Source organism: Tamandua tetradactyla, chromosome 23, assembly GCF_023851605.1.
Source record: "Tamandua tetradactyla isolate mTamTet1 chromosome 23, mTamTet1.pri, whole genome shotgun sequence".
NCBI lineage: Eukaryota > Metazoa > Chordata > Mammalia > Pilosa > Myrmecophagidae > Tamandua > Tamandua tetradactyla.
Genome location: NC_135349.1, coordinates 46,593,398 through 46,647,713, shown reverse-complemented (window position 1 = coordinate 46,647,713; position 54,316 = coordinate 46,593,398). Strand labels below are relative to the sequence as shown.

General features: G+C 47.2%; 2 protein-coding genes and 1 pseudogene across 3 annotated transcripts; 1 reads left to right on the top strand and 2 right to left on the bottom strand.

Annotated features, from left to right (window-relative positions):
• The first annotated feature begins 640 nt into the window (after window positions 1-640).
• On the top strand, window positions 641-26,553 carry NUBP1 (NUBP iron-sulfur cluster assembly factor 1, cytosolic). 2 transcript variants are annotated; one of them, XM_077141825.1, is made up of 11 exons: window positions 641-734; window positions 813-917; window positions 2,482-2,615; window positions 9,064-9,132; window positions 11,370-11,402; window positions 13,474-13,564; window positions 14,373-14,527; window positions 20,416-20,526; window positions 20,818-20,920; window positions 24,796-24,879; window positions 26,234-26,553. In XM_077141825.1, exons 1-11 carry the CDS (start codon window positions 716-718, stop codon window positions 26,290-26,292), a joined length of 963 nt encoding a protein of 320 aa, XP_076997940.1. In that variant the 5' UTR covers window positions 641-715; the 3' UTR covers window positions 26,293-26,553. The 2 variants fall into 2 exon arrangements, with proteins under 2 accessions (XP_076997940.1, XP_076997941.1); XM_077141826.1 differs by lacking the exons at window positions 641-734; window positions 813-917 and adding an exon at window positions 1,074-1,402.
• Window positions 18,676-20,171, bottom strand: LOC143667518 (unconventional prefoldin RPB5 interactor pseudogene; annotated as a pseudogene).
• On the bottom strand, window positions 25,732-51,188 carry TVP23A (trans-golgi network vesicle protein 23 homolog A). Its single transcript, XM_077141827.1, has 8 exons — window positions 51,073-51,188; window positions 50,664-50,743; window positions 29,991-30,135; window positions 29,281-29,370; window positions 28,910-29,038; window positions 27,807-27,935; window positions 27,366-27,448; window positions 25,732-26,673 (listed from the first exon to the last, which is right to left on the bottom strand). The coding sequence occupies exons 1-7, from the start codon at window positions 51,079-51,081 to the stop codon at window positions 27,389-27,391; spliced, it is 642 nt and encodes a 213-aa protein (XP_076997942.1). The 5' UTR covers window positions 51,082-51,188; the 3' UTR covers window positions 25,732-26,673; window positions 27,366-27,388.
• Between the last annotated feature and the right edge of the window lie 3,128 nt (window positions 51,189-54,316).

Sequence of the window (54,316 nt, the reverse complement as noted above, 5' to 3'; positions counted from 1 at the left end):
TCATTGGAGAACGCTGGCAGACACTATCTTAACCAAGTGCTCAAGCTCCACATTACCAAAAATGGAATTGACTTGATGTGCTCCTGATATGATACAATGGTAAGCACACATCACCCAAGTATCACGCCAAAAATAAAAAGCAACTTAACTGCAATCTGGTCATGATGCGAGGAAATCAAAACAAATGAACATTAATGGGCTTTCTACAAGACAACTGGCCCGGACTCTAAGAAATTATCAGTCATGAAAGACCAATTAAGAGAAAAAAACAAAACAAAACAGGAGAGTTTTTCTATTCTTAAATGAGGCAAAAAAGACACAAGAACAAAAGGCACTGTACGATCCCTGATTGGCACCAGAATCAAAGAGCGTCTCTCACAGTAATTGGGAAAAATTGAAATATGAACCGTGGATCAGCAAAAAGAATTGTATCAACGTTAAATTTCTTGGGTATTAAGATGGTACTGAGGTTATGAAGGACAACGCTTTTAATCCTAGAGAACACCTGTTAAAGCACTTATGCTAGACATCTGCCGATGCGGTTTAAAGGGAATAGGAACGAAAGTACCGTCCTCCTGGCAGGCGGTTCGCGCATGTGCATAGCCGTCTATTTTCAAGCCTTACCGCGCAAGGCTTCAGGGTCACATTGGGCGCCGCGAGGCGGAAATGCGCAGTAGCGAGTTCCGGCGTCCGCGTATGCGCCAAAGGCGGCGGAATGGAGGAGGTGCCTCAGGGTGAGCGTGCAGAAGGGCCATGGGTGGCGGAGCTGAAGGGACAAGAACTACTGTAACTGTTATCTCGTCTCCACGCAGACTGTCCCGGGACTGGCAGTGCCCAGGCAGGCCGAGGGGCCTCATGTCAGGGGTGCCCCAACCAGCGGCTCTGCGCTTCTGGAGCCGGCGCCGCGCCGGACCCGGGTGAGGAAGGGGCGAGGCCTGCACAGGAAGTGGAAGTCTCGGACCCGGAAGAGGCGGGGGTTAGGGAAAGTGGGCCGTTGATGGGGCGGGACTTGAAGGATGAATGACAGGCAAGATGCAGAAGGCCTATTAAGAGGGGCGGGGCTCAGAGGAGGCGGGGCATGGAACTAGTCGTTGGCGCAAGGGCGATTCCTGAGGGATGAATGACCGGGAGGGCCCAGAGGGGACCAGGAGGGAGGTGGGGAAGAAAGTGTCGCCAGTGGAAGGGCGGTCCTCAAGGTTCATTGACCGCCTTGGAGTCGCAAGGGGTATTAAGAGCGGAGGGTCCAACTGGAGGCGGAGAGGCTTGGAAAAAAGTCGGCAATGAGGGGGTGGGGCCACGGGTTTGAGTGACAGGAAAAGGGGGCGGGGCTCGGATATTGTCCCGAGCAAAACCGGACGGAGGAGGAAACCCGGTGTTCGCTTGGAAGTTAGGGAGCCCTCAGGTATAAATCCGGCCCCTCCAGCTGCTTTCTAGCTTGTGTGACCTTTAAAACAAAATTCCCTTGCTTTTGGGAAGGGATTGTCCCTTTCAGGCCGCAGAAATAGTTTAACCACCTAACGAGGCACGGTGCTCTGTGCTGGGGATAGGGCTGGGAATGGCAGCTGTGGTCACTGCCCTGGTGGAGCTTAGTTTAACAGGGGAGAGCGACTGCAAGCAAGGTAAACACGCGTGTAAATCATTACAGTGAGAAATGCTGTGAGGTAAATTCGAGTCTGGGGCGCTCTCAAGAAACCTATTTAGAGAAATCTTAAAAAGCAGAAGGAGGCTGGAGAAGAATTTGGAAGGAGTTGAAAGAGAGCCTTGGGTTTGACTCTTGGCTCTCCTGCAGGCAGTGTGGCTGTGAGCAAGAAACTTCACCTGTCTGAACCTGTTTCCTCTTCTAAAATGGGGTGAAAAATTGTTAACTCCCAGTGTTGTTTTCAGGGTTTGGAAAGAAATGGGATATTTAAAGCACAGTAAATATATAAGAAATGATGGTTACTAGTGCTCGGTACTTATTAAATGCTTACTATTTGTCAGGGTTTCTCCACCTCAGCATTATTGATATTTTGGGGGAAGGGGTAGGAATGTCCTGTGCATCGTAGGATGTTTAGCAGCATCCCTGGCCTCTGTCCAACAGATATCAGTAGTATCTCTATGTGCTTGTGACAACCAAAAATGTCTCCAGACATTGCCAAATGTCCCCTGAGGGATTTTGCCCCAGGTTGAGAACCATTACTGTATGCACAGCTTTGTTCTGAAGCAGAGGCTACTGAGGCGAACATATCAGAGTTTCCACCTTTATGAATCCCATATTCTGTCTAATAGAGGGAGGCAAAATGAACACAAACAAAAAGGACTTTTCAGGCAGTCAGAATAGCCTTATTTTCTTCTTAACTCTTAGTATTACCATTAACTAAGCAATATTTCATACATAACCCCTTAAAAATGCCCCAAGGCCTTAGCTCCTTCTAGCCTGCTGAAAGAGGGGCATTTGAGTTTTCATCAGGGACATTATCACCTGAACTGCTTTCTTTGCAGCCATAGAGGAAATCAAAGAGAAAATGAAAACCGTGAAACACAAAATCTTGGTGTTGTCTGGGAAAGGCGGCGTTGGGAAGAGCACGTTCAGTGCCCACCTTGCCCACGGTCTGGCAGAGGATGAGAACACACAGGTGGGACCTGGGAAACTGGGGAATGCTCTTACTGTCTGAGAGTTCACGGTAGCTTCTGATAACCGATTGCTTAGATAAAGTTGAATTGACCTCTTTGGCTTAGCATACCTACAGAGAGAGCAGGGACTTGGCCAGCAGTAGAGGAAGTCTTTCATTGGGATCTCTAGTCATGGAAACAAATGGCAGTGAACATTTCCCTTTGCACGCGGATGATTTAGTATGTCACATTCAGATTTCTTTCTCTTTATTAACCTCTTTCTGCATTTCTCTACGTCAGGAGTCTGCAAATTATAGCGCATCTCCTATCTTTATGGCTTGTGAGATAAGAATGTATTTTACATTTTTAAATGGCTACTTTTAAAGTGGGGTGTAAGTACCTACATATTATCTTGATTTTGTCTCTTGGCCCACAAAGCATATACTTTCTGTATGGCCTTCGAAGAAAAAGTTTGCCAACCCCTACATTAGACTATTTGCTTCTATAGAGATGAGCATAAAAACTTAAACAATCTGATGCTGTTTTGTGGATTTCTGCTTTAATATAAGGTATGTGAGGATGAGGAAAAAAATTATTTTTACCAGAATGATGAAATGGAATTTGTGATACCTTTGTTTTTTCTTAATTTATTTATTAATTAAAAAAATTAACAACACACGAACATAAACATTAACTTATGATCATTCCGTTCTACATATATAATCAGTAATTCACAATATCATCACATAGTTGCATATTCATCATTTCTTAGAACATTTGCATCAATTCAGAAAAAGAAATAAAAAGACAACAGAAAAAGAAATAAAACGAAAACAGAAAAAAAAAAGATTATACATACCATACCCCTTATCCCTCACTTTCATTGATCACTAGCATTTCAAACTATATTTTAACATTTGTTCCGCCTATTATTTATTTTTATTCCATATGTTCTACTCGTCTGTTGACAAGGTAGATAAAAGGAGCAACAGACACAGGGTTTTCAGAGTCACACAGTCACATTGTGAAAGCTATGTCATTATTCAATCATCATCAAGAAACATGGCTACTGGAACTACAGCTCTACATTTTCAGGCAGTTCCCTCCAGCCTCTCCATTACATCTTGAATAACGAGGTGATATCTGCTTAATGCATAAGAATAGCCTCCAGGATAACCTCTTGACTCTATTTGGAATCTCTCAGCCATTGACACTTGTCTCATTTCACTCTTCCCCCTTTTGGTGGAGAAGGTTTTCTCAATCCCTTGATGCTGAGTCTCAGCTCATTTTAGGGTTTTTCTCAATCCCTTGAAGCTGAGTCGCAGCTCATTCTAGGATTTCTGTCCCACGTTTCCAGGAAGGTCCACACCCCTGGGAGTCATCTCCCATGCAGACAAGGGGAGGGTGATACCTTTGATTTTAAAGACCCACGTTGTCATTTAGGACTTACAATTTTGCACTGAGTATAGAAAATGATCTAAAGGTTCACTTTGAGTATGATTTTATACCTAATTTCTGTGGTTTTCAAATACTGTTTTTTAACAAACATAGTACCTTTTTTTTTTCAAAATGAAATTTTGCTCAAATCCCTAATTAAAAAAAAAAAATCAAAACACTTTGGGGCAGTGGGGACAAACCCACTCTGACATGCCTTCAATATATACGTGCACAGATAGACCCTCAGTGGTCCCTGAGACACCTCACCAGCATCCAAGGTCCAAGAAAGCATTTTTTAAATCATAGCATTAAGAAATTAGAATTTGCTTCAGGAGTCAGCAAGCTTTTTATGTAGAGAGCCAGGTGGTAAATATTTAAGCTTTGCAGGCTATACCATTCTGTATCAACAATTCAGCTCAGACGTTGCAAGGTGAAAGGGGCATGTGAAAGCAGCCACAGACAATGTTTAAATGACTGAGTGTGGCTGTGTTCTAATAAAACTTTTTTTTTATTCTATTCATTTATTCTGAACACACTACCTTTTACAGGTGACTCTTTTTTATTAATTAAAAAAATTAACAAACAAAACATTTAGAAATCATTCCATTCTACATATATAATCAGTAATTCTTAATATCATCACATAGTTGCATATTCATCATTTCTTAGTACATTTGCATCGATTTCTAATAAAACTTTTTTATCACTGATACTTGAATTTCATATTATTTTCATGTCATGAAATGAAATTATTCTATTTTATTTTTCTTCCAACCATTTAAAATGTAAAAAACATTCTTAGTTTTTGGGCCATTCAAAAACAGGTATCCTGCTGATTTAGACCATAGGTCGTGGTTTGGCAGCCTCTGGTTTGGCTCAAAGTGGCAGAAGCAGTAGTGCTGAGAAGAGCATTTTGGAGGAGAATTGAGGTCTTGGTCAGGCTACTGGCCGTTGTGGGGTAATGAAGAGGCTGGGCCAGGTCAGGTGATCTGTAAAGCTTTGTGATTGTCCCACTCACTGGGGCTCTGAATTCCACCCTGATAGTTCATTTCTCTTCAGATCATTTTATTAGAACCTTGAGCTGCTGTCTCTGTCCTACCGGGGATGGAGGAGGGCCTCTCTGTGGAATGTGGCATATGCCATCCAAGATGTCCTCTAGGAATTTGGAGAAGGAAAGAAGACTGACGGCGGACACCTGGACAGGGTCCTTGGCGAAGGTGGCTTCTGAAATATGATGGAGGCTGATGCAGTGTGGGGAGAATGAGAGTGGAAGCAACAGCACAGAGGGTAGGACTCGGAGGAAAAGGCTATCTGCTGTGGCTGAGTAGCTAGGAGAACTGAGGATGAGGCCATATCATAGCATGGAGGCTTTGAATTTCCTGGTCAGGCATGTGGATGGGGAAGAGGTGTGATTTGAGCATTGCTTTAAGTGTGTGGCCATGAGAGGCAAGTGTATGATTGAGTAGTGAAGGGTGGTGGCACACAGTCCAAAGCGGGTCATTCTTACCTTGGGCCACGAGAAGGGGCCACGAGGGTCTGAGCCAGGGCAGCAGGTAGAACAAAGGAGGGCAAAGTCCTGACAGTAGAAGAAACAGTGGTTCGTAGCATTGGTGGGCAGGAGGAGGAGTCACAATTCTGATTTAGCATGTGGGGCCAGGGCGTGGTGGCTAAGAACACAGGTTCAGGGGGGCTGCCCATGTTCACATCCCAGCTCCAGTAAAGCTGTCATCTTGAACAGCTCACCTGGCTCTCACTGTCTCAATTTTCACATCTGGAAATGGGATCAGAGGACTGAGATAATACATGTAAAGCTCTTAGCACAATGCCTAGCACAGAACAGGTGCTCAGTAAACATCCACAACAACAATAATTATTAATACTTTCTTCCATCAACTGGAATATGAAGGGGTGCTGATTATTTCCGTGTTAGAGATAATCAGTTTTGTAGCCTGCTCAAAAAAACAGGGCTGAGCAGGTTAAAAAAAGACTTGGCAGCATTGTTCTGTTATTCACCAGTCTTGCCGTCTGAGGCTCAAATTTGTATCATCTAGTTGGCTGGCAAAGAAATCTGTTTTCCCAGATGATCCATACTAGCCAGAATCATTTTTGCTTTTAGAAGCTGTTGGGAATATTTTTAAAAGCTCTCCAGAGACAGGCTTTAACTGGGCCAGTTGCAAATAACTGCTTATGAATAGACAGCTGTTTACATCACTTACTTTATATAATTATGTTTTGAAGTCCTTGCTGCATACATGTCTGGACTTTGCAGTAGACTGAAGGAAAGGCCCCCATCCAGTGTGGAAATAGAGCTAGATATGCTGTATTCCCTTTTACAGTAGTGGTTTGAAAAAAAAAAACTTTCCATTTAGGAGAGTGGATTTTCCCCGAGCAGACCCACTCAATGTCAGTAAAAACATCACCATCTTCAAAGAGTGCTCATTGTCAGCACATAATAAGCACCGAATGTTTCTTGTTTGTTAAAGGCAAGTAGCACGTATTTCTTACTGCCCTAAGTTTAGCAGGGCACTGGGGAAACACACTCTCCATTTTCTGCCTATCCTCTGGTAGTGCTCAGCACTAATTCTGAGCAAGTCCTGCCCTGTCAGTGCTTAAGGCAGACAGGAATCTGAACTCTCATTTGGAAAGGACCTAGAATCAAGAGAGCAGAATTGGAAAACCCTCCTGACTAGTCACAGGCAGGCTATGGAATGTATAACTTTGGTGAAGGTCAGAGGAGGAGCCTTTATTGTATAAGCCTGAGCCAGGGAACGTAAAAGGATCACATGGTATCTTTCCACTACAAAAGTCACCGACACCTATAAATGACAAATTTATGATCTTGCTTTGTGATCAGTTACGTATTAAGCTGTGTCCCCCCAAAAAGACATATTCAGTTCTCAACCCTTGGTGCCATGAATATGACTTTATTTGGAATAGGGTCTCTGAAGATGTGATTAGTAAAGATGCGGCCAATGATCCAGCATGACTGGTGGCCTTATAAGAAGGAAAGAATTAGATACAGACATAGGGAGAAGACCATGTGAATACAGAGTCAGGCGCATCTGTAAGCTAAGGAACAGCAAGGATTGCTGGCAAACACCAGAAGCTATAAGAGGCAAGGAAGAATTCTCCCCTACAGATTTCAGATTTCTGGCCTCCAGAACTGTGAGATAATAAATTTCTATTGTTTTAAGCAATCTACTTAGTGGTACTGTTATGGTAGCCCTAGCAAACTAAAACAAGATCTGAAAGGTCAGCTATATCATTAAAAGGTCCAAGTTGGTTGTTTGGAGACTATAGTGTTTGAGTCCCTTTTCTGGGACTCATACACTCTAGAGCTGGAAGGGGCCCTTACAGATGCCCAAAACATCATTTCACAGATCAGAAGCTTGGCCAGACAAGTCCTGGAGAGGGAGGGCAACTGTACAAGGTGGCACAGCCTCAGAGTACCAGAGTTAGGGCTAGAACCCACATCTCCTGACCTGTTATGCAGAGCAGCTTGGGTAATAGAGAAAGAAGAGTGCTGGATCCAGACAGTCTTGCAGCATCCCAACCCCTCCATGTACTGGCCAGGAGAGCTCCAGAGAGGGCCTCCTCTCGCACCGGGTTCCTAATACCCCCCACCTCAGGGGTCCTGATAAGGATCAGTGCATCAGGGAGGAAGAAAGGGAATTAACTGGGCAGGTATCAGGGCAGTCAGAGGGAAGCCTAAGGAACCAGGCTCAGAAAGGGACAGGACACAGGCTGCTCCCCCGATCTGGAGAGTAGGAATTTTCTGGGTATCGCCATGGGACTGTGGACACTGCATCTCTTCCTTGACTCTGCGTATCGTATCACTCAAGATTCACTCCTTCGGTCATGAGGAGTGTAATTCTCCAATAGGAAACTGATTAAACTGTTCCCTTAAGGAGGGTGTGGAGATGGAGCAGCTAGAAACCCAAGAGTTTTGATGACATTCTCCATTCGGGGTGTGGTAATGGGTAGAATTTCCCAAATAGTGAGGCTCTGTTATGAAACGCTGGTGGACTGTTGACACACGCTAATCAAGAAGGCAAAGGACCGGGCCTAGCTGTTGGATTGTATGGTTCAGTTTAGCTCTTGGCTTCCCCAGCAGAGGGTGCATGAGGCAGATGTCCCATCCTTCTCACCACAGGTCCCAGATGGCGCCCAGGGTTGAAGAGGGAAACAAGAAGTGAATTTGGGGCAAGTTAAAAAGTTACCCAGAGGTGCTGTACTTTGGATTCGAGAAACTACAGGTTTCAAGATGACTATTAGCTGTGTTCTTCCAAGGGTTCCTGAAGGCTGTCTGGGGCCTCTCAGTTATCAGTCAGATGGAGAAAGAATGGTATTTAGGTGAAAGGAGGCACGTGGAACTATGTTTAAATTACTAGCAAGGATCTTTGGTAGGAGATTTCCTTTGCATTTGAAGTTTATTTTCTGAAAGTTTGGCCTGAGTTATTAGCCTTCAAGGTGATAGGAAAACAGGGCTTAGTCAGAGCTTCGCTAGTGGTTCCGTGAGGCAGTAGAAAGCCCTGGCTTTGGAGTCTGGAGCGCTCAGCTTATATCCCGTCTCTGCTTCTTGCCAGTTGAATAAGTCACTGATCTCTCTAAACCTCAGTTTCTTCGTTAAAGCTGAGGTAATAGTACCCATACCCCACACAGCAGTTGAGAGCAAATGTGAAAGGCCCGACTGTGCCCTGGCAAAGGGTACATGGACAGTGGCTGCACCTGAGTCTTGAAGGGCCTAATGCCCAGGTCCAGGAGGTCACACTCAACCTGGACTGGACTCTGTGGGATCAGCGTTGATGAATTTTGTGGAGTTCTCTTTAGGACTGCTGGACTGTTGTCTCAGGGGACCAGAAGATACGTGTTGTCACTCTCCCTCATAAGACTGAGCTGGTTGCAAGTTTGGCCCAGGGTCTTTCTGTCTTCTCCCCTCCCTCCTCTTCTGACCCATTCCCCTCCCAGCCACCCATGTTGGAAATATTGTACCTTCAGTTATATAACCATTCTGGTCTCTTCTTGTTTCCCCAGATTGCTCTGCTAGACATTGATATATGTGGGCCGTCAATCCCAAAGATAATGGGACTGGAAGGAGAACAGGTAAGAGCTCTGTTACAGAGCTCAGAAAAATATTCTCTTAAGGCAAACTTTATAGAGCTGAACTATTAAAGCAGAGAGGTCAGCAGAGCCCATATGGTTTCATATGGACATGATGAAATCGGTTAAAGGTTAAATGTTGAGTCCATTCAGTCGTCCATCTGTGTATTTTAACAGCAACTGTGAATTTGGAGTATGGGAATTATATATAAAGTCCATCAAAACCATTCAGAAAGGATTAGTTTCAGTCACTCCTTAAGGGGAAGGGAAACAACAAGCAAAATGCAGAAGTGATACAAGGAAATTCAGCTACAACTGGGAAAGCTTGACTAGGGTTTGCAAGGGTTCTGTGTCCTGGAAGCAAGGGAATATTTCTACCCTTGTGGTCTCCTCTGGGGAACTGAGACTGAGAGGCAAGCAAGTGATTTGGAGTGGGGGCAGGGCTGCACCAGTGTGTGGGGATGCTGGTACTTCCTTTCTGGTTCTCAAGAAGCAGTCCAAGGAAGGATTTCCCCAAGGGCAGTGGGTACATTAGGCTGGAACTGGAGGGTTAGGATGTTTTAACAGTCTTAAGATTGGTGTGTTCTTTAATTAAGTGCCAGACACCATTCTGGGGAGACAGTGATGAATGAGGTAGATAAAACCCCTGTCCTCATGGGATTTACCTTCCAGGGGGTGGAGGAGGGCAGGTGACAGATAATGTGAAAATAGAGCAGGGTCAAGGATAGATGGGGTGGGACCGGTGGGTGGGCTGGTCAAGTCCATCCCTGCTAAGCAGACAGTGAAGAGAAGGAGGCAGCCGTGCCGACGCTGGGAGAGGAGCATTCTGGGCTGAGGGGATAGCAAGGGCAGGAGCCCTGGAGCAGCAGTGCCCTCTTGTCCTCAGCGGGGAGGCCAGGGGGCTGGTGTGGAGTGACAGGAGGTGCTGGAGAATAGCCAGAGGCCAGCTGGGCTGACCCTCGTGGGCTCTGTTAAGGACTTGGGACTCATTTCTGACAGTGGTGGGAAGTGTAGTAGAGCAGTAGGAGCCAAACTCTTGATCACTTATCCCAGTCAGTAATGGATTTTGTGGCAGAGGCCCAACATGGGTATGCATTTGTAAGTTATACTGCTTACTGTACTAGTAATAAATATTGTCTAAAAATTTTTAAATGATGAGATAAAAATAATACAGAATTGCCACTATTTTTTCTCCTATGTTCTTGGATCCTCCTGTTTACCTTTCTTTTAAGGCCAGTGACTTCAAGAACCAGTACAAAGTTTTACAAGAAAGATTTTAAAGCCAGACACAACATATATCTATATTTCCATATATTTGAAATGTCTGGTATAGGCCACTCCATAGAGGCAGAAAATAGATCAGTAGTTGCTTAGAGCTGGAGGTGGGGTAGGGGACAGGTGACAGCTAAGAGGGGCAAGGTGTCTTCTTGGGGTAATGAAAATGTGATGGTTGCACTTACCTGGAAATATACTAAAAACCATTGAATTATACACACTTTAAGTGAATCAATTGCTTGGTCTAGAGATTATATCAAAATAAAGCTATTTAAACAAAAAAGTAAGACTTTATAACTAAATTTGATTTTCTGTTTTGGCTCCTACAAGAGGCTCTAAAAGAGCAATTAGGATTGATGTGTAATTGGAAGCTCCTTAAGTTCTAGTTTCATAATAAAGATTAGGCAGAGCTGAATCTTGGCTATTGATGAATACCTGCTGGAGGGGAGGGTCCTGAATATTGAAGTGGCGCCAGCGAGCTTCCCGTTAGCCCATACTCTCACCACCCCCTCTTCCCCTCTCCCCCTATACACACCAGCGCAGCTGGACAGAGCAGACACGCTGGCCACTGACAGGGCAGCTTGTGAAGCAACTGTTACACCTAATTCTCTTTATTCCTACAGCTACACAAAAGTCACCTCCGGGGTCCACAACTCCCTGCATTTTCTCAATAATCCCTAACTGATTTCTGTTATGCTTTTATAATATCTCAGACCCAAAATTATATTTCAACTCAGGTAACTTTGGTTCCCTGATTAAGTAAGTATCTAGGCAGTTTCAGAATAATCCTCTTTGGGGGAAAGGGATATTAAAGTATATCTTGCATTACATACATAAGAATTTGGTGGTAACATATATATGAAATGATGAATTCTATTTTATACAACTGTGTAAGATTTGTCTTGTGCAGGAAATATGGTCATGGTGCACAATTTCGTACTAATGAACGTTCCTCCTGTTTGCAGGTGCACCAGAGTGGTTCGGGCTGGTCTCCAGTGGTGAGTTTCCACCCTTTGCCTTAATGAATGTGTGACAGCACGGCCACACCTTTCTCAGCCCATCTACTTGTAGGTCAGCAGATATTTGTTAGGGCCCTTTTCTAGGCACAAGGAGATACAATTAAGACCAGGGATCAGCAAACGTTTCTGTCTAATAGTAAGTATTTTTGGCTCTGGTTCTACAGTCTCTGCCGTTGTGGCTTGAAAGCAACCATTTGTCAATATGTAAATGAACAGCCATGGCTATATTTCAATAAAACTTTATTTACAAAAACCCAGTGGGCTAGATTTGACCCAGGGCTCATAATTTTTTTTACAATTTATTTTATTTATTAAACATACCAACATACAAACACAAACATTCTTACCATATGATCATTCCATTCTACATATATAATCAGTAATTCACAATATCACCACATAGTTGTATATTCATCATCATGATCATTTTTTAGAACATTTGCATCAATTCAGAAAAAGAAATAACAAGAAAACAGAAAAAGATTCATATATACCATACCCCTTACCCCATCCCTTTCATTGATCACTAGCATTTTAGTATACTAAATTTATTTTAACATTTGTTTATTTTTAACCCATATTGAGTCGTCTGTCAAATAGGTAAATAAAAGGAGCATCAGGCACAAGGTTTTCACAATCACACAGTCACATTGTGAAAGCTATATCATTGTGCAGTCATCATCAAGAAACATGGCTACTGGAACACAGCTCCACATTTTCAGGCAGTTCCCTCCAGTCTCTCCACTACATCTTGACCTACAAGGTGATATCTATTTAATGCATAAGAATAACCTCCAGGATAACCTCTCGACTCTGGAATCTCTCAGCCATTGACACTTTATTTTGTCTCATTTCACTCTTCCCTCTTTTGGTTGGGAAGGTTTTATCAATCCCTTGATGCTGAGTCCCAGCTCATTGTAGGATTTCTGTCCCACGCTGCCAGGAAGGTCCACACCCCTGGGAGTCATGTCCCATGTAGAGAGAGGGAGGGTGGTGAGTTTGCTTGTTGTGTTGGCTGGAGAGAGAGACCACATCTGAGCAACAAAAGAGGTTCTCCTGGGGGTGACTCTTAGGCCTAATTTTAAGTAGGCTTGACCTATCCTTTGTGGGGTTAACTTTCATGTGACAAACCCCAAGATTGGGGGTGCTCAGCCTTGGTTGTCCCCACTGCTTGGGAGAATATCAAGAGTTCAACTTGGGGAAGTTGAATTTTCCCCCTTTCTCACCATTTTTTTTGCAAATACTTTTTTATTCACTGATCAAATCACTCTGGGATTATTGGGGCATCACTCTGGACAAACCTATAAAATCTCATGCTCTATTCAAGGTTCCATGTACTTATGGTATTCAATTAAGCTTTCCACACACATTATATTAGGAAATGCACTAGTCAAAATATAAATTTTTACCAAATAAACACTTTTTGCTTTAGTCTCACACGTAAGTTAAAGTTTTAAAATATGAGTTACCATCTATTTTCAACACCCTGCAGTATTGACATTCCTTTGTTCTTCCTCATGCAAAAACATTTTTAAATTTGTACATTTAGCCACTATCATTATATACTCTAGGCATTCCTAGATTGTACCATCTCAGTCTTTAGAGTGTATCTTTCCTTCTAATTTCATTTGCGCCCCCAGGCCTCCTCCGCCTATCATTCTCACATTCAGCTTCATTCAGTGTTCTAACATTATTGTATTACAGTTAGGTAGTATTGTGCTATCCATTTCTGAATTTTTACTATCAGTCGGGGGCCATAATTTGCCAGCCTCTGGTTAAGACAATTAAGGAAATGACACTCATTTATTTTAGCCACATTTACTGTGGTGTTTCTTCCAAATCCTATCTTCCCTTTCTGGGGAGAGGAACAAAAATGATTTGAAAATATAAAGAGTGAATATTCTCATAGATCAGACGCTAATGTCGTCCTAAAATGTTTTCTTCAGCCAGAGCTCAGACAAAGGCATAAGAAAGTGCCTTACTTGTGGTTTCAAAGTAAAGTGTTTCTTCTGGTGTGATAGCTTTGTGCCTCTGTCTGTCTCCTCTGCAGTATGTGGAAGACAACCTCGGGGTGATGTCAGTGGGTTTCTTGCTCAGCAGCCCTGATGATGCTGTAATCTGGAGGGGACCAAAGAAAAATGGTTTGTAGCTTTGCTTTTTTTGTTTGTTTTTTTGGGTGCATGGTCTGGACATTGAATCCAGGTCTCTCCTATGGAAGGCAAGCATTCTACCACTGAACCATCCATATACCGTAGTAGCTTTGCTTTTATCTCTTATCCTGTTCTCCCACAGTCATGATTGCTCCTGGCTTTCCTTACATCCTGTTCTAGCAAGATGGCCACAGCTCCTCCCAAGAATCACCATAGCAGAATTTTTTTCAGCCTCTGTTTATCTCTTTTTTCACTGGTTGAAGAGAGCTACTACAAGTATCAGTTTTAGTTTTATAATTTTTCATGTTTGTTAGGAATTTTTTCTTAAGACCCGTATAACCCTGAAAATTTTTGAATTATGGTTTTATAGTGGCTTATTTGTGTCAGAGAGTAAAGTGTGTGAATTGAAATTAGTACCAGGTCGATTTGATACTGAGACTTAGGACAAAATTGCCACAGTGTTGTTAGGGCAAGGATCAGTCGCAGTACTGTGGCCCTTCGGGGCTGGAGCCTTCTCTGCTGTGTGGCTCTTCTGGGCACTGTAGGATGTTTAGCAGCGGCCCTGGCTTCTGTCCACTAAATGCCAGTAGCATCCACCTCCACCCCCATCACGATAATCAGAACTGTCTCCAAACATTACTGAATGTTTCCTAGAGGCCAGATGGCCCCCAGCTGAGAACCACTGATTTAGATAGAGCATAGGCTGAATGTGGATAAAACTTACCACTGCTTTTGTGAAGAGGGTCGTAAGTGCAGAAAAGGAGAAGAAAAGCCGTACACTCCAAACTTCCCTTTCCAGGCCTGATCAAACAGTTCCTGCGCGACGTAGACTGGGGTGAGGTTGACTACCTCATCGTGGACACCCCGCCTGGGACGTCCGATGAGCACCTCTCGGTGGTCCAGTACCTGTCGGCAGCCCACATAGATGGGGCTGTGATTGTCACCACCCCTCAGGTGAGTGGTCCCCGGCCGGTCCCCGCTGGTGGCTGGGTTCCGGCTGTCTGCAGCCTCCAAGCTGGTCTTAGTGGAGCGGAGCTCAGACCCTGACCTCGTGGAGGCTCTTTTCAGGATGTATTTTCCCCAGAAGTACCTGGCCTGGGGCCGTACCACCTTTGGGGAAAATGTTTATCTTTGATCCAGCATGGGCAGTTAACAAGCATTCAGCAGCATTTTTTGGTCATCTGTAAGTTAAGCAATAATGGCTTGAAATGCACTTCTTTTCCCTTTCCTTCATAAAACCAGCGCTCTGACTGGCACTGTTGTAACAAGGTGGCTCTACACGACCACGCTGCCCCTACAGGGCTTGCCTACCACATGCCCCCAATTCGGAACAATTTAGGAAATCTCCCAGTTTTCAACAGAACCAGCCTGGATCATTGTCTTAGTTTCATAGCTGCTAAAACAAATACCACGCAATGGGTAGGTTTACACAATGGAAATTTATTGGCTTATGGTTTAAAGGAGAGGAGAAGTCCAAAATCGAGGCATCAGCAAGGTGATATTTTCTTTCTGAAGACCGTGATGTTCTGGGGCTGGCTGCCAGCCATCCTTGGTCCCTGGCTTTTTTGTCCCGTGGCAATGTACATGGCAGTGTCTTCTCTCTTTTCCCTGTTCCTTTGACTCCCAAACCTCCTGCTCTTCCTTCAGGCTTTCTCTTCATAAAGCCTCCAGTAAGAGAATTAAGACCCAACTTATTCAGTTGGGCCATCTTCAAAAGGTCCTAAATATAAACATCTTTTACCTAAAAATAACATCTTCAAAAGGTCCAATTTACAATGGGTTCACTCCCACAGGAATGGACTAAGATTAAGGACATGTCTTTTTGAAGGGGTTATATAATTCATCCTACCCAAAACGTAAACAGAGGTTTCTGGCTAAGCTGGCCCTGGGTGCTTGCCCCTTTGAAGGGGCCTATCCTGCTTCTCTACCTGTCACATGCAGGCTGTGCCATGAGGCCTGTGTTGACCTGACTAAGGGGGAGAGTGAGTATCGACTTGAGTGGACTCAGCGGTGAATAAATACAGTTGGACTGCAGTAGACTTTAGTATTGTCATTGACCATAAAGGTTCCCAAGAAATCAATTATTTTCTCCAGTTCCACTTCTCTTCATGATGCCCTTCTCTGATCCTGACAAAGTGCGTTAAAGGGGTCTTACTTTAGTTGGTCCCTGAACTAGTCAGTCCTTTCACACAGTCCATCAAGCATCCACTAAGCACCCACTGCATCCCAGGTGCTGTAGTGGGCATGGGCACCCATGGGCAGTGGAGCTGGCACCTCCAATGGACCTGCAGTCAGTGCAGGGCATGGAGCGTGCTAGAGTCCACTGCCAGCTGCGTGACAAGTACTGGGGCGTGCAAGGGCTCTGGACTGGGGTGGGGGAAGGGCAGTTGATGAGCTTTGTATCTGTCAGATCACTCTGGCTGCCCTGTGGGAAAGGATTGTAGGCATATGATGAGGAGTGGACACCGGTAAGCTTCTAGATGAGGGGTGAGGGTGGCTGGGCCCGGCCTGAAGGTAGCATGGAGGAAAGTATGTAGGTGCGTTCTTTATTGAATTTTTGAGAAGTTGTTGGGCCTGTTCTAGTTTGCAAGCTGTTAAAAGTGATAGACTAGAGTCAGAATGGCTTTTAAAAAGAAGAATATATTAAGTTGCAAGTTTACATGTTCTAAGGCTGTGAAAATGTCCAAATTAAAGCAACTCTGTAGACGTGTCCAATCTCAGGCATCCAGGGGAAGATACCTTGATTCAAGAAGGCTGATGATGTTCTGAGCTTCTCTTTCAACTGGAAAGCCACTTGGTGAACATGGTGACATCTGCTAGCTTTCTCTCCAGGCTTCTTGTTCCATGAAGCTCCCTGAGGAGCATTTTCCTTTTTCATCTCCACACGTCTCTGGCTGCATGGACTCTATAGCTTTTCCCAAAATGGTTCCCTCTTAAAGGGCTCCAACAAGCAATCCTACCTTGAATGGGTGGAGCCATTTCTCGATGGAAACCATCTAATCAAAAGTTACACCCACAGTTGGGTGGGTCACGTCTCTATGGATAATCAAAAAGCTCCCACCCAGCTGTATTGAATGAGAATTAAAGAACATGGCTTTGCTGGGGCGCACAAGATTCAAACCAGCACCGGGCCTAACCTTATAGGTTCCACAGAAATTACCTAAAAGGCAAACAATCTAGTTGGCCCCAAGCTGGCTCCTGCAGTGCCATATTTATTATGATAAAATAACACGGAACCTCTGTCAAGTTGGAGAGGAGGAATGCAGAGTGAACCAGCCCACCTTGCTCCAGGAAGCTTTCTGGAGCCCTTGGGGACTCGTCATGTTTATGTACCTTCTGTATATAACTCCTCTGGTGAAATATGACTTCAGGCCAGGGACACCTACCTCCTCGGACCCTTTTGTGCCCAGCATTGGCACAGGCAGGTAGCTGTTTTGGGGGACCCTTATTGACAAAGAGACAGGGCTTTTATTACCAGGCACCGTGGAGAGGCACAAAGGTGGGTGACATCCAACACTAAATGACAGCCTGTTTACTTTGTGGCCAAGCACCTTTTCTTTTGTACGTCATCATTAAAGAGGACAAGAGACAAATGTGGACCCCAGGGAAAGAAGTGATCTCTGGAGGCCGGAAAGTTCCGGGAGTCCATGTATGTTAAAACCACAGATGCTAAGGGGCAGCATCGAGCTGTGCCAATACTTGCAGTGATGTTGAAGAGGGAAAACAGCGAGTGTCCCGAGCAATGCTTGCACACAGTAATGACATTGTAAAAGAAGCATTCAAAATTCAGAAGTAAATTCCAAGTGATCCAATAGAGTAATACTCATTGAATAAAGTATTGAATACTTATTGAAAAGGTATAGAACTTTTTGTACATAAAGTTGTTTGTGTTTATAATAATCTAGATAGAGGTTGGCAAACCTTTTCCATCAAGGGCCAGACAGTAAATATTTTTGGCTTTGTGGGCCATACATCTCTGTCACAACTATTCAGCTCTGCCGAGGTAGCCTGAGAGCAGCCTAGACAGTGTATGATGAACAGGTGTAGCTATGTTCCAATGAAACTTCATTTACAGAAACAGACAGCAGGCCAGTTTGCCCATCGGCCATAGTTTGCTGATCCCTAATCTAGAAAATAGTGTGTGTTTTGGCTCATTGTAGTATAGTCACAAAAAAATAGAGTGTCAAGATATGTTAGATGATCACTTTTCTCTAGCTCCGTTGTGTGTGTGATGTTTGACTGTTCAAGTTTATCCTTTCAGGGATTTGCAGGAAACACAGCACATGGAGCAGGGCTTAGCATAGAAAGCCAGTAAATGTTTAAATTGAATAAATGACACACATCTCTCAGGTTTTACAATAGCAAATCAACTCCACTCCAACGACCCCTTGACCACTCAAACATACTCTTTGTTACACTTTGACTTTGGGGTAACTGGTCCTTTTTTTTTTTTTTTTTTTTTTGAGAGGCCAAGTTTCATAAAATTTTTTATTTGGAAAAAAAAAAAAAAGGTTTTACAAAATACCATTCTTCCAAAATCGAAGGAACTTTCCCATAGGGTACATATAAGCTTTCTGCCTGTCATGGTATAAGATATACCATGACATTCAAAGGGGAGAGGCTTTTAAATAGCCACCTAACTGTAAAACCTACAAGATAAGTTGGATTTTTCTTGTTAAAGTGCCTTTAAAATACTAAAGCAAGTAATGAAATATAATTGTTGAATCTATTTGCAATTTTAGAAGTTTCTTTAAAATGATCCATGTGATATGCACAATGTCACAGCTGGTACAAAACTGCCTATATTGAAACACAAAAACAGTGCATAAGAACTATATTCTTTGAAAAATAATTTGAAATGCTGCCACTGCATCATAAGGCTAACTTAGATTAGGTTGTCATTAGTATTCGGGAATTAACAAAATAGCTGAATATTAAGTATCCAAGCATTTAATTTAAAACCACTCTAAGGGTAAGAGAACTTGCTGTCAAATTAACTCAGGATCTCTTATTTCAAACTACGTGTAACATATTTTGCTGTATACTCTAAACAAATGGAAAACTAGGTTTCAGGATATAAACTCCCATTTCCCAAGCAGAGCCTAGTTTTTCTTTTGTAGTCCAGCAGCTTTGAACTTTGAAACCCTCTTGGTAGTTTCTTCTGATACAGCTGACAAAAATTCTTTTCTTTCAGGAATAGTGGGTAGCACAAGATGAGCAGTGGCTGGATGAGGGATTAAGGAGGGTGATAAAAGTTCTTTTTCTATTACCGTTCCAGAAAAAGCCTCAGGTGTTCCTGATAAGGGCGAAAGTTTGTTTTGATGATTTCCTTGTTCTTCCGAAATGGTCTCACTCATATCACTGCAAGTTGCTGCTTCACAACTAATGCTCCTTAGAACTCCCCGTCTGTCATCAACTTCAGCAGCACTGGTGTCACTACAAACACTGTTCTCTCTGCTTCCAGATTTCAGGATTGATTTACGAGGGACACACTGTCCATTCACTACATCGACAAAGACTCTGTAAATGTCAGCAGGAGTCCTAATGGCAGGCAGCTCCTGGGCAGAATGACCACTGCCAGAGCTGTTCTTTTGTTTACGTTTGGCTTCTATCTTTTCACTGAATTTTAAAGTGGTATTTTTTCCAGTATTTATTCGGACCCTCTTAGGTTCAACAGTATGAGAACAATATATTGTTGGTACAGTATTATCTCCAACCCCTAAAGCATCATGGTCATTTTCATTATCACCATCCTCACCGCCATCATCATCATCTTCTTCATTATTACTAGGACAGGGATTTGAACCAGTCATCGAACAGTTCAACTGATTATTCACTTGACCATTGAATAATTCTGAATTTGTAAAATCCTCATGACAACTGCTTGGAGTCAGAGAGTCTGTTACTTGATGAGTACTGTTCCCATGTGGATTTAGATCTTCTTTTTCCTCCTCAGAAGAAGTTGTATCTTCTCCGTTTGCAATCCCAGAATCAAGCTATCAAGTTCACCTAGCAATTTTTCTTGTCACTCTAGTTCTTCAAGTCGGGTTCCTCATCAGCAAGCAAATCATTAGATTTTATATCATTTGAAGAAATCTGCTTGAAAAATATCTGCAGTTTTGGGGTTTGGAGGAGGTTTTTGGGCAATTTTGTGTTTTACTTTAAATTGAAAGTCACTTTTGATTTCTTTTATGTCAACAATATCACCTGCAGCATCACTTATTTTCTGCAAATCTGAATTCAACTCTGGATGCAAAATTTTTCATTGCTTTTTAAAAATTATCTATCGTTTTTCTTACATGTTCTTTCCTGTGTTCAACTAAGTCTACAGCTTGCTTTGCTGAGCAATTTGCAAACCAGTTGTCCCCAAGTAAAATAGTGACTTCATTAGTATGGACAAGTTTTCCTGGCATGAAGGCGAGGGGGCCAGATGGTGCCGTGATACTATAAGACAACTCATCAGGCAGTGTACCGAGTCTTTCTTGAAGGGCATTATAGTTATTATCGACCTTCCAGTGCTGGATTTTCTCCCGGCAGTTAGTGACCCCCTTTTCCTGCTCCTGCGGTGCTGCGGTGCCTCCGGGGCACATAACTGCGCCGAGGCCGGGGGCCCAGAGTTGAGCGGGGCTCCGTGGTGGGGCACTGGGGGCACAGTCGGGCCAGCGGGCTCAGCATAGCGAATGGGTCCTAAGCGAGTGTTTCTGGAGGCGTCCGCTACTCGCGTCCCGGCTGCCCGGGCGCCGCATCTCACGCGCATGTCCCCCGCCGCTGTGGGCTCGGAGCTGCAGACCGGCCGGGAGCGGGAGTCACCTCTAAAACTGGGCCTTTTTTAACCTTGATAGGAAGTATCTCTCCAGGATGTCCGGAAGGAAATCAACTTCTGCCACAAGGTAAAGCTGCCCATCATCGGGGTGGTGGAGAACATGAGCGGCTTTGTCTGCCCCAAATGTAAGGTGAGTGCATGTCGGGCTGCTGGGCCTTCTGAACAGAAGTCCTTGCGTCATGCTGGAGGATACGATAGGAATGGTTCTGCGTGCTGCTACTTCGGCTTTCCCCATATTTTGGGAAGCAGAATCACAGTTAAAATCCTTTATTCCTGAGTAAATGAAAATTCTTTTGGTGGCTTAGTGTTTGATATTCAAAACGGTTTTTGTTTTTGTAGTTTCTTTATATGTGAACCCTTCTTATCATTGTGATTCTGAAACACAATCATGTTTGTCCCCGCCGTTTAATTTGCCTTACAGAAAGAGTCTCAGATATTTCCTCCCACAACCGGGGGCGCGGAGACCATGTGCCAGGACCTCAAGATCCCGCTCCTTGGCAAAGTGCCTTTGGATCCACAGATAGGTGGGTGAGGGTGAGTCCAGACGCCCTGATCAGCCGCCATGGACATAGCGAGGCACTGGGCAAGGAGGAGGGTCACGGGACACTGGACTGAGAACCCTGCTTCTGGGGGCTGCCACTCCTGCCAAGTGCCCTGTAAGGCCAACTGTGCTGCTGCCACAGGAGAGAAGCAGTGGAAACCCTGGGCAGGCATGCACCAGGGGAGCATGGAAAGCTCCATGGGGAGGTACTGGCTGGGTTGGGCCTGGGAGATTGGGGTGAGAATTAGTGAGGGAGATGGGAGGAAGAGCACTAGAAAAGGAGGGTACAAGGGGTGTGCGGTGGAGTGTTGGCCGACCCACGCCATGAAACATTGTCAGCTTTGAAAATCCCCCTTATGAAGGTGCCCCCTGTAGCCCCTTTGTCTCCAGCGTTTCTCTCAGTAGGCTCTGGATGAAGCCCTGGCCTGCACTGAGGGCTCTGCTGCAGAAGTGCTTCCCCTATGTACCGTGGGGTGCAGGTGCTGTGGGCATCACAGGGAGCCGAGGGAGGCCTGTCCACACCTCCCTCTTGTGTTCACTCCATATGCTAAGTAGGGTCCTTGGGCCACCCACACTCCTTACATTATTTGTTAGTTGAACGTAAGCAGTGAAATGTGCCAGGGATGGACCCCCATGGGGGATAGTAATGGCTATGCCGAGGAGGCTTGTAGGCTGGGGCTGAAGAGAAGGCGTGAGAGAGGAGGCTGTCAGGATGATGGCTTTGACCTCTGGCCTTGGAGCCTGGACAGATTTGTCAGGAAATGAGGACTGTGAAGAGTTTCTGAGCAGGGGCGCTTCAGGAGCAGCCCTGGGTGTGCTGAGAAGAAGGGGGCCAAGGTTGGCTGCCCAGGGGCACCTGTCAAAAAGAGGCTGGGCCTGGTCGATGGTGAGGATGCTAGGACTGAGCAGGGGCCTGGGAATTGGCATGGAGAAGAAGGTATAGTCATAGGGAAAAAGGGTCATGACTTGGGGGTGAGGGGAGGAGAAAGGGGTCAGAGGTGGCTGTGGTGTCCAAGTGTGGGGACGTCACTCACAGAAATGGTGAACACAGAAGTGGGTGCTGTTGAAAGGGGCCATTCTCCCTTTTGGGGGCACTAAGTGAGGCCTTAGGTCTGTGCCCAGGTTTGGTAGAGCGGTTGGGTATAGAGATGGTCATGCCCACTGAGGGGAGTCAAAGCCATGAGAATGGGCGAGACAAAGGCTGAGAACATAGTTTGAGGGGTGCCTGCCTGAGGAAGTGTGAGTAGCTAGAGACTGTTCTGAGAATAGGGATAGCCCTGGGTGAACCCCTGTAAACCCTGGGTGCTGGGAGGGCTGTCTACTCCCAGAGGCAGGCGAGACTGGCCACCTGGTGAGACGGGGGTGAGGGCTGTGATCTCCAGGAGTGTCCACCGCCGTCAGCTGCAGCCTGTGCCTGTGCCTGTGCTTTCGCCTAGACCAGCTGCCCCTGGACGGGCCTTAGGAGAGCCCCCTCTCAGGGCAATGGGGAGGATGGCAGGAGAGCCCTGAGGAGCTGCAGACCCAATGTGAGTCCCACCACGGTGAGGGTGAGGGTCTCAGCCCACTGGGCGGCTCTGAGGAAAGTTGGTGAAGCAGCCAGGGGGTTCCTGGGCTCTCTGTGCCTCCCAGAAATGGGCCTGCCTCGGTCACTGGGCAGAAGCAGATTCAGAGTTGCTACATTTCCCAATTTTGAAGAGGATCTTAAGACTTCATGATTCAAGCCCATATCCACCACACTGTACCTCCTCTCACATGTTCCAATTTTTAAGGAAAAGCCAGAATTCCATGTATTTACACAAAATACCCTGATTACCAAACATTGGCAACAAACTCCATTTTTGTAAAAACACCACGTGTGCTGGGCTTCCCACCTCTGCTCATTTGTGTCAGCCATGCTCACCCAGGCCCCCGCGGGGACATCTAGTAGAAATCAGGATTAGATCCAGAATGTTCCTGCCAAGAGCCACCTCCCTTGCATCTCATCTTCCTGTCTTACCCAGTTTGACATTTGCCCTTGGCCGCCTTTTTAGAGCCATTTTCCACAAAGAAGCCAGGTTCTAGCCACTTCATGAGAGGTCACAGCAAAGCAGAGATCCAGCAGTAAGCCTCTGGACTCAGTTCGGAGCTGGGAGAATCCAGTACCTGTCATAGGCTTGGTCCACTGTGGCAGGTCCGTGTCACAGCCTGCTGGTCTGCTCACCTCTCATGAAACCACAGATATTTAAAGCTGGGAAGTTTCAGACGGGAAGGGGTGGTTAGCACCATCCACACTGCTGAGAAGGGCAGGAGGAGGGCTGAGTGGGGGCCACGGAGTCATTGGCAAATCTGGAAGCAGCTTTTGTGGAGTGGAGGCTTTTGCCTCCAGAGTACATGACAGTGCATGCGGCGGCCATTTCTGGGAGTGGTGGACAAGAGGGAGCAGATGGCACATTGCTCATGCTGATTCTCAGCCCTTCCTTGCTCCCCGCTCCTCAGAAATCACTGGCGGCTGTCCAGCAGAGGTTTGCAGTGTGGGGAGGGCTGAGGCTCCAGGTCGGATGCCCTGGCCTTTTCTCCCAGCTCTTCCCCCATTAGCTGTGGACCTGGGCAGGTCATTTCACCTCTCTGAGCCCCAGTCTCACCATACAATGGGGAGGTGATAGCACCTGCCAAGAAGGGGCTGTAAGGATAGAAGGAGAACATGCAGGGCTCAGAGCAGGCTATTTTTATAAGGTTGTTGGTTTTGGAGAGTAGTGAGGATATAAGAGGAAGTTTTGTTAGGATGGGGAGGGGAGAGCATCTTTGTGAGAAGAGGGAAGAATCTCTTGGGAAGATTAGAGAAGCAGGAGAATCCTGAGGAATATTAGGGATGAGTGGCCCTTCCAAGATGGTCTTGGGATCCTGACCAGCTTGCCTGACCTCGGGACCTCCCTAGCTGCTTTCCCTTCATTCCCACCAGAGCCCAGACCTGCCCAGAGCTCCACCTCTTCCAGCTCCCTCTCGCCCCGGGTTTTCCTGCCTGCATATTAGGGCAACACAACAGGGGAACACCAGGAAATAGTAGCTACAGAGCCGGCCTCACGAGGGCCTCCCTGGAGTTACTGGGAGGGGAGAGCAAAGCACCAGGACATCTCTGGGAGGACGGTCTCAGGGCCCCTGCGCCGTGTTTCTGTGGGAGCTGGGCTGACCTCCCGGTGCGGGAGACAAGCTGCCTGTCCTTGGGGCAGCCACCTTCTGTGAAGAAGACACTGCCAACGTAAAATGATAAAATTGTATGTGAGAAAAGCAGTGGGCAGAATGTGTGTATTGTATTACATGCTGCCATTCTTCCCAGGATATATGAGTGTGTATGTGTGCATACATTCCAAGTTTATGTGCATTTGTATTTCTGGAAAGACACCCAAAACACCGGTAGCCTCTCTTGGACTTAGTTTTCTTGGACTTACTTTTCTTACTCTATCCTTTTGTATCCCATATTTTACCATGTGCATTTGTTATCTTATTATTAAAATAACTAGTTAAACTTTTAAAGTAGATTTCTGGGCCCACTCAGGTGCTGCTGAATCAGTTCTCTGTGGGGTCCTGGAACTACATTTGCCGCCCACCCCCTGACCATTCACAGCCATGCTGCAGACTGGGCAGCCCTGGGCAGACGTGGTCAGAGCTGCACTGCGATGTGAAGCGCTGGTCCGGGGCCCTCCTGAAGGGCTGGGGGGTAGCTGGGTTCCTGGAGACCCGGCAGGCCTCAGCACTGTCACCTACTGTGAGTGGGCCGGGGTTGGCTCGAGTTCTTTATCATTTCAGAGGGTCAGGAAGAGCCTTCAGCTCCTGTTACCACTGTGTTTCCCCTTCCTGGATTTATTTCTCTGTGTCTTTTAGGAAAGAGTTGTGACAACGGACAGTCTTTTTTTACTGAAGCTCCAGATTCGCCAGCCACATTAGCCTACCGAAGTATAATTCAAAGTAAGTGTTGACACACATGATCATTTATTTCCCCTTCTTAATAACTTTTATTGGTCTCTGGTGTCTATAGGATAAAGTCCAGACTTAAAAGAGTGTGGCATTCAGGGTTGCAGTCTGTGCACCTAATGCAGACACTCCTTCCTCACCGCACGATTCATCAGCCTTGACTTCCGTGCGTGTTGTTGTTGAACGTGTATGTTCTGTCTTAACTGTGACTTTGCTTATGCTGTCATTTTTGATGGAATACCCTTTCTCCTTTGATGTCTGTGTACATTTTGTGAGACTAAGCTAAAAGTTGGTCTTCTAACTTATTTTTTTTAACATGGGCAGGCACTGGGAATCAAACCCAAGTCTTTGGCATGGCAGGTGAGGATTCTGCCTGCTGAGCCACCGTTGCACTGCCCAGTCTTCCAACTTTTAACTTCTGTGGCCCAACCAGTATTGCCTGTCCCCTCTCTGCATCTCTTCTGACATTTGGCATGTACAGTATAGTTCTTACAGAATTATAAATATAATTATTTGATTTCCTGAGTTTGATCCCTTCATGACCCTCCCTAAAATAGATTTTTTTTCAGGGTATGGGTCACTTTTGTGATTCCAATGTCTGATTCATGAAATATTTATGCAATAGGAAAAACAAAAACAAAATAGGTGTTTGAGTCTGGTAAACTCAAGAGCCAAAACAGGGCAGGAGGTGATGCACTGAGCCAGGCGGGCCGGGTGGAGGACAGCCTTCTCTTCAGGACAGCAAAACCTGTGTTAGGACGGTTTGGGGAAGGTTGGTGGGGCCTGGAGAGTGGCTCCCTTGAAAGGGAAGCCAGATATCTAGGTACCTATGAGAAGTTTTCCAGTCAGTATCATGAAGTAATTCATTGTTTAAAAAATACAGTGAGGGTGAATTTCATGGCATGTGCAGTATATCTCAATAAAGCCATAGAATAATTTGTATTTTACAAACAGTCATGGGGAGCCACAACAAACCCCTGTGCAGCCCAGATCCACCTGCTGGGCAGCCATTGGCAGCCTGGGATCTCAGGTCACTGGTCAGAGCTTCAGCTGCTTAGTTTGTGACTGGGTTTTATTTGCCCAGGGAAATGGTATCGAAGGTAAATGACATTCATTCCCAGGATTCTCGATTTACAGAACAGGCCAATGTACAACATCCAGCCTTGGTGGTTATCACCAAGGCTGCAGTATCAGGACACAGGGCATCAGCGGACATGAGGCTCTGTGTGGCATTCGGCTGCCTTGGAATGGCCACCCCAATGGATGCTGCCTCCCCAGCCAAGTGGCAGGGCCATCTCCGGGGTCAGAGAGCAGCCAGAGCTCCTGTACTTATCAGCTTCTTTTCTAGGGATCCAAGAGTTTTGTAATGTGCACCATTTGAAAGACGAGAGCCCCATGGATTCCTGAAACCCACGAGAATGTTAAGGACACAGCAGTTACCGAGCTGGGGAGCTAAACCAGCAGCCCATCCGTCCGACCTCACCAGCGCCAGGAACAGGGTGGGAGTCACGGCACGCAAGGACCAGACACTGGCATGGTGTGAAGTCACTTTCTCAGAGACACTTTAGTTATTTACTTTTTGTACATTTTTCTTTAGAATATATGTAAAGGGCATTCTTTACAAATATGCTATTTGAAAAATAAAAATATCTTCTCCTCTAAAACCTCTCCTCTGAGACCTGGTTAATGTAAAAACCAAATGGGCTGTGGGACTGTGGAACTCCTTATTGGAAGCTTGATGGATTATAGAACCTTTCACTTAAGCTGTTTCTGTATCTGAAAACAAGCCTAAAAAAGAACCAAAGAGATGAATGTATTACGTAACTACATAATCTGGCAATTCACATTTTCAAATAGCATAGCCAAAGTAGCTATTCTTCAAATTGAAGAAAAATTAAAATGGCGATAGAGCCTTCAGCTAGGGTTCCCCCCATGGTCAGTGCACACGGATGAAGTCAGGTGCAGTCACACTAACCCTTGAGAAGCCCTGAAATGGCCCATATAGGACGACTTGTGGCTTATATGCCCTGTGTAGTAATGTGCATAACGTATCCAGTAATGACTGGTGTCTGTAATCTACAGTCATAAACCGCATCTATATAGAGTTCATGTAGAAAACACTTCCAGGTTTTTCAAATTACATAAAAGGAGTGACAGGCAGAAATACTAGAATCGTCCTCACTGCCATGAGAGGCTCCTCTGTGTTCAAGAGACAACCAGGAACTGAGACCAGCTGGGGAAGAGTAAATTCCTGATTTCCATCTCTCTGTAGGATGTGTAAGTGAAAGGGTGCCAGGTCCTCTTGTTCTTGCGCCCCCATTCTCCTGCTCCCCTTCCTCCCCCTGCATGTAGGGTGGAAAGTGCACACGGTGGGAGGGAGGCGGGAAGCCGCAGGCCCCCTGTAGAGGCCCAGTGTGGCCCTGGCCCCAGTTCAGGGCGCACGCAGGCCCAGAGCTCCGCAGCCCTGTGGCGGTACAGACCTTCTCCCCATCCCGCATCGCAGCTAGCACTTGTGAATCTCCAGCCCCTCGAGGCCAGCCTTCTGAAAGTCACCGGGGCAGGCCTGCAAGGGGAAAAGGCAGTTGTGGCTTTATGTCCCTACGTGTGTGTGGGTAGACAGCACTGCTCAAATTTAAGATGGTCAGACCATTTCAGGATCAACCTGGTCAAAATTTAAAAGACTCATTTCTAGAAATATCTGCTAAGGGCTCTATGGTCAAAACAAAACACTTTTCCCCCCCCTTAATTTGATAATTAAAAAAAATCACTTAATACTAACAGTGGCAGTCTGGCTGATGTGGAAAGCATTAAAAAAGAAAAAACAAAACAAAACAAACAAAAAAAAAAAACAGTGGCCAACAGCCTCCTTTGCTTTGAGGGTCTGGAGTGTAGGGTCCGGGGATCAGACTATAAGAACTCACCGTCTGGAACAGCGTCGGGGACAGAAAACCAGATGTGACTTTCCTGATGCCACTCTCGCCTCCCATCTTACAGAGGACATAGCCACACAGGTTAGCAGCTTGGAGAGAAATCCCAGCTATGACAAGGGCCTGCCCTCAGATAAAGCAAGGGATAACTTTCTTAAGAGTATACATTGAAATGTTTCTCCCAAACCAAGTACCAGTGGCTCTGACCTGTATCTAATAGTAACAGCCATCGCTTATTGACAGATGCTGTCACTGGACTTACCTCTTAATTGTCAACAGCCCAAGAGATTGGAACCATTATCCCATTTTACGAACACAGAGAATCTAAAGCTTTCGGTTGACACATGATCAAGCCAGAGCCCAAACTCCACTTTTAATTATACTGCTCATGGATGTTTTGTTTTCTCATTGAATGAACCAGATTGTGGCAGGGAAATAGTATACCCCAGGATTACAACTTCAGGACTTTGAGGCTGGCTTATTCCTACTTAGAGCTTCCTGTCAAAGTAGGAGGGCAGGGCTTTTTTTTACCCATATACTTTTTAAAAAGCTCTTCATAACTGCCTTATTCATAATAGCCAAAACATAGAAATAGCCAAATGTCCATCAATACATGAAAGGAGAAATAAAATATAGACCATCCGTACGATGGAGTATTATTCAGTCATAAAAAAGAACGAAGTACTGATGCATGCAAACCTTGAAGACATTATGCTAAGTGAAAAATCCAGTAACGAAAGACCACACATAAGATTCCATTTACATGAAGTATCCAGAACAGGCAAATCCATAGAGACAAAAAGTAGATTAGTGATTGCCAAGCACTGGAGGGAATTGGGGGAGATTGCAGGATGACAGCTGAGAGGTACAGAGTATCTTTTTAAGGTGATGAAAATGCTCTAAAATTGATTGTGGTGATGGCGGCTCATCTCTGTGAATATACAACAACACTGAATTGTACACTAAATGTGTGAGTTGTACACTCTGTGAATTTTATCTCCATATAAAGCTGTTAAATAACAAAACAAACCAACATCCTGCCACCGCTTGTTTTATAAGGATGTCAAAGCACTGACAAAGTCAAGGTGCGGTCTTACCAGCCACTTCAGCTTCAAGGAAAATAAGGTGCTGAAAAAGAACACGATCCAAATCATTGGGCAAATAATGAGGCCAAGCCAGAAGATTCGAGCTTCAGCTTCTGTGGCAGCGAAGTTATTTGAAGAGACCTGTTGAGGGAAAGTAATCCAGCTTTCAAAGCCAATGGAGACCTTTCCAAAGTAGCACCCTATTTTTTAAATTTATTTTACCTGTGCTTTTACTACCTGTGGGTTTCAGGGGAGCACCTGCAGCAGTAGATTTTATGTAGGACAAAATCAAATATGTGTAAAACTCACAAAGAATCCACAAAACTTTCCCCAACCACTTTTCCAGTTCTGGTGAGATCACCTTATAAGGGAGAAGACAATACCTTTCTGGCTTCAAAAATCCAGTGGCTTTTTCCATCCTCATCTATCTGGTTCCACCATCGCAGGCCAACCAGGAGTCTCCCGGTTACATTCTGGGGAAAATGGACAAAATCACTGCCAGCATCTGCGGCCCTCCAGCTGGCACTCCATGCAGGCCAGAGGTAAAGAGGTACCACCTTTTTCTTTATGAAAAAAATAAAAGATTCAAGAGAAACTTGTACCGGGAGCAGGAAGAAAAGCAGAGTTGGACTGTAGTGGTTTCTCAAAATCAGTTTTGAGGCTTCTAATTTTTAATTAAGCTTACTTTAAAAAGTGACAGACTCCCAAACTATATGTATTTATATTATATATGTTTAAAATACATGATGTATAATGTGACGTATGATATGATATGTACATTTTACCCAAAAAAATAAAAAAATAAAAAAACTAAGGCCAAATGGAGCTGTTATTCTCATTATGGCATGTATTTGCAGCAGTGACAACTGATACCAAAGGCCATTTATTAAACAAGAAGCAATGCATTTTTTCCCTCTGATTAGACAACCCTGGCTCAGTATTCTTAAGTGTGTATCAGCAGTTCACCCAAAGTATCTCTTGGTCCCAAATCTGTTGCCCTTTCTCCAGCCACATGTGTCCAGAGCATCCTCACCCGGGCACAGAGCCCACGTGTTCTGGGAGCGATGGCATCTCAAGTGTCCGGGGCCCTTACCTTAACAGACCAGAAGTCGAAGGACAGGAGGAGAAGCACAGTGACAAAGCAACTCACAAAGCTTTTGCTGAACCAGTCACAGCACACGTAGGTGACGATCGCACTCACTCGGAAAAACAGGTGGAAAAAGGTCGCCAAGGGGTGCCTAGGAAACAACCCAGAAAACCTCACTCCAGGGGCCAAAGCGACCCTCCCTGTCCTCATGCCACTGTCCAGACTTGCTGACGCCTTAGCACTAGCTCTTCCCTGGGCACCACGGCTAGAAACTCATCAGGCTGCAGCTTAGAGGAAACCACTAACAACGGTCATCATCAGTACCCAGTGATCTTTTCCCCTCTCCCTCAAAGAATCCAGTACTTTCCCCTCATTAGACTATAAATATTACTTGCCCTCTTCTGAAACAGCATCACCTTGGAAGTGAAATGTGACCAAAACCACCGCCTTGCTACCTAGCAGCAGTAAGGACCAGTTCCCCAAAGATAAAGGTTGGGTTATTCCACCAGAGACTGAGCATGTGAAGCCCATAAGGTTCCTGCTGTGCGAATGACCAGTCCAACTTGCTACAAATGCTCCACTGAGTGGCACTTGAATGCTGGGAGTCACTCTTCCGGAGGATTGCTTTGGTTCACTGTCTTTAGACATAAAGCTGCCTAGAAGGGGGCGGGCCATGGTGGCTCAGCAGGCAGAACTCTCGCCTACCATGCCAGAGACCCAGGTTCGATTTCCGGTGCCTGCCCATGCAAAGAAAAAAGAAAAAAAAACAAAAAACTGCCTTGAAGGAAGAGTGAGCCAAAGGGAGCTTTTTTTTTTTTTTAATGAGTCTGAAAACCAAAAAACTAAGGGGAAAACCATTAACGAGGGTCACTGATTTGTCTAGAACAGATAACAAATGCCTGTGAGGGTCAGGCGGGGCCCAGGAGGAGGTGGGCCAGTAGAAGATACACGAGGCTTTCTGTTTCTTTGGTATCCCAGGGAAACATCTGATAGAGCACAGGTGGAGGAAAAGACTCAACCCCTCTCAAGAAAGCAGCAGAGCCGGCCCGATGACCAGCAGCGATTAAAGCAGTACCTGAATGTCAGGGAGGCCCCAGGAGGGGAATGGCAGGCCTCCCACGCGGGAACACAACGTGTACACAGTACCAGGCTGTTCACGCAGACCCAATCCCACCACATCTCCTACTTGCCCCAGAAGCCAGCAACCCCTACTTGTAATGGGAAATTGTCTGATCAATGACGGCAATTAATTGAAATATCTTAACAAAATAGTACAGGCTGTGTTTCATACTAGCTCATGAGCTGCCAGCTTGCATCCCCTGAGTTAGAATTACAGAATATTGGGGGCTTTTCTAAAATGAGAGATGGAATGGGGTGACGGAACAGGTAGATGGCAGAAGCGTAGGAAGGAGAGACCTGCTTGTACTTCCAAAGAAGCGCTGTGGTCAGAGTGAGCGGACCCTAGGGTCCTGCAGAATTGTGGGGTTTCTGGCTCCCGAGGACACATTAGTTAAGATCCAGATGTGGAATTTATAGTGACTATTTTAGCATTTACTTCTGATGTTCTAAAAGAAGGAGAAAAGGTTGTGCCAAAACCCCAGCCTTTCAGGCACTGAACTCCCCTTGCAGCCTGGATGAAAAGCCAGCCTGGGGAGCGCATCTGCCTTTCAGGATTAGACACAATCACATAGAACTTTGAGCCCTGGAATGTTCCAGAAGATGAGTCTCTTGGGTCAATGGAAAGTTACTTTGAGTACCCTGTTTGCTGTAAACCTTACTGAGAATCTTTCAACTAACTGTCCTAATGCAATTTTGCTCCTGAAGATAAACAAATCCTGTTCCAGCGACTAAAAGTTCTTTGAGGGCAAAGACCGTGGTTTAGATACCTGTACATCCCCAGCATGCCTGGCATTTAAGAGCCTCAGTAAATATTTGTTGAATTGAACCTTGTAATCAGGTCACTTAGGATCACTGGGAACATGAGGCCTTTTTGTAGAATATAAATTTAAAAGGTGGACAAGAGAGGCGTGAGTGTGCAGTGATCTCTGCAGTGTAAAACCTGGAAGTTAATTCTGAACAAATTCTCGGTCCTCCTTCCCATTTTCTTTTTTTTTTTTTGGCTGTGGTTTTCCTGAAATAAAATGCAGAGAAATTTCCAGTTGCTGAGGGTCTTGCATAGCTGCGTTCCAGTTAACTGTTGCCTTCATGTGTACATGAAAGGTATTATTAGCATTCGAACCAGGCCCACAGCAAGTAGACTAGGATTCCTTAAGGGGCTGCCTGTAGCACTGTGTGCTTTATTCTTACTTTATGCAGTTTGCCAAGTCGTCTGGCAACCCTCCAAACCCTCATTCCATCCACACGTGGAAATGCCCAGCCTGCGCCCCCACCTAACCCTACTGCAGTCCATGGGCTCCTCCGTCCTCTCGGGCCTCCTCTGCAGCTCAGAGCACACACTCGCTGAAAATCCCAACCAACTTCTTACTACCACTGGCTTCCAGCTGTCCCCCACCAGGCACCCACCTGATAGCCCTGAGAGCACCCAGAGTAACGAATTTGGCTGGTCTTTATCCAGGCTCCTGAGGGGTAACCTTTAAAGCCTTGGAACGACTTTGTCATTCCTGGCAGCCCCCCTGGGCCACACGTGATAGTGCAGGCTAAAGCGATGATTCAAGGTGGGGCCAGCCACTCAGACCACGTGGTCTTAGCCCGAGAGAGCAAGCAGGTGATTCGGGGGTTGGAACTCTGAGCCAGTCATATCAGCCCCTGGCAGGGGAGCGGGGCTGGAGACTGCGCTCAGTCACATGGGCTTGAGTCAACTGATCATGCGATGCAATGAACCCCCCAATATAAACCCTGGACCCCGAAGCTCAGGTGAGCATTCCTGCCTGGTGATAAACACTGGGGTGCCCAGAGGGTGATGCATCCTGACTCCAGACCCAGACCTCACTCTATATGTCTCCTCTTTTGGCTCCTTATTCGTCTTCTTTTTGCTATAATAAAACCGTGATCATAGTACAGCGCTTTCCTGGGCTCTGTGAGTTGTTCTAGCAAATCAGTGAGCCTGAGGGGGTGGTGGTGGGGGAGCCAGAAGGGCCGGCGGTGTCTGAGGTGAGGCAGACCTATGCATCTCATTCCCTGTGACTCTGCCCTAGCTCCAGCTGAATGCATCAGAATTGCCTTGCAGTTAGTGTCAAGTTACTGCAGGCGAGCTTGCTTACTAGACTGCCAGGGTTCAAATCCTGGCTCCTGCCTCTGAGTAGCCCCAGACCTTTCCTCAGGTCCGTAACGGCTCAATGCCTCAGTTTCCTCTTCTGTGAAATGGGCATGCCCACAGTTGCCGCGTTGCAGGCGAAGAGGGTCCATAGGAGTGCCTGACACACATGCCAGGCTCAAAATTAGGGACAGCGGTTTCATCTTGGCCCTGGAGTCACTCGAAAAGGTCTCACCTCCAAGGCTCCAAGCTGTGAAATCCCCCACAACCACAGCTTTCTCCCTCTCGGCCCACTTTTCATCTTTGTGGGGGGGCCCCAAGACTCATGATTCCTCCACATTCTCCCAGACCCTTTTGCCATCACCGATGAGCCTTTTTCATCCTTAGCTTGAACAGGCGGCATTTTCCACTCAGTACCCAACACTCTACTCCACCCTGCCAGGCAGAAGCCAGTTAGCTCATGAGAAAAGGAGAAAAAAAGCCAACCAGATGTCGAAAGGGGGAAATGAAATTAGTTCATTAAAGTGTTGTCACGGTAGGGAGGATCTCAGTGGGCTTTTAAAAAAGTTTCTTCTATTTGTAGATTTGTTTGCACAGTTCTGTGCCCTGGTCTTCCACTCCAGAGAGAAGCCCTGTAGATTCTCAACCTGGAAAGCGCATGAAAATCACTTGGGGAGACCTTAGAGCGTGTACGGGTAGCCCTGCACACACAGATCTGGGAGATTTGGGAAAGGCCTGGGTGTGAATTTTGCAAAGGAAATCACTGTCCCGTGAAACTACAGCCATGGAGTGCATCTGGCCCATTGCCTGCTTGTTAAGTAAGGTTTGTATGGTACACAGCCATGCTCACTTCTTCACTGGCTGGCAAAGAGGAAAATATTTACAGAATGTGCTGACTCCTGCCCCAGGCAGGCACAGTTTGGGGATGAAACTTAGCTCCATTCAAAAGAAAACAAAATGGAGCCAAATATCTCCACCTGCCCTGGCCCCCCAAAATCTGCTTTCAAAGGGGTGAGGGCTGCCTGGCGGGTAGAATCGCTGGGTTGGGCTAGAAGTGAGGATGGTGGTTCCTCTGGGAGTGGGTGAGCTAAGGGTTGCTGGGAAGAACACAGGGAGCTTTCTGGGTGCTGGAAACACTCCGGCTCTAGACCCCAGTGTATGTTCCCACGTGTAAAAAGGCAGGGAAACCTATGCTCAAGATCAGGGTGCTTTACTGTATGTACCTGAGACCTCGATTTTTTTATTTTTATTTTTATTTTTATTGATACAACAATGTACAAGTACATACATTCCTAACATATGAACATCCCATGCATGGTGTACAATCAGTGGCTCACAGTATCATCACAGAGTTGTGTATTCATCACCATGACCATTTTTTAGAACATTTGCACCATTCCAGAAAAAGAAATAAAAAGAAAAAACTCATACATACCATACCCCTTGTCCCCCCTCATTGACCACTAGTATTTTCATCTATCCAATATATACATTTTTAAACTTATTAGTTCTCCCTATTATTTATTTATTTTTAATCCATATATTTTACTCATATGTTCATACTGTGAATAAAAGGAGCATCAGACACAAGGTTTTCACAACCACACAGTCACATTGTGAAAGCTAAATTATTATACAATCATCTTCAAGAAACATGGCTACTGGTGCCTCTGTCTAGACACCTCGATAAGTAAGAGGAAAATGAAGGAGTGCAGCTTCCTACAGCCACGCGCGTTCCCTTGCCCACAGCCTTCCCAAGCAGGGGTGACGTGCGAGGAAAAGGTTGATCGATCCCGTGTTCAGCAGAGCTCTGACAATATCCTGAAATGCTGCCTTTTATTTCTTCTTTTTAATTACTTGGAAAACTGCATTATTGGTTTTGTTTTTTTTAGGACCAGCTCCCACCTGACTTTCTCATCAAACATCACACTTTTAAATTTGCTCTCATCTTCCAGACACTCTGGAAGGCATTCTGCCTTTCTCTGTGGCGGAGGTTTGGGATGAAGGCAGTATCTTTCTTCTCAGTTTACTTTGCCTCTAATAGAGCCCCTGAGAGAATGTCTAGCATTTCCTCAAAATAATCCCTGGTGGGGCATGGAGAGGGGACAGCAAACGGCTGGCCGGGTACTGAGGGTGGTGGGCAAGGAGAACCCCAGACTCACTGCTCCCTGTACTTGGATGTAAATTTGAATTAAAAGGGGTACAGAAAGAAATCAGAGGCAACCTCAATTTTGCATTGAGGCAAGATTCCCTTCAGAATATACAAGCCCATGGTTTGATGTTCTGAGTTAAAAGAAAAAAGAAAATTCAGACCTAAAACTCCCCAATTGAGAGGCTGGCATGACAGCTGGATACATGCAGAAAATTCCAGAAACAGGTCCTTTTTTCTGGGCTTGCCAGTTCCTCTGTGTAGAAGGAGCTGCCCCTTTGGGGGCAAACGCACACCCTGGCCAGCTGCCCCCTGCCCGGCTCCTGCTTGATTTTCTCATCAAACATCACATTTTTAGATCCGCTCTCATCTTTCAGATACTTTGGAAGGAGTTACAAGCATGGGAGCCAGAATTTCCCAGCCCTTCACTCATGCTCCATCCTGCTAGGTTTACAGCTTGGGACAGGGCACTAAATGCTTAGAGCCTCCGTCTACTCATCTGTAAAGTGGGAGCATAACATTGACCTTGGACCGTCTGCCAAGAGATAAAATACCTACAGTTCGCGAACAGAGGACACCCTCAATGCTGGTGGCTGATGTCACTCAAGGGTTTCGCAAAAGGGTGAAAGCAAGAAAAAGTCTTGACCAGCATGCTCTTTTCAGGAGGTCCTTCGCTGGACAGATGTTTCTCCCCATTGTCTAATGGAAGTAAGGCGCTGCTCCATTCTTCAGCCCTGACACTCACTCACTCCCAGGTGGTTTTTTCCACAGACCGTGGCCGTGCCACCCTGAAGATTCTGGAAGGGAGAGAACCCCCCAGGGGGAGATGGCTCAGAGGCTGTCTGCTCATAAAGGAAGGCACGGAGGCTGCCCATCTCTCTGCACAGCTAAAGCCCCTCGTGGCTCAGTGTCCGGCCTGGGGACCTGCAGCCTCCATCCCACCTGGGAGCTCGTTAGAAAGGCAGGAGTGGGACACCCCACCCCAGAGCTCCCAAACCAGAATCTTCCTTTTAACAAGACCCCCAGGTGACTCGTAAGCAGGTGACAATGGAAAGATAAACGTGGTGCCAAAGGACAGAGCAGAAAAAGACAAGGAACCCAAGGCTGGAAAAGTAGAGATCCCAGGGAGTCCTTCAGACCCCCGCCCCAGAGCCTGTGCTAGCCCACCGTGAGTGGCACCTGACCCAGGCACAAGGTCAGCTCCATCACCCTTTGGACACTGGCTTCTTGCCTTAAAGGCCAGCCTGGGCTCCTACTCCCCCAGCAGCTGAGCCCGGGCCAGGGGCGGGCGGGGCAGGCTGGGGCGGCTGGAATGCCCGCCAAGACAGTTGATTACTAAGCGCTCAGAGTTTCAATTCAAAGGTCAGCAGAATAGAGGTCCAAGTGTGGAAGTGAATAAAAGAACAGACTTCCCTCTGGTCGCCGCTGATTTTCCCTCTTGTTTCTGTTCTTTATTTTTTTTTAAAGAGACATCTCCACTTTGGCTGTGGCGTATGCTCCGTTTGGAAATGAGAGCGGGACGAGCCCGCCTCCCCTGCGGGGGCTGCGGGAGAGCCTAGTCCGGGGGGATCCCAGGCACCCAGAGGGGTCACCAGCCAGCCCTACCCGGGGCTGCCGCCGCTCGGCTCCCCGACCAGAGGCCTTAGCTGAAGGCCCAGGGTTGTCAACAGAAATGGGGGGAGGAGAGCCTGCTTTCGCCGCTCACTTTCGGAAAGAAAGAAGGCAGCAGAGTGGGAGACAGGGAAAAGACTCCACTTCATCTGCCCAGTTTCAGATCCCGGGTCCACCATGGAGGTCCTGTGGGACCCTGGGCAAGTTACTTAACCTCTCTGGGTTTCCTCACGTGGAAGTGGGGATGACACTAATGTTCAGGGCTGCTGCACCGCACAACCCCAGGGGGCGCCTCTTCACCTCCTGCTCCGTGTCAGTCGTATTCCCTCAGGAGTCCAAAGGCCTAGTTTCTTATTATATAGTGTCCCATAAGTGCCAGCTGTTAATAATTAATAATAATAATGCATTTGTCTCGGGGAGTAAATCATTCCACTGCCTTCCCTTTGTATAAAGCAGCCCGCAGATGAATCGCCCGAGGGTGGGGGCCGGGGGTGGGGGGTGGTGCTTGTGGAAATGAAGATCCCGATGCAGGAAGCCCCAGCGCCCAAGCTCAGGCCAGGTGATGCTCGGACCACACCTGAGCAAAGGGTACAGAGAAAAGCAGCCACCCGCCTTGTGACAAATGAGTCCCAAGAAAAGAAGCACGGTACCTGGGGGTCACGTCACCAATGGGGAGACTGACTCCCCATCGAGGGGTGAGCTGAGGTGGCCTGCCCCAGGGACAGACCAAAGAAGCAGCGCTAGGCTCTGTGGGGCAATGGCCCATTGGGGGTCCACAAGGGGAGGCTGGGACGCGAAGGGTCGCAGAGAACGGGGAAGCTGTCACACACCACTGTAGTCAAGTTAAAAGACTCAGGAGACAACCTGAAGAGGCTCTCACTGGCCAAAGATGGGGCGATCTGAGTAGCAGTAAGAACGTTTTAATCTATGAGTTCTTTGGTTACCCTAAAAAAATAAAAGCCCTCATTGGTCACCTACAGAAACTGCTCAAGAACTTACATACCACGAAACTGAAAAATGAAAGGCAAGAAGCAAGCACTAATTGTGCGCCTTTGTCTACAAAGTGTACCTGGTAATAGCTAAATACTTGGTGAGGGAGAGTTTCCCTCCTAGGATATTTCCAGTCACAGATGAAGAGCGAATGATGGAGCATTGGAGCGTGACCGTGTCCCATCCCCAGTGAATTAAGGGATCTCGGCACTGAGCATACATGATGGAGCCAGCCTCCAGATGGGAGAGCACACCCCTCAGAAAATTCACACTGCTTCTCCTCCAGCCTCGAGCACTAGCGGATACTACGGGTGGAGGCAGTCGGCAAAATCCAGACTGTGAGGTCCACAGAACAACAAATAAAATGCAAAGGGGGGTGGTGCAATGGTGGCTCAGTGGCAGAATTCTTGCCTGCCATGCTGGGGAACTCCCAGTTCCTGCTCATGCAAAAAAAAAAAAAAAGCAAAGGGTTAAAAAGAAAGGAGAAAAAAGGGACATAAGAAATAGAACAAATGACTGCAGTGTATGAGCATTGTTTCTATTGCAATTCAAACAAAAATAAACTGTAGTAAAAAATTTAGGGAAAGATCAGGGAAATTTGGACATTATTGGATATGTAGTAATATTAAGGAATTCTTCCTTATTTTACGGTGAGAAGATGGTATTGCAGTTATGTTTTTTAAAATGAATTCCCATCTTTTAGAGATACATACCAAAATATTTGTTTAAAGTGATGTGATGTTTAGGGTTTACTTCATAATAAATAGAAAGAGGGGGAGGAAATAAGGGTATAAATGAAATCATATTGGTCATGAGTTGATAATTGTTGAAGCTTGGAAATGGGTATATGGGGTTCTTTATATTATTCTATTTGGTGTACGTTTGAAACTCTCCATAACAATTTTTTTCAGGTGGTCAGGGAAACAGACTACAGAAGTTCCAATTCTGCCATTTACTGTGTTACCTTGGACAAGTGACTCGACCTCTCTGGGCCAGTTTCCTTGCTTGCCAGATGGAAATAATTCTACCTGCCAAGCATCAGAGCCCAGCATAGACTGTGTGCTCTGTTGACATGTATGCATTAGTTCCTTCTTGGGGCTGGGATCCATAGTAGCTGGATGGCTGCCTCCTGGGATTGTCACCCTTGTGAAGTCTCCTCCCACAATGAACCAGGGTGGTCCATGTGACCTATAGAATACATCAAACGTGATCAAATGTCACTTGCAATATTAGGTTACAAAAGACACACATCTTCTGCCTTGCTTTCTCCCTGGGGGTGTGGTGAGGAGTGACGCCTCCATCTGACAGCCATGGGAGAGAGCCATGCTGCAAGTGGCTCCTTCCGGTCAAACCTTAAGGTGACATCTGGACTGCCACCTTGTGAAACCCTGAGCCAGGACCACCAGCTAAGCTGCTCCCAGCCTGCTGCTCTTCAGACAGTGTGAGATGAAAATGTTCTTTAAAGCTACTAAATTTGGGGTCATTTGTTATGCAGCACTAGCTAACTAATACAGGCCCCAATGGTAAAGAATTTTAACTCTGTATAACCAATGTTGTGCTTCGTCAGCTGGTTTCAAGGGGGCATGAAGGACAAGGAGAGTGGGATTCCTCTAAGAAATGATGTGAGACTATGAAAGCAGGTGCAGTCCACCTGGCTCTCTTCAACAGGAACCAAGGAGCTATTTAATTGAGAAAGAGCAAACAGCAGAGAGGGCAAGGACTGGCTTGCCAGAAGGCTGGAGTGGGAGTCAGCCATAGGAAGGCATTTAGGGCACATGGCAGCTTGGACAGAATGAAGAAGCTAAGGACCCTGTATTTCTGTTTGCTTTCACCCTTGCTCTAAACTGGGGAGCTCTTTTGGCATTGGAAGTAGAAAGTGTAATTCATTCCGTTTCCTCAACTGTAAGAGAATCCTGCATTTCCCTGCCTTTTTTTCCCCTTCCATTTTAATGTATCCTGAATCAGGATGTGTCCACTAAAGGTTGTGAATATTTACTTTAGTATTTACTTCCCTCTCCCCAAGAGCTGTAACTGAACCAGTGTACCTTAAAATGTATAGCACCTTACAAGCAAAGACAATCAGTGGTCAAGTCTAACTCACAAGCGATTTAATGGGAGAACTGAGTGAAATCATATTAATTCATTCAGCAACTACTACTGAGTGACCATGACAACCTGGCCAGAGGGAGCCCCATTTAACTGTTCGTCTTTTAGCACCGCCCTTGACATTTTGAAAAGTATTCTTGCTTTCTAGCAACAAAAGAGGTTCGAGATCCAGCCTGCCTTGGAAGCAGTTCCTTTCTAATGAGTCCTGGATTCCTCTAAGTGGAGAAGAGAATTAAAGACCATAATCTGGGAACTGGGAATGCAGGTACGATGGGGTACGGGGGGCAAAAACATGCCATGTCTGGGCCACTTTTATTAGTGACAGAGCTCAAAAAAAAAAAAAAAGTGCTTTTAAGACACATCACTTTGGCAGTATTTTAGCCAAAAATCATAACCTGGATCTAATCATCAGTCTGGCTCAGGTTAAGGTACATTTCTCCAAGTCACTGACCTCTACTCTTCCAAAGTTCCATGTCCTGAAAGATAAAGAAAGGCTGAGAACTGTTCCAGGTTAAAGGAGACGAAAGAGCTCCAGCAACTGAATGCAATGGGCAATCCTGGACTAAATCTCAGACTGGGGATCCGTGGGTGGGGTTCCTATAAAGGACATTGGGATATGAAGTGTAAGTTAGATAAACGTCCTCATTCCAACCCAAACTGAACTCTGGCTTACATAAGAGAATGTCCTCAGAAGTTCACATTGAAGCATTTAGGGCAAAGGAACATGGTGTGTGCAATATACTACCACACGTTTCAGAAATCAAATACATAGACACACAAAATGCAGAGAGAGAAAGCAAAAGCAGCCGCCTGTTAACAACTGATGAATCGTGGCAAAAGGTTCACATCAGTTCTTTGTGCTATTCTTAACATTTTATTTTAAGGTCATGAATTCAAATTTTATTTCCAGTTTAACACATTTTATTGCTATATTTTATCATTCTTTGGCCGGGGGTCTCGTCAACCACTAAAATGTCTCATCACACTGCAAGTGCTAAGTTTTGTGACTGCTGTCTGTACATATTTTTGTCTGCTGGTTAATTTGGTGTACTCAAAGTGATCACGCATGCCAAATTTAAACTGTCACTTAAATTGTCCGAGGACATTTAATTAACTTTGTAATCAACCAATAAATGTTTCTTCATTGATTTTTCAAGATCGTTTAAGAACAATATACATTTAATAATTGCGCTTAAAGCAACCACAACAAATACTTCATGAGCACCGTCCTGGGTTGAATTATGTACCCCAGAAAAGACATGTTCTTCAGCTTGGCCCATCCCTGTGGGGTGAACCCACTGTCAATAGGACCCTTTGAAGATGTTATTTTTAGTTAAGGGATGGCCCAGCGGAATGAGGACTGAATCCTATTATTAGAGCTTTACAAAGAGAAAGCTGGGGGGAGAAGCAGGAGTCCCGGAAGCCAATGCATCTGGGAAGAGAAGGGAGGGGACACAGCCGTGCACACTGGGGGGGCTGGCAGCCAGCCCCAGAGGGCCCCCGGCTTGGGGGCGAAAGCATCACCTCGCTGACACCTCGATTTTAGACTTCTCCTGGCGGCAAGACTGTCAGCCAATAAATTCCCATTAAGTCAACCTGGGTACTGTATTTGTTTTAGCAAGTGGGGAACTAAGACAAGTGCCCAGCATTTTCCGGGCACCGAGCTAGAGCCCGGTAAACAGCCACAGACAAAAGGGACCGAGTCACGGACATTCACAGTCACTAGTTGATTCCTTTGGCGAAAACCAAAGGAATCAACAGCTGCTGCGGCCAGGACCCTGGCCAGGCAGAATGTACAGTGGAGAATGAGGGCCCTGCCCGCTGACCCTGCTGTCCGAGGCGCCGACTCTTTAGTAGCAGGGGTTGTCCCAGGGGAGGGATCCAAACTGGGAGCAGGTGGGACATTCACCAGGCCTGGGGCGGGGTCGGAGCTGTGGGACCCGCGAGAAACGACACCCAGCTCAAACTAGAGAACGCTTCTCAGTGGCAAAGCGGATGAAGATTTAAAGGACACAGGGTTTCCTCTGAGGGGACCTGAAAATGCTCGGATTAAATAGCAGTGACGGTTGCACAATCTCGTGAATATACCAAAAACCTTGCTTGCTTTGAAAGAAGAATTTTCTGGTATGTGAATTATAGCTCAGTTGAAGAGTAAATTAAGTTTTTTTTTTAAAGACCTAAAGGGCAAATGTAGGCAGAAGAGACAGCAGTGTACACAAAAGCCAGGGGTGCATGGGACTGGGGGGGCGTGAGCATCAGTGGCCTTGGACCTCTGCACAAACTGCCTGAGCCCGAGGCAGAAGTGTTAAAAGGCCCGCTGTACCTTGTATTGGCCAGGGTTCTCTAGAGAAACAGAACCAACAGGAGATTTCTGCAAATATGAGATTTTATAAAGGTGTCACATGCTACGGTGGGGATGCACGAGTCCAAATTCCATAGGGCAGGCTGTGAGCTGGCAACTCGGAGGAAGGTCACTGATGAAGGTGGTCTCCAGGAGAGGCTGTCTGGCTGAAGAAAAAGCAAAAGTTCTCTCTTTCCCCTTAAAAGTTCTTCAACTGACTGGAATAAATCCAACTAATTAAATTCTCTCATTGTGGAAGACACTCCCTTAGTCGATCATAGGTGTAATCAGCCATGGATGGAATCCATTGAGTGATGACTTAATAAACTAAGCTTCTGGTTTATTAACTAGCCATGAAATGTCCCTGCAGTAGGTTAGGCCAGTGCTTGCCCGACCAGACAAATGGGCACCATCACCTGGCCAAGTTGACACCTGAAACCAACCATCACACACCTTGTGGTGGCTTCCAAAAGTTTGAGGAGAAAACCACAACATCAGAGAACAAATCCAGCCCAAGGCCTCCTGCAAACCTGGCCCCACTGGAAAGTGATGAAAATGCTACTACTGGAATATTTTTCTTCTCTGGCCAGTGGGGAGAGGTAGGTGGTTTGTAGGCTCATGTGCCTATAAGGGCTGGGCAGACAAGTTCACAGGTCAGATGGCCAGTGAGGGCAAGGGCTCAGAGGCACCCCCAACCTCACCCTGAAGAGGCCGGCACCACACCCCATCTCCAGCCCATCCTTCCAGCTCTAATGGCTTTTCAAAAGAAGCCAGCAGTCCTGACTTTAAATGCGATGTTTCCTAATTTTTAAATTTAAGTTCAAATCCATTCAGAAGACCACTCCAGCCTAAGGGAGCATGCCTGTGGTTCGGATTAGCCTGCAGGCTGTCCACCTGCAATTTCTGTTCTAAAGTATCTGGAAATCCAGGACAGAGATACATGTGTATTTCACACAGACAGGAAGGAGAGGCGCCATTCACGTGGTCTTTGGCGGATTCTGGGTCAACCCGGACGCCCTACTCCTTTCATGAGCCATCAGCCATGGAGCAAGGCTGAGGGCCTGCACACAGGGTATTCCTTAGGACTCAAGACGGGCCACCCCAGAGGCTTCCCCTTGGATTGAGTTGATCTCTACTAAGGAAATGTCATCGGCATCTCTTGCAAGAATACATGACAAAGCCATGATCTATCAATAGATCAACTCCCAACCCCACTGCGGTGATGACGAACACATGCACGTAAGCACGCGCACCCATTTTAACCAGCATGTGCATTCCCCTACTTATTCAGAAATGGACAACCTAGAAAAATACACCAATTCCCTTGTGACACATCAGAATCACACTGCAGGGAGCTTCTCCCACCCATCTCAATACCTGATGAGTAGGATGGAACCCAAGACCTGACGATTTGGCTCTTTGTTGGCATTCCCCTGGGGACGCTGATGAAGCTGACTCCACCACCTGGATCCGGGACCCTGACTGCAACTATCTCTCTCATCCCAGAAATAAGAGACACACAGGAGGGCGTGGGGGGCAGAATTTGGACAAAGGTCAATTCGAGCCAAGGTTCCATAGGCCCCTAGAGGTCAGCCAGTCCAGGCCACCAGCATCTGCCATACTGGTCCCTTCATCGCCAACTCCATCTCCCCATCCTGCACTCCAGCCACCCCGGCCCCTTTGTGACAATCCCTAGAATATACTTCCCACCTCAGGACTGTTGCACTTGCTGTACCTCTGCCTGGGAATCTCCTACCTGTGTCCCCTGGTTGGCTCCCTCTCCTCATTCAGGTCTCAGCTCAAAAGACACCTCCTCAGAGATGGCTTCTCTGGCCTCCTCCCTCACCTGACCCTGGGCCCCTTCTGTCAAATGCCATCTCAGATCATGGGGGTCGCAGTTTAGCAGAAATCTCTTTTCAGTGATTTATTGTCGGCACAGCTTGTGCAATCAATTTCGTGTTAACAAGAAACATAAATAAGGGGAAGTTAAGTTGTTGTATATTTAAGGAGTTAATTTCAAAATATGTAATGTCGTGCCCTAAATCAAAGAGAACTGAAATTTGTCTGGTTCCCTGATTCTGTGGGTTATCTTCCTTGGTAATCATGGACCTTCCTTAAAATTAAACAATCAGCTCGTGGTGGGACCTGCTTTGCTGTCACATTTCCATATTTTAAAAATAGATTTTAGAGTGTGGAGGGGAGTGGGCAGCAACATGCCCTGTTTTCCAAAAGCACAGGGGACAGGGGGTCTGGGCAAGAGGCCCTGCCTTACCAAGGAGAACAGACCTCCTGGAGAAACAAACAAAATCCTTCTTTGCCTTAGTGTGTTGGAGCATGACTTGTGTGTGTGTGTGTGTGTGTGTGTCTGTGTAGCAATTGGAGATGTGCTTGTTTCCCAGAATGACGGGCAGCCCCCAAGCCACTGCCTGTACACCTGCCCCTTCCCCCTCCTTGCTTCCCAGTCCGCCAGCTTCCCTTGTGCCAATGTTGTCACACTGATGCTGTGACTGCTTTAAGCTCCCCCAAATGCAAATTTAATTTACCCAAACCAAATCCCAATGAGAAAAAGAGAGAGAGATCTAAATCATGGTTTCCCAAGCAGAGGCAGTTTTGTCCCCCCGCGGTCATTTGGCGTGTCTGGAAACATTTTTGGTTGTCACAGCCGGGTGCAAGGGAGATGCTAGCTCTAGTGGCCAGCAATGCCACTAAACATCCTACAACCTCCAGAGAACTACCCAGCCCAGAATATCATGGTGCCAAGGTTGAGAAGGACTCTGCTAAATAGTTGGGGCAATTCTGCACTCTTGTTTACCCAGGGAAAACACAGAGGATACCCCAAAGTAAGCCTAAGGGGGAAGCTGGGAGTCCACGGCGGCTTAGCATACACGGCTCTCACTGTGCCAGCATCAGCCCCCGCCCCACCCCACCCCAGCCCCAAGCATAGCCTAATGTAAGATGCAGACTCTATACTCAGATTCTAAAGGTTCAAATCCCCACCCTGCAACTTAATAGCTAGGTACTGCTGGGCAAGTTACTCAGTCCTCTTTGCCTAAGTTTCTTCAGCCTAGAAACAGATAAAATAATCTCATCAACCTCCTAGGTTTGTAATATAGATTACATGAATTATTATACATAAAACACTTTGAATCGTGCCTGCATATAAGTGTTGGCTAACTATATGCTATTATTATTTTTCATCCAATATAACTTCTCCCAAAAGACAGCCACCATTTCATCTGGCGCTTATTTTAAGGAACAACTTGCATTGTTTGTACCCAACATAGGAGGAGAGCTGACTTTGTGGGAAACTTTTTGAAAGACAAAACATCGCTCTACTTGATGCACAGGAGTTTTTGTTACATGTGATCTGTGTCTTCAGACCTGGCCCCACTAACAAGCAACTCCTGCAGCGTCTGCGACCAGGGGGCAGAGTTCTTCCCAATTTGACATCCACTGGGCTGAACAAGAAGCAACCACGATTTGCCTGTTGTGCTGGCTGGAGAGAGAGGCCACATCTGAGCAACAAGAAGCAACCACAAAATGCTGACCAAGCCACATAAACAAACCAGCTCTGACCAAATCAGATCCAAGAAATCCAGCCTGGGCACAAGGAGACCATCCTGCTTTGGATGGGAAGCCATCAGAATCCACGATGTTGGGGCCAAAAGAATTTTGTGAAGACAGTGCCTTGAAAGCATAAACATAACTTTCCATATAGGGACAGTTTTGAACTCCAGAGAGAACCCCCAGTGGGACGTCCTGTTCCAACCAAGGACATGCCTCCACTCCAGCCTGGCCCATGGGGACAGGGTATAGCAGTCACATTTACAGTCAGAATATTAGGCGCCATTTATGAGGCCTATACAAGATGCCAGGGACCCTCTCAGGATCGTCGTGTACATTTGTCATCTTGTTTAGTCCTCTTTCCACAACCCTGTGATGGAGCCAACATCATCCCCATTTTACAGATGAGAAAACTGAGATTCCGAGAGGTGCCAAGATTTGTTCAGGGTCTCCCTGGGAATGATCTGGGTCTCCCATGGCACCATAAATTTCATGGGGCCTATTGTGCCTGCCTGGATGAGCAAGGACCTGCCCCTGGGTTGGAGCAGCTGTGAGTGGGCCAGCAGCGAACAGAATCGTAATGCCGACTGGTGAGAAATAGAAGCTGCAGCTTCTAGGCTTCCGGGTGAACAACGGTGCTTTGGCTCTCACCCCTGGCAGCTGACCACAACCTGCGTGCGGGTGATGGAGCAAAAGGGGCTCAGTGGGATGGAGATGCTGTGTCCCTGCTCCCACTTCTGCCTCGTATCCTTCTTCTATGGAGTTAAGTACATGCAGTTTTATACAAAAGCCTATTTGTGTCTTGAACCCATCACTGCACTGTGAGGGGTGCAATTACACGGCTGGAAAAGGGAACAACTGAGAGCCAAACCTAGGCTATCTGACCTGAAGTCCAGGCTCTTCCTTTTCCCAAAGATGCTAGGAACTCACACCACCTGCTAAAAGGTGGTCTCCAGCTCAGCATGACTAGAATTGCTATGCAGCCCAGAAATTCCACTCTTAGCTACGTGCCCAGGAGAAATAAAAGCATGTTCACACACAAACTTTTACATGAATGCTCACAGCAGCATTATTATCAGTAGTCAAAAAAGCAGAAACTGGGCGGGCCGCGGTGGCTCAGCGGGCAAAGTGCTTGCCTGCTATGCCGGAGGACCTCGGTTCGATTCCCGGCCCCAGCCCATGTAACAAAAGCGGAGAAACAAAATACAATAAAAAAAAAACAAGAAAATGTTTAAAGATGTTTCCCTTTCTTCCTTCCTTCCTTCTATCCTTCCTTCCTTCTCTCTGTCTTTCCTTTAAAAAAAAAAAAAAAAAAAAAAGCAGAAACAACTCAAATGTCTGTCAGTGGGAACAAAATGCAGTATATAGCCACAATGGAATATGATGCGACCTTAAAAAGGATCAGAGTTCCAGTTCATACCAACACATGGATGAATCTTGGAGACATCATGCCGAGCGAAAGAAGCCGGACACAAAGGGACACACGTTGTATGATCCCATTTATATGAAATGTCCAGAGTAGGCAAATCTAGAGACAGAAAGGAGATTCGGGGTTGCCAGGGGCTGTGGGAAGGAAGAATGGGGGTGACTGCTAATGGGTACAGGGTTCCTTTTGTGGTGTTAAAATGTTCTAGAATTAGACAGCAGTGATGGTTGCACAACTCTGTGAATGCTCTAAGAACCACTGAGTTGTACCCTTGAAGAAGGAGAACTGTATGGTATGCGCATTACATCTCAAACCCCACGCCCCAGGGATGATATTCCCTCTCCCTGTCCAGGGTGTGCTGGAATCACATCCCTTGTTGATCCTGCGAGGTGCCCTCTCCTTGGGGCCCTGCCATGGCCAAGCCTGCACGTTGCCGGCCCAACACTGGGGACAAGAAGGGCAGGAGCCACATCCCTATCGCCATGGCTCAGCCCAGCACCTGGCACCCAGCAGATGTTGGATAAATACTTACTGAACAAACACATTTCATAGCAACTGCACAGCAAGGCCAGGCTGGGACAATTATCCCCATTTTACAGATGGGTCAGCAGGGGCTCAGCAAGGCAAGGCGATCTGTCCAAAGTCACAGCAGTGAAAAAAGAACTGCCCCCATTATCCCAGATTCCTGTTACAGGGCTCCCTTCATGATATCTTCTCCCTTCAAAGTCACCTTGGAATCCACTTCAAGAAGCTTAACAATTAACCCCTCGCACCCTAAACTAGTGGCTCTTACTTTTTTGGGGTCATGGACTCATTTGCTAATCCAATTAAAACCTGAATGACAGGGGTGCACAGGGGGCTCAGTCGTAAATGCTCGCCTGCCATGTGAAGAGGTCCAGGTCTGATTTCCAGCCCATGTACCATCCCCTCAAAATTTTTTTTTAAAACACCCCCTAGAACCCATCCACAGACCCTGGTAAAGAACTCCCTTTCCACCCCTGCTCTCTGAGTGAGCTCATTTAGTCTCAGGATTTCAGAGACATCTCTACATTCTTGAGCATCAGAAATAACCAGAAGTGCTATTTTAAATCACAGTCCCAGGCTCACCCCCTGAGAATCCGGCTGAGTAGGTCCAGGGCTGGGCCCAGGAATATGCATTAGGCACACCAGAGAGTGCCGGGTGGGTGGGGCCTCCCAGAACTCTGAAGGCAGCCCAGATGATTCCATGAGCTCCTGGTCACTGGTCCCGGTTGCCCACCAAACCTGACCATTAGAACGCTCCACCATCACGCAACAAGGACCATCCTGGACTCCAACGTCTCTCCCCTGTCAGCGCTCCTTCGGCTAGGTCACCCAGGGTGAAGGCTGGGTGTCACCTTTGACTCTCCCTGTCCCCATCCTACACCCTATCCACCACCAAAGCTGGCTGATTCTGTTCTCCAGGTGCCCGGGACCCGTCCACTTCTCTGCATCACCACTGCCCCTGCCCTTGTCCAAGCACCCAGCGTCTGCTCCCTGTCCCACTCTTGCCCCTACAGTCCACTTTGCACCCTGCAGTTCTGATCACGTCCCTTTCACTGCCCTGTGCAAAACCTTCAGTGGTGACCCACTGCCCTGAAAAATGAAGCCCAAGCTCTAGCATTGCATTGTCCAATGCAACAGCTGCTTACATTTAAGTTACTTAAAATTAAACAAAATTGTGTTTTGGTTGCTCGGACACATGAGCCGTATTTCAGGTGCTCAGTAGCCCCACGTGACTAAAGGTTGCCATATTGGACAGCACAGATACAGTACATTTCCACCCCTGCAGAAAGTTCTAGTGCACAGTGCAGTCCCAAAACCTGGCTTTAAGCCCTGTGGGGTCTGGCCATCCCCTGCTCAGGCCACTCCGCAGCATCCTTGATCTTGAGCTTCACTGAACCATTGTCAACTCCCTAAACTCAAGACCTCACCTCCAGGCCTTTTCCCACCTGTTCTCTGGCTTACTAACTCTCACCCATCCTTCAGGTCTCAGCTTAGCTGTCACTTCCTCAGGGAGTCTCCCGTGACCAGGGCAGGTGTCTATCCTCTGCCCGTCACACAGCATCAGTTTGTAGCAGCTGCTGATATACTTGCCGCCCCTCCCCCCCACATACACCAGTGGTCCTCAACCCTGGGCAGTTTCACCATTCAAGGGGCTACTGAGCAACATCTGGAGACATTTTTGGTTGTCACAGTTGCAGGAGATGGTGCAACTGACATCCCGTGGGTAGAGGCCAGAGATGCTGCTAAATGCCCTACAATGCATAAGATAACATCCCCAAAGCAAAGAATTTTCTAGCCCCAAATGTCAAGTGTAGAGGTTGAGCGACCCTGCTCTAGACTGGGCAACTCCAAAGAGCTGAGACTGTGTCCTGCATGCTGACTGTCCCCAGCCACCAGCCACAAGGTAGGTCTTCCAGAGATACTCAGTTCAGATTTGGTGAACAAATAAATGCGCTGAGGTGCTCTATAAGATTCTTTACCCCGGATTCCAGTTCTCATCCAGTGCCTTTCCTTAAAGACAAGCTTTGGTCATTTTCAGTCTAGAGTTTATTGTAAGGAATTAAAAGGGATGGTAATTAGGCCATCAGAGGCTGAGAGGAGAGCTGCTGCAGTACTGGGGGAGCTGGTGCGGCAGGGCCCTACGACATCGGCAACCGCATTCAAGGGTCATTCCTCCCGCCTTGGTCCTGCCGCCTTCTGGGATGCTGAGCCTCAGGTAGGCAGAAGACTGACCCCAGGACACTATGTTTGTCTGTCTGGAGCTGAAGCAGGGTTTAAAGTAGGTGTTCCAGCCTCTGTCCACTTCTCCAACCCCTGCAGATCCCTCCCCCCGCCCAACAGCTTTTGAGCCTTTGCACTTGCAGTTCTTCTGTGTGGAACACTCTCCCCCCAGAGTCTCCCATGGCTGGCTGCTTCTCCATCACTCAGGTCTCAGCTCAAACATCACCTCCTCTGAGAGGCCCTCTTTGGCTACCCTGACGCAAGTGGCCTTCCCCAGTGACTTTCTGTCATCACCCTGTTCATTTCCTTCCCAGCCTTTCTCACACTCCGTAGTTAAATTGTTAATGTCTTTGTTTGCCAGTCCCATGTCAGTCTCCCCAGCAATCTGTGGGTTTCAGGAGGGCAGAGACCTTGTCCGAACTGCTCACCTTGCCGTGTCCCCAGACCCACATCTGGCACAGAATAGCTACTCAATATATTTGGAATGAATGAATGGATGGACAGACGGACCCAAAAGCTTGGGTTCAAAGTACCTGATCTTGGCCTCCCTAAAGGCCAGCTCCTCTTCGTTGCCAAAGTCCAGGGACACATCCTCCGTATCGTCCACCAGGGCCTGGGGGAGGAAGGACACCAAAGGCAGGTGGCAGGACAGCCGCTGCACACCTCACCCCCCCCCCCCCCCCCCCCACTCCGGGGAACAGGGCTCAGCGGCCCCGTTGAGCTGGCGAGGCCCCTCCCCTTCTGCTGAGATCCCAGGCTGTCTCCACCCTCCCGTCCAGTCCCAGCGGGTCTTCGGTGGGGTCCCACGTGGGGTCCAGCCCCGCTGCAGGCCTCAGGGGTCGACGCATCCTCCATCCTCCCGGTTCTCCCAGCTGTCCCTCAGGCTCCTCGGCTCCTCCCCTCCCTGCTCCACCCTCCCAGCCCAGCATCCCGCAGCCCTACCTGCTTCATCCTCCCCGGAGCCCAGCTGGAACCCCGACCCCGGGCTCGGGCTCGGGCTCCCGGTCTCTGAGCAGAAGGGCTGGGAACCCGCGCCCCGCGGTGCCGACTCCGCGCAGGTGGCCGGGTGGGGGCGGGGCGCGCTGGGCGCAGGGCGCAGTCGCGGGAATGGGGGAGGGGGGCTCGGGTCCCTGCGCGGGGGGCGGGGCCGGGGCGGGGGTCTCCCTGGGGAATGGGCAACCAGGCGACGGGTGGGGAGAGGACCCCGAGAGAGAGCCGAGGGAAGGGTTAGTGGGCGAAGAATAGGGGCGTCAGGGAGGGAAAATTCAGGCTCCGAGGTGGCCGTGGAAGACAGCGGTGAACCGGGAGGGTCAGTGAGTGCGGCGGGCGTACCCTCAATGCTGAATGAGTGCAGGAATGAATGAATGCGTGGATGAATGTCAGTATTGGGCAGCCTCGTTCCGGATTTGGAGAAAGTCAGTGTTCCCCCCAAACCTCTGATCCCAAGAATTCCCCTAGTGCCTTTGCGGAAAGCATACTCCCAGGTTGGGGCCCTGGAATCTGCATTTAACCATCAGCCCCAGTGAATCTGTGGCAGCCAGGTTCAGAGCCTCTGCTGTATTTGAGGAGACCGTGCAAGCATAGGGGAGCCAGACCTCTAGGGGTGATGAGGATGGTGATGGTGATTAACCATAAAAGAAGTGCCTCCCAGTGTAAAACCCTTTGCAGTCTCTCCTAGGGAAGGCTTTCCCTCTGAGGTTCTTTCCTGCAGGACCCCGTGGCTACATTCTCCTCTCTGCCCTCTCCCCAAACTCAACCTCCCCCCTCCCCCCAGGGGCGGAGGGCTGAGAGTCCAGATGCCAAGGCCTCTGGTCCTGCCCTTTGCCCTCTGCCCTCTGCCACTGGCCCTGGGGGCTGGTCTCCCACTGGTAGCTGAATAGTTGAGGAGATGCTCAGTGTAATCCCTTAGCTGGAAAATGCTCAGCACAGCCTTTAGTAGCTAGACATTCTTATTATAATCATTTCACTCAAGTGGCTTTGATTCCTTTCAAGCCTAAAAGTTCTCACTGAAATAATTTGCTGCAGTTAATCTCAAATGTTTACTCTTTGTTCTCGATTGCATTAATGAAACCTTCCAGCTTTCCTCTCAGGGACGAAGATAACATCCAAGGTGGTATTAAAACACTGTATGAAATAATGTTAGCACCTTCCCCCCTTTTGAAGGGCGAGATCAGAGGCCTGGTTGGGCACAAAGAAAGAAGGACCTACCAGATAACAGGATATGTTGACCAAACAAAATGAAGCAAGCTCGATTTTCATGAATCTTCTGACTTTTACTTTGATGGTTGTTTTTTTTTTTCCTGCTTTCTTCTGGACCTTTGCCATTCCTTTGTTTGGACTATAAAAGCTCAAATCACCCTCTTCCCTTTGAACTGGACATGGAAAGATTTTTTTTTTTGCCTCCAGTTCCTTGTTGATGCATCTTCAATAAACTCACCATCTCACCAAGGCAGAGAGACTTGTTTCTCTATTTGATGGGGGATCAGCTGGGCCTAACTGTATAGGACCGTGTTTTAGTCCCCTGGTGACCCTGAGCAGGCCGCTAGCTCTGAGGTCCTAGCACAGTTCACCCTTGCTGGCCTTGGTGATGGTGGCCGGACAGGGGCTGGGCATGAGGGGGAGCAGAGCTGCAAGGAGCTGCTTTACCTCTGACCCCTGCGCCCTCTCCCTTCCTGCCTCCCATTCCCTAAGCTAGCCCTGGAAAGGGCCTGCCAGGTGTGTGGGGAGGGAATTCCCCTGTTAACGTCCAACCCTCTTTTCAGTGTTCTCAAACTTTGCTGCAATCTGGGAAGCTTCTAAAATCCCCAGAGCCCAAGCCACACCTCACATCAATGAAATCAGACTCCGGGGTTGGGACCTGGCATCACTGCTTTTGTAAACTTCTCCAGGCGTTGGACAGCCAGACTAGAGAACCAGTGCTGAGACGTGGTGTCCCTCACACGAATAACCTGGCCACTTAGTAAAATCCAGACTGTGACCCCGGGGCAGGGCAGGGGTACATGCCTTTCCAATTCTAAGAATCCAAACCACTAAGGCTCAGATTTCTAGAAAGGCCTGTTGACTCTTCCTGGGCTGGCTCTGAGCACAGGAAAGTGTCAGCACTCAGGGTCCCCCAGCCCGGGGAGACGTGGTGTGAGATGGGGCTGAGAGGCGGTTGCAGAACATTTAGGGGCTTTTTTCACTGCTCCTCATGATCGGCACCCTTTGGTGTCTTTTGAGTTGGGGCTCCACTGAGGGCGTGGGGAGGTGGGAAACCCCCGTTGAAAACCCCCTTTGAGACCAAACTGTCTTCAGGTCACAGGTTGGAGGTGTCCTTGAGAAAGAGACACTGCTCCTGCCATCTGGGGGTCACTCCACTCCCCCTCCTGACGTGTCCAGGGCAGAGAGCTAGGGTTGCAAATGCAACTCCAAGTCTGGCCTTGGCATTCCCTCCCCAGGAGAACGTGCCCTCCCTCCTGAGAGCCACAATTTAGGGAGTTGAAGGTACGAGCAAGAAACTTGGGGTACTGCAGGACTCTGTAGAGAGGCTCTGAAACCTGGGGCTGCTTGTTAAAATACAGATTCCAGGACTCCACTCCATACCCTCTGGGTCTTCAGGGCCCGGGCCTGGAAATCTGCATTTAATAAGGAATCCTTGGCATTAGAGATTTGGGGAAAACACTGACCTTCTCCCATGCATGCAGCTGGCACTGAGCAGGCTGCGGGGTCCCTGAACTTCGGACATGAGTCTCGTCTGCTGGTCTGCAGGCCCAGGAAGGAGCCAGGAAATGGAGCTGTAAGGAGCAGCCCGGCTCTGTCCCTGCGGCTGGGCCCCAGGACCTGGAGGCAGAATAACCCGGAGGGCTGGAGAGCCAAGCTCAAGCAGGCTCTGGGCATCTGGGAAGGGTCGGATGAGAACCTGGCTTGACCACACCCTGGCGGCAGCCTTGGGAGTTTTCCTCCCTGGCCTCAGCCCTGGCATCTGTGAGGTGGGGCCACACCTCCCCAGACCTGGCAGGGATGATATAAGGATCAGAGAAAACACCAGTGCAATGCCCAGCATAGTGTAGAGGTTTGGGGACCAGCCACCCCTGAGACAGAGACTTGTGGCTATCAGCAGAAGGGCCTGAGGTCCAAGCTAGCAGTGTGGGCTAGAAGACAGGACAGGAGACTCGTGCCAGACCCACCCCTTCCACTGGGGGCATCT

Bases quoted from the DNA above. Each gene is read 5' to 3' on its own strand.
- TVP23A (XM_077141827.1), bottom strand. The intron at 29,039-29,280 runs GTATTGTCTTCT...TTCCCTCAACAG, and splicing joins GGATTTTTGAAGCCAGAAAG to GTCTCTTCAAATAACTTCGC. The intron at 27,936-28,909 runs GTAAGACCGCAC...ATCTGAGGGCAG, and splicing joins CCTTGAAGCTGAAGTGGCTG to GCCCTTGTCATAGCTGGGAT.
- NUBP1 (XM_077141825.1), top strand. The intron at 2,616-9,063 runs GTGGGACCTGGG...TTGTTTCCCCAG, and splicing joins CAGAGGATGAGAACACACAG to ATTGCTCTGCTAGACATTGA. The intron at 9,133-11,369 runs GTAAGAGCTCTG...TCCTGTTTGCAG, and splicing joins TGGGACTGGAAGGAGAACAG to GTGCACCAGAGTGGTTCGGG.